The sequence below is a fragment of the Phalaenopsis equestris genome, unplaced genomic scaffold, assembly GCF_001263595.1.
Source record: "Phalaenopsis equestris unplaced genomic scaffold, ASM126359v1 Scaffold000301, whole genome shotgun sequence".
In the NCBI taxonomy this organism is placed as follows: Eukaryota; Viridiplantae; Streptophyta; class Magnoliopsida; order Asparagales; family Orchidaceae; genus Phalaenopsis; species Phalaenopsis equestris.
This window is the reverse complement of record NW_018164743.1, coordinates 2,068,335-2,129,343: the sequence shown is the minus strand read 5'-3', so window position 1 is coordinate 2,129,343 and position 61,009 is coordinate 2,068,335. Positions and strand designations below refer to the sequence as shown.

Genomic DNA, 61,009 nt, shown 5'->3' with positions numbered 1-61,009 from the left:
ACATATATATATATATATATATATATAGTATTTCTAGTCAAAACGAGCCGAACATGAACGAACAAATATTTGTTCGTTTTATTTGTGTAGCTCGTTAACTTAGCGAATGAGCTAAACACGAGCTTCTTAACGAGCCAAACATGAGTTGTTCACGAACAACGAGCCGTTTTGACAGCCCTAGTTGGAACTGATGATCAATGTAAAAAACAATCTCATAAGAGGATTATTGCAGTACATGCACATGCTCACAAGTTTGTGGCCATTTCACAAATGATCTTCATGCACATATTCACAAGTTCTTGATGATATCACAGATAAGAGCGTTGCATCAAGCCTGAATATCATCATTATCAGCATTCCTAAACTTGAAGTAAAAGTAGCCATAATGAAAAATGGTTGGCTCTCCTTGATGAAATATGTACATGCATGTGCTTAAATCAATTGCCACTCTCATAGTTGACACCTCCACCCATGGTTCCACACACATGTTATGCCAATCAAGGCCACAGACATTTCATGCTTGATTGCCTGGTCACTCAAAGGAGAAAGCTTGAAGCTTACAATTATTTGGAAACACTCTCATTCCTTTTTTTTTTTTTTTTTTTTTTTGTTTTAGCCAACCCTTTCATGAAAATTTATCTTTATACTTTAGTTGCGCGCGCACGAGGGCGCAAACACACACACACACACACACAACGTACGAGCGCGCACATACACACATGTATGTATCTATGTATGTATGTATATATATTTAAATGGATGGATAGATGGATTGATGGATGGATGGATGGATGTATATCCCTTTCCTTCACTCAAATCCATTGCTCGATGTAACTATGTTAAATAGAATAAATGAGAGTATTGTTTTTACTTAATTGAAATTTCAATGATAGCTTGGCAGTTCTATATTATAAGCTTTTAGTAAAAATTTTGTTCAGCCCTTGTTTCCGTGTTTTCATTTCGACCATCCTTTCTTGACTCAAACCACTTCTTTCTCTTATTACATCCCTATAAAAATTCCACCCTTTTCCTTCTCTATTATAAAGCTAAAACCCTAAAGATATCTCTTAACTATCACTTAGCCCATACAACAAGCTCTTGACCACCTTCCCCACAAACCTTAACGACCCCATAAAGCATATCCTTCCAATTGTATACATTATCCAAAGCTTCCATAAACCATAAAAATCAACCTATACAACTTCAACTAGTCCTAAAACATTCAAACATAAGCTTCATCCCCTCATAAGCCCATTAAGCCTATAAAAATAAAGGCCTTATTGAGCTACCATCTTCCCCATATCGTCAACATCTATAACTCCAACCACCCTCACCCTCCACCCCCTTCCCCCTTCCCTCTTTCTCTTCTTCAAGAAAAAACAAACACCTCCCTTGTTTTAAAGATCATATCCTCTATGTGCCATTAAAAAGAATGTTAAAACATAAGAGAATATAAAATCTAGTTCCATAATAAATAATTTAAAAAAAAAATAAATTAGTGTAAAAATGCTAATAATCAATCTTTACTATTAGGTTTGTTTTAAAATAAAATTTATTTGACCATTAATTTAATTTTTAACCTTTGTTACCTCTATTTGAGGCTCAAAAAGTAATGGCCTATATATATATTTAAAAACAGAATTTAGAAAAAATAAATTAATTGATTTTATTTAAGAAAAAAGGCAATATATCTACTTCAAAATCTAAGTAAACATGAGCAAAACCACTTGATTAGTAAAATATTCCTGTTATTTTTTTGTAACAATCAAACTGCTTTTAGCAAGAAAAAAAAAAAAAAAAAAGAAAACTTGCAATGCAATTATCTCAATTTCCGTTCATGTAGTATATAAAAATAAAATCAATATGCAAAATTTTAACTTTATATAAATTTCAAACAAATTTCATTTTTTACTTAAATAATGATTTTATCTAAAACTAACAAAAAAATGCACACTTTTACCATATATCAACATTATTTTAAAAACTTAAAGACATATTATAAGGTAAGAGTTAAACATAAAGCAAGCAAAAAAATATATATAAGAGCCTCAAAAGCCATACTTCTTTAAGTTTATTTTCAGTGTCTCCAACAAGGACTTTCTCCCCAAATAGCATGACAGCTTCCTTCACCGATTGGAATGGAGAACTTGTGTCGACCCCTGCTCTCACCATTGGAGCTCTGCCATGGCCACCCTTCACACTTTCCATCTCTGCCGCTTGAAACGTGGATAGAAAAAAAAATCTACGGATTGATTCTAAGGACCAACACTTGTTGTTGAAATTATATTCATTGATCACTTCTCATGAATAGGAAGGATAAGGTAAGGAAGATAAGAGGAGCATGGAGTTGGTTTGAGGCTTGAGATTTGCTAGAGATGATATATATGATGAAAAGAGGGAGTTCCTTTTCTTTGAGTCCACTTCAATGTTATTCCTTTGAGGGATGGAAAGAGGAAAAGGAGAGGGTTCTGATGGGAACATTGCAACTAATTAAAGCAATGTATGAATAATGATAAGAGAGTAAGGAATGAAAAATGATTTTGCTTCATTGAAAGAATTTGTTTGTTCTCTTTCTTACAATCTTTTGTTGCCAATCTGCCTTTTGATTTTTGAAGGAAAAACAAATGGCTTAAATTAGATAGTTCTTTTTGAGGTATTAGGATGAATATTTTAATTTTGTATTAAAGTAATACTTTTTCTTGAAGAAATAATTATAGTTTTTATTTGTGTTTTCTAAAATAAAAATGTCTTATAGTTTGATGGATATGACTTTAAGCCTATAGAAGCCATAAGTTCTAGTTAAAATGAACTTAAGGTGTTCTTGTTCAAATATTTAGTTTCTTATTTTGACTATAGAGGGTGGGAGTATGAGATAATATTTAGGGAATGGGTGGGTCATGTTTATTTCTTTTATTGTTAATCATCTTTGAGTTGGATTGTGGTGTAAAAAACAAGGACTTGTTTGCTTGCATGTAAGTGAGAGAAAATGATATATGTTCATATGTTAGGTATTATATAAGTGAGAAGTGGGAGAAGCGGGTGTTGTAGATTTGGTAGCTGAAAAATGAATGGTAAATTATTCTTGTAGATGATTAATGCCTTGTATTAGTTGTGTGGATAAGTTTTAAGTATTTATGAATGTCTTACTCCCCATAAGATTTAAGTATCAAAATGAGAAATAAGAATTCTAAAAGAGAAGAAAGAAAGAGAGTAGGAAGCAAAATTTATGTGTGAGTTTGTTGCATGAGTTTGTAGTTATATTTAGCAAGTAATCAAAGTTTGACTATGTGATAAATTTTCAACAATGCCATGTAAGTGCGTAGAAAATTTGTCATAAAAACTTAATTATCCTTTTAAGTACTAAACCTTTATTAAGTATCCAACGTAAAAATTATTAGTTCTAGTTTGGGTCAACTCTTCAAAAAAGATTAGGATTAATACGCCATCAAAAAATTTCAAGCCTCCAACATGAATCTCAATGTATGACAAGGCTCTCAAGATAATATTTTAAACAAGAAATGTTCAATCCAAGATAAATAGTCATCTGGAAGTTCGATTTCAGCAAACTTACTGTTAAACTGATCGATTTGACAAGACGAACCAAGTGATATCAAACTTGGTCCAATTTGAGTCAAATCAAGCTCACATCAAGCTATTAAACCACAATAGAAAGCTTTCTGAATATTTAGCAGGTTAAATGGATATCGAATATAGTGAACTCATCGTTGAATCAAAGCGTCTCGACAAGACAATTCCAACAAGCCCAAGATCGCTCAATTTTGACATCGTTAAGGCACTCAAATGCCAATCAAACACCTTCTGATCGTAGAAAGCTCTCCGGATCGCGCAATCAAAGTTATTCATATTTATTCATTAATTGCAACCGGGACTCTATAAATATAGCCTCACCCCTCTCATTAGAGGGAGGAGAGCTTCGAGCCTGATGAAGAGCTTGAAGCTTTGAGGAGTTGAAGTCCAGCATAACTCCGACCACCATCAACCGCCGCTGACTACCGTTGACCACCACTCGCCAACCCTCGCAGATTATCATTGGCCACTGTCTCTTCTTTGCGATGAGATCGTCCGCACATAGACAATGTAATTTGGAAGATTTTGTAAATCTTTATTGTTTGTGGGATAATGGGTCTTTTTGATCATCAATTTATAGTGAATTTTTACAACTGGAATATGCCCTGTGATTTTTTCCCTTTCTGAATTTTCCACAAAAAAAAAAACTTATGGTGTCTCTACTGGTTGTTTTCCTTCATCTGAGTGTATGTTGAATTCTCATGCAATGCTAAGGCAACGTTCTATCACTCCACCGTTGCGAATTTTCTAGCATGTATCTGTTTGGTGTCGTTTGTTGAAAACGAAGCACCATTTGACACTGTCTTCAACTCTGAGATGTCAAGCTACTAATTCCTTTCTCATTGATGTACACCATCCAACTAGCAAAAGAACCTTTTTTGCCCCTTGAAAATCGATCATCTCTGGAGCATTCTTTGATGTGGAGGGCAACCTTCATTGCAATATTGAAAGGTTGTTCACGTCAATGTTACAGGCACAATTGTAGTTGGGTTGTCTTTTTGCATCCTATTTAGACATAAAGTCTTTCACAACTTCTTTCAAATTGTGGGGGGGGGGGGGGGGGGGCAACCTTTACTGCAGTCTCAAAGATCATTAAGATTAACGTTTCAAACATGACTATGGTAAGATTATCATCCCACATTTCGTTTAGACAATAAGTCTTTGAAAACTGTTCCTAGAGTGGAGCAATCTTTATCACAAATAGCGCTTTCTCGGTGTCCCCTAACCGTAATGGTCTTCATCTTTAAAAAAATTAAGAAGTCGATCTCTTCAAGGTTCAATACATGGGTTGATTTACAACTTCATGTAAAAAATGCCACCACTAGGGGGCAAATCCAAAAGCAACAACTAACGGGTTGTTAAATATTATTCTTAAGTATGACTACAACCATGGTTCCAAGAAAACATATGGGACCCCGGGAAGTCGAGCTTAAGAGGTAAGACTCAATGGGAACTAACATGCCCCTTTAAGTCGAGCTCAAGAGGCAAGACTCGATGGGAAGATACGATAACTCTAGAAGTCGAGCTCAAGTGGCAAGACTTGATAGGAAGCTACCATGCCTCTGAAAATTGAGCCCGAGAGGCAATACTCTATGAGAAGATAGGGTATCCTTTGAAGTTGAGCCTAAGAGGTAAGACTCAATGAGAAGATACCATGCCCCTAGAAGTCTAGTCCAAGAGGCAAGACACAATATAAAAATACAATACTCCCCATAGTAGATCCCAGGAGGCAAGCCTCGATGGAAAGATGTAACACTCCTGGAAGTCAAGCCCATGACACAAGACTTGATGGAAAGCTACCATGCCCCTGGAAAACAAACCTAAGAGGTAAGTCTCGATGGAAGCTATTAGTGGACATACTCCTCACTAGATGGACTCCACAAAAGAAAGTGGTTGGCAAGATCTCTACTCAAAAACCTCAGAAAGTTACAATGCTCAGAAGACACAGGTACATCAAAGGTCTCAAAAGGCTACAAGCCTTAGAAGGTAGATGTACATCAAAGACTCCAGAAAGCTACAATTCTTAGAAGGCATAACTACATAAACGATCTCAGAAAGCTACAAACCTTAGAAGATATAGGTGCATTAAATATCTCAGTAGGCTGCAAGTCTCAAAAGGCACGGGTCCTCAAAAGGTTATAAGCCTTAGGAGGAATAAGAATATCAAAGACCTCAGAAGGCTACGAGCCTTGGAAGGCACCGACGTATTTCAAGCTTCTAGAAGACATAAGCCTAAGAGGGAACAAGCCTCAGAAGATACACACTCAAGTGGATACAAATCTCAGAGGGCAAGAGTCTAAAAAGGTATGTGATTATTTTCTATAAATTGCACAAGTAACTTTGATTGTTGACTTCAAAACGTTTGAGAAGCCAATGAACCTCAGAAGGCATAAGCCTCAGAAAAGGTCAACAGCAATATGTAGCCCAGAAAATGGGCAACAATACACCAGAAGTGAGGCAAAAGCATTCTAGAAGGGGCAATTTCGGCTTAAAAGGAAAGACAAAAGCAACCTCAGAAGCAACGTCCAAATTTTTTTTGCATTGATCTGAAGAAAAACTTACAGAAAATATATCATCACCGTGTACAACTGCCACATCAGACAACTAAAAGACTATAATGACTAACATATACTTGTATAATGACTATAATAAATCAGCTCATCTTCGTGCGGAGTCGAAATCACTTCCTTAATATTCCAGTACTTTTGTTGGTGTTCAAGGGATCTTTAGATATTGCAACCACAAAAGCATGAAAATCTTCTTCAAAAAGTGCGGTGAGAAAGCTCTGGTATTTCATTTTTATCAGAATGTGCAGAAGCAACAAGCAAGAAGATCCAGAGTCACCTGCTGGAAAGGAACAAGAAAAACTTTCTTCATCTCAGCAACGCGAAAGAAGATCTCATTTATCGTCTGGTACACAAGATGGGGATGAGTTTCTCCTTCACAGCAATATGAAAGAAGATCTCGTTGATCACCTGCTACTCAAGTTAGAGATGACTTCCATCTGCACATTCTTCAAAAAATAAGATCCTATTGATCCTCTGCTACGTAGGGCGAGGACGACTTTCTTCTGCGTCGCAACATGAAAGAGGATATCGTTGATCGTTTGTCATGATCGAACATGCACGACTTTCTTTTGCGTCACAACACGAAAGAGGATCTTGTTGATCTTGTGCTACGTAGGCTGAAGATAATTTTCTTCTTATGAGAAATCCCGGATCTCCTACTAAGCAGAGTCGGGGACTCCACTTACATGCTCAACTTCTTGTCTATTTATAGGCTAAAAAATTATTCCAGCATTAAATGCCCACAAATTAAAAAATACAATAAAATTTGCTTGAATTTTTTTTTTCATTCAGTCTACGCCTTATTACTTTTCATCTCCCAAATCCATTAACACAAAAAAAAGAAGAGAAATGATTTTAGCTTTATTCAAAAAAAAAAGGTGGATGGATCCATTTTTTTTTCACGCACATTATTATTGTTCAATATATGGGTAATGTTATATCTATATACGATGACTTAATTTTATGATTGTTTAACGGAACTCGTTTAGTCAATCACATGCTGAATATTTAGTGTGTGTGTGTGTGTGTGTGTGTGTAGAATGTGATGAGAAAAATCAAGTTCAAGGAATTTGGATATTTTTCGATGATGAAATTGTTCTTACCTGAAAATAGAAGGGAAACTGATATGTCATCAGCAAATTTCAAATATCCAACACAAATCTCAAGACTTGACAAAGATCTTGAGGTAATTTTTTGGGCAATAAAAGCTAAACCTAGATAGAAAGTCATCTGGAAGCCCAATTTCAGCAAACTTACAGTCAAACTTATTAATTCCACGAGACAGACCTAGTGATACCAAACTTGGTCCAATCCAAGTCAAATCAAGCCATTAAATCACTTTTTAAAGCTTTATGGACATATTTTGCAGGTCAACAAATTTCAAATCTAGTGAGCTCACAGTTGAATTTAGCATCTCGACAAGAAGAATCCAACAAGCCCAATATTGTTTACTTCTGACATCATTAAGGTACTCAAATGTCCATCAAACCCCGTCTAATCAATGGAAGCTCTTCAGATCATCCGATCAAAGTAGTTATTCATTCATTAATTGTAATCGAGACTGTATAAAAATAGCCACCACCCCTCTCATGGGGAGGGGGGAGAGCTTGAAGCCTGAAGAATAGCTTGAAGCATTGAGGAGCTGAAGTCTAGCATCACTCCGCCCACCGTCGGCTGCCGCCGCCCCCGCCCTCGCCGGTTATCATCGGTCGCCGTCTTTTCTTTGCAATGAGATCTTTCGCGCATCGATGTTGTAATTCGAAAGACTTTGTAACACTTTCCACCTTATGGGACAAGAGAAAACCACGTGGTTTTATCATTTTCTAGGTTTTTCATCTAAAAACTTCTTTTGTCAACACTGTTTATTCTTTCATCTAAGTGCGTGTTGAATTCTCGTGTAATGCTAAGACGATAATCTATTACTCTAACACCGCAAATTTTTTAGCACACATCAAGGATATTCACATAAAAGACAATGGTCCTCCAATAAGCGTGACAAAAGTAATTTAATTATTAGGATAAAATTTTAAATTAATAGAGTATTTTGAATATTTAAAACAACTTTGCAATATATCTCGAGACATAATATAAAGATGCATTTTGGCTTTTATCATCTTCATTCCAAGCATATAATTTGAATACCAATACTTAACTTGATAGCGACCAACTCAAACTTAGCCAACAGTTATTTTTAAAGATCATATATTAAACATATCATGAAACTTAGATTAGAAAATTAAATCATTGAATCATGTTGGAACTAAACCTAAGGCCCTTATGCAAATGCATGCCTTGTTATGCACAAAGATAACAACAAAGCATGTATCATTTCATATGTATCATTAGGTATAAAATAAGGCATATCCATCTTAGCCAACACATAACACCTATCTTCCTACTTAAGCTTCAAACCAAATCACATGGTATTCACCAATATCTTCCTTCAGAATCCCCGACGCCTTCCGCACAGCTAGAGAAGCATCGACAATATAATTATGGCATGGCGGCTGATTGTCATGATCATCATCACAATCATTCACGGAATCACACTCATCCACAACTTTAGCCAAAACCGGCATCTCATTAACACTTATCCTTACATTTTTCAAGCATCAGTTGCCATGATCATATCAGCCAGTTGAGATCGCCACCACCTTCTTCTCATCACTATAAAATTTATTACCGCGCTCATTATAACAAAATTATAGAACAAAACCTGGCGTACGTTGGTGCAATTTTGTTCCCTTACCAATTGGTGATTTACATGTTTGATGCTGATTAAGAGTTTTTGTTTCATGCAAATCAGAATTAAAATTAATAATAAGAAATAGGACAATTTCATTCTGATTGAGTGTTTTTGTTCATATAAATCAGATTAAAGCAAAAAAACGAAAAATAAAACATAACTTAAATTCATTTTTTCTGTGTCGACTGTCGGATCCGCCCGACCCGCGTGATCTGTGTGCCTGGATCAGGTTGACCTGAACTTGAACAACTCTGGCCTACCTTCAAGTGCACAATCTTACAACATTGCTCAGCCCGATCGGATCGGGCCTCCGACCTGCGACCCGCTCTAACAAGCAACCCACTCTAAACCACTAATTGCTCTAACCCGTGCTCTGATGAGGATCGACCCACAATCAAGTTTACCCGTGACGACACACACTGCATCGATGACTTAGACCCTGTTCCAACCCATGAGGTTTCTCCTATGCATTTAGTTGTCCGCCACCGCCCACCCGCTATCACCGTCACCCATCGCACTCCACCAGAAGTCACCACCGGTCACCAAATTTTCAACTAAATCCTCGGAAAATAGGGACAAATGATGACATCAACTAACTTTACCATTTGACATGAAACTGGAGGCATTTGACATAGATTTTGATACATTTTTCGAGCAATAAATATTCTAATTCAAATTAAAAAACGTCCGGAGCTTCACTTTCAACAAACTTATGGTTAAATTGACTGCTTGATGAGAAAACCCACAGTTATTACCGTCGAAAATGTTTTCATCCTTAGATTACCAACAACAGAAAAAATATACGCCCTCTTGACGATCACAAAGTCGTATGTTCATAATTAACATAAAGTTTTTTTTATATTTATCAATAGCCTTTGATCATCAGAAATGGCCTGAATTCCTGTAGTGAGGATCACGTGTACCAATCGAAACCCTAGAGGAAAAACGAGTGTGCAGGATTTGAAGGGTCAACAAAAAAGTTTTAGATTTGTTCTCATGAATAACATGGTGACATCCCCATTGGCCATTGTAGCTCTTCATGGTACCATCTCCAATGGCGCCTGCAAGAAGCACTATGCATCAAAAGTTTGTTACAAAATATGAGAGGAAATAAACTTCTTAACATCCACAAAACAGTAGCAATCTTTACATAAAAATTTTAGAAAAAGAATTAAACTTGTGACATTCTTCAAGAAAATCTTCCAGAAAATTTTGACCAACACTAATTTTGTTTTGGTTTTTCTTTCTCACAAGCCTTTGTGGTCAAAATTTGGAGTCTCTTTTATCAGTTCCTCAACTTCCTGCCATCTTCTCAACTTTCCTTTTAGGAACCACAGTTCGTGATCCAACCAATTCTTGAAGGCAATGTTATTTTGAAGGGGTCAATAATGATAGAGTAATTAGAGTATAATATATTTAATATCTTGTATTAATTTATTAAGAGTTGTTGATTAGTTATAGATTATTTAGCATGAAATTAGTAGTTTTGCATTATATAAATTGCTTTATTTTTCGAGAATATAGAGGAATTGAATGAAAATGTGATAAGCTATTCGTCTAATAGGTGTTTTCTTCTTCTGTCTCCTTCTCTATTTTCTAGAGTTATCGAGATCCTCGAACGGCCGTTAACCTTTTTCAGTCTGAGTTTTCCTTCTCTAATTCTCTCCCACCAAACTTTTAAAGTTTTCGACATACTCAAATTATAATTCATATATTCTGGTTATCAATCATAAACCCTAAATATCTTGTATTAACTTATTAAGAGTTATTAATTAGTTAATGGATTAATTATCATGGAATTAGTAGTTTTGTTTCATTAAATAGACTTCATTTGGAGCATATTGAGGAATGGAATGAAAATGTGATAAGTTATTCTTCAATTTTAAAGTTGTCAGCATTCTCAAATTATAATTTACCCTTCTCGATCTAAATTTCCCTTCCCTGGTCCTCTCATATTTAATTTTCTAGTTCTCAGCATCCTCAAATTGTCATTTATCCCAATTATCAAAACCAACATAGTAGCAAAATGGCAAGAAGATAGATGTAAATTTATTATGAAAATAAATAAATAAAGATTTTTAAGACACATGATATAGCAACTAGTGGGTTTGTTTGAAACCCATGAAGGAAAAATGTATAAAAAATAAGTCATAGCTTTCCTTAGTCAACATATAACTCCTCTTCACTTGCTACCTAAGCTTCAGACCAAACTACATGGTATTCACCCACATCCATAGAAATCCCCAACGCCTTCCAAACAGCCGGAGAAGCATCAACAATATTATTACGGCACGGCGGTTGATTCGCATGACCGCTATCACAACCATTTACCGAGTCGCACTCATCCACAACCCTAGCCAAAACAGACTTCCCATTCGCATTTATCTTTATATTTTTTGAGCATCGGCTCCCATGATTATACCATCCCGTCGAGAGAGCCACCACCATCTCATCATCGCCATAATATCTACCTTCGCACTCCGAAGCACCGCCACCATCACCGCCCCTTGCGAAGCTATTGACAGTCATCTTCGCCAGCGTTTTCTCTGTAACAGGCGGCGAGCAATGATACTGAGCATAAGACTCGCTGCCCCGGCAACAACCGGAGCCGTTCTCCCTGTTGCAGCTTCCACTACTTCCATGGAGATAGCTGCTTGGGCTGCACTGTGCCCGAAGAGTGGAATAGCGCATGCAGAAGCAAAGGTTAAGACTTGCTGATAATATGAGTAGCAGAAGCAGGGATGGTGCAGCTGAGGAGTTTTTCATTTTGATTAGATGGCTTCAGTTTTGGTGAGGCCTGAAGATTTTAGTTCTGTGTTTGGGTATTTATAAGATATAGATATTGATTCTTAATTAGTATTTATGTGGGTTTAAGTAAATGTAAACATGATTATTCTGATTATAACCTTTTTAATAAGTCAAAGGAAGTAATTAACTATAACTAAAACCTTGTCATTATAACATATAAAAATTAGAGATGAGAATTTTATATTGTTGTTATTATAATATATATATATATATATATAGTAATTTGATGGTTTACATGTTTGATGCTTCTGAAGAGTTTTTGACTTTCTATTACTGCAGACCAGAATAATGCAAAGAATAAAACACATCTTGCAGTTTCGTTTAATTTGTGGTTTAATAGAATGGTGTTATTGAAATGTTAAACTGTAGAAGATGTTGTTGGATGGTTTCTTGACATCGAATGGATGTTTTCAAAAGGAATAATTGTTCATTTCTTTTAAAATCTAGCAATAAATTAATATATGATGAAACAGAATTTACGTGTTTTCAATAAGTTATATATTTTTTATGTATTTGCAGAGGGGTGTAAACGAATCGAGTCAAGTTCGAGCTACTTTTAGCTAGAAGTTGAGCTTGATTAATTTTATGAGCTTGAGCTTAAGAGTCCGTTTGGAGTGGTAATGTGGTAGTGGTACGACACCCCACCACAGTTTTATCTGTTTGCATTTTGACCGTTTTTTCAAAACGCTGCCTCTGAAGTCTGTATTTTCTCACTGGTCCTAACTAGGTGCGGTGGTAGCTTTTTAGCTGGGGTCTGACTTTTTCAAAACAAAAAAAAAATTATAATAGTCACCGCAACTTTGTAAACATCAGATTATTTTCCAGCAGTTTCACAGCTATTTTTTTAATAAGCCACAACTTCAAATTTAGTATATTTTGAATATATTTTATATTAATATTTTTTTTAAAAAAAGAGTCGGTTCATGAGCTAATGAACTGAGTCCGGGCTAGCTTGAGCTTGGCTTAATAGCTCATCGAGCTCAGTTCATAAGCCACTTATCGAGTCAATCAACAACCAACTCACGAGCGAGCTTTACACTTACACCTCCAATTTGTATATCTAATTCTAAAATTTAATCTTTATATACATCAAACGCTAATTCCTAATTTTATACTAGAAATATCACTATTAATAACTTTTTAAGAGTAAAACACATATTTTCATTTGCTTCATCATATTTATGAAAATAATGTTTAATTTTCTGGTGAAAAATATTTTAAAAAAAAAGGGGGGTATCTTTTAAAAAATAAACATATTCATGCAAAAGTTATAATTGATTATCTTGCTGTGAGCACAAAAATGTTCTCATCAATCCTTGACAAAGCTGTTGATGGTTATACATTGTTAATATTTTCACTTAATAATTTAATCAAAATATGTATGTTAGAATATAAATTAATAAAATATAAATTAATAATAAATGGCTTTTTTTTTTTTTTAATAAATAAGATTTATGATAAAATGAACAATGTTGGTTGTGCCATTTAATTACATTAAATACAGACTGATTTCAAGTAAGATTTGAATGCATATGAAGCTATTGGTCTACTTCACTAAAGTTGGCAGAGTTCAGATGACTAGCTATGTAGAAGTTAAGAGATTTGCCCTAATTTGGTTATTGCCATCAATACTCACTACAGTTAAATAAAATACACAACACACTGTTCAGCTAATCAAGAGTATACTCTATTGCTTTTCTCTTAGAATTCCAAACTTTCATAGATTTATCAACATTAATGTTACACTTTATTCCATTAATAATTTCCTTAAATTATGTAATTTTATTAAGGAATGCATGAAATAAATAAATGGTATATGAAATTTCAATTCCATTGATGATGCTATTAATGGCTTATTGAATGGCTATACATATTATCACTCTTAAACTTGAGATATGCTTTAGATCCCTTCGATCGTTAGGACAGCATCATAATTTGAAGATTAGTACAAACTTCAAAGCAGTAGATGTTAAAAATAAAACCTGGCCGATCATAATTTCTCCTTTCTATATATAAAAAAGTATTTCATCACTGTATGTTATTTATTCAAGTGACATTTATTTAATCATCCAGCATAACCAATTGATGCATATACTAATCACCATATTCCATATCACAGATTTGTATCTTCCGGCTACGCTTGTAAATTCATAAGAATTAAGTACTATGTACCTAACACCAGAAAGTGTGCTTGAATCAATCACTGCTTATGACAAAGAGATGCCTAAATGCATAACTAGAGATTCTCAGAATAAAATTTAGGGGCATTTACATAAATACCACGCAATTCATCTGTATTTACATGCCCAAGATAAATATTCATATTTACACAAATAGCGGCCAAATCTTTAACATCACATCAAAAATACGATCGTCAGCACCATTTTCAAAGTGGAAGTAAATGGTGGTATGCATTTATATTTTCCTAACATTTAATTTCAAATAATCAAAATCAAAATTGCAGTGTGATATGCATTATTTTGCCAGGAAAGATTAAGCATTCAAGATTTGATTGAAAGGTTTACAGCAGTAGTCATGAAGCAGCAGTGCCTTTCTGCTAAAAAAAGAATTAGTGCCTTAAGGTGGAAAGAAAAATGAGCACAAATTAAAATTATTATAAGAAACTATTAGGATTGTTTGTAAGAATCATTGCAATGTGTCTTCAACCTTCAGTGATGACCCTTCTTTTCCTCTGCTTTTCTCTGAGACTTCGCCTTGGCCTGCAAAAAAAAAATGAAAGATCTCAGAAAAGAAAATTTGCAGCCTGCAAAGTAGTACACAAGACCTTTGCTTTTACATGCATACCACCCAATTCCTATGTATTTACATAACTAACATGTAAGCTTTAGCTTTTACATTTATGCCACCCAAATATTTCATTTACTATAAATGAACTTCAAAAAGGTACGTCGTTTGAAAGAGAGTGACGAATTATTTGACCTAAAAAGGTGAAGTTAACAATAAAAAATATGTATAAAGATAAAAAAAATTAGGCTCATACAAGATGGCCAAAAAGATTTGAAAAGCTAAAGATAATATTACAGTAATTTGATTAATAACTCAGTTCAATGGAACTTTAAAGACTATAAATAACATAAATGATAGGAGATAATATTTTAACACAAATAGTTAAGAACAAAAAAGTTATTCAAGATTGTGCTAACTATAGATAAAGAACTCAAACTTAGTCATATAGTGAGCTTAATTGATAGAAATGGAACCAAGACAGAAAATTATGCAAGTATTAGATAATCAATTTGGTTCCAAACCAAGATTCATTCCAAAAATAGTTTATTTTAAGACAACTACTAAAAAATCATAGAGCAGAAAAAAATCTTCATGTATTTTTAATGATTTTGAGAAAGACTAAAAACATATGTTTTGATGACTAACTTGGTGCCTGCCAAGAGAAAAAAAAGCTGTAAAAAATTAATCAGACAAACATTTAACACGCATTCGACATGTGCCAAACATGCCGATCATGCGTACAACTTAAAAAAAAAATTAAGATTTTCAATCATCTACTAACATGAGTCTCCTGAATCATTAAATTTAGAATTCCCAAATAATAACTAAATACTAGATTTTAATGATTCATATCGTACCAAATAGCTTATGTTTTTTACATTTATGTTGACCTCATTTTGAGGTCATTACTCTTTTCCTTAGAATCCTAGGATCTAGCTCTAGGGGTTCCTATTGACTATCTTAGAAAACTAGTGTTGGAATTCATCCCCTTAGAAATTCCAGTCACTTCCTATTTCTCTTGTGATGTCTCGCATTGATGATCTCAAAACCATCGTCGTATGGTCGAGTGGTTTAAGGACTATCATGTGGAGACTCAATGAGAAGTTCCCAATAGGATCTCAAACCCTAGGAAAACTTCACTTTATCATCTTCAGGACTTTATCATCACACACACACAAAATACACAAAATTCACTAAGTTGCACAAGATCGGACTAAAGTTGACTCTAAAGGATGGGTGAAAATGCGAACTTCTCCGAACGACCTCCGACGCCGAAATGGACCACGCTAACGCGTCCGGAAAGTCAGAATTACTTAAAAAGGACATTCATTTTGTTATGTTGTGACGCACGAAAAAAATGTACAAATTAAATTTTTATTTTTGAAATATTAAAAACTTTTATATTTATATTATTACTTATAATATTGAAATTATAATCCTAAAGCCTATTTACCCCCTTACCCACGCATTTATCTCTTCATTCAACCCATCCCGCAGCTCGATCCCGCAGCGCTTGTCTCGCCCCCTCTCGTGCCCTAGTTCCCGTGACTCATCCGCGCGGCGATCTCCCCCTCCTCTCGACTCTTCTCCTTCTTCGCGTGGCCGCTTGACCTTTCGACTCTCCAATCGCAGGGGATGGGCTGGCCGACCCTTCTTCTTCTCGAGGCTTTAATTTCTCCTTCTTTAATGTGACGATTCAATCCCTGTTGTTCTATTCGACCACGAAATCGTGGTAGGTGGTGGTTCCCCCCTTCATCTCTGCCTATAAAAAAGCTTCCTAAAATACTGTTTTGGGTGGTTGAAAATTTTGAGAGGGAAAGGAAGGCTGAGATTGTTTTGCTAGTTGCTATTTAAGGCTCTCAGAGGGAGGCTCTACCGAAATTCCTTCTCGGCTAGGTTCTTGTGTGCTGAAGTGTTTGTTGGTTGTTGTTTCTCAAAGCTTTTAGGAGGAGAGTTTTTGTAGGAGGTGTTTTCTTGAATCTGTCTTACAGTTTTGCTTTGAGTCTGCATTAATAGGTATTTCTTTTCTTTCCTCTAATTCGCACCATTTCGGATAGCATCTAAAAGTATTTCTTTTCTCTTCTAAAGTATGTGAAGATAAGGTTTAGGCCTGCTTCAAGATCTAGTCATGGATACTTGCTAGAATCAATAAAAATGAAGCATAATATGGATATTTTTCTCTCCTTCTGCTAAAAAATGCATGATAGATAGAATTTTGGAACATTACAGTTGTTGCCAAGAGATGATAGTTGTCTATTTGAGATACATGCTAAATGAAATGTTGGTTCAAGACTTGATTCTTAAGCTTTTTATTATTATCACTCATGTTCAAATATATGCTAGAATTCGCTTATGCTTATTAGTTCCCTGTCCCAGTTCAAAGTATATGTTGGATGTAAATTTTGGGTTTTAAAGTTGTGGAATTTGATTCTTGGTGGCTCTGTTTTGGCCCATTTGGTGAGCTCGATTTTTTTTAGCTCTTTTAGGTTGGACTTATAGCTGAAAATGTTTCTCTGATTTCCCCATATGGAAGGGTTCGGTTTTGGCTCTTTTGGGTTGAATTCATGCTGGAAATGCTGATCTGTTTTCCCCATTTGATGGGTGCGGTTTTGGCTTAAATTATATTATTTTCTTTAGCCTTTATGTTGGGTTTAATTTGGTTTGAGAGAAGGAATCATTTTGGCTCAAAAATTTATCTGTTTTTGGCTCTCTTTTGCTGGGTATAGTTGAGCTAAAATTGTATCCTGATTTGCCACTGTGTTTAGCTCGGTTTGCCCCTTTGGTGGGCTCGATTTGGCTCTTTTTGAGATTGTGTTTTGGCTGGAATTTCTTTCTGTTTTAGCCCCTTTGGTGGGCTCGATTTAGCCATTTGCTGGGCTCGGTTTGGTCGGAAGCTTTTCATATAACGTTCCTCCTGAGATTTTTATCGGTAATCAAGTTTGTCATCCCAAAATTCATGATTTCAATATCTACTTATAAATGGGAATGTTTGATATAAATGGATCAATTTACTATCATATCTTACTCAATAAAATAGCTTTAATCTAGATATTTTATGTGAGTTTGGCCATTCACTCTCTTATATAGATCAAAGGAGTACAATGGTAATATTTGTGGTGGCTTTCCCTTTGCTGTGAAGCCGGTTTAGTGGTTTTGGTCTGCTGCCTTTACCCGTGAGCATCCTAGTTGGTTTCCTTTTATCCTGTTTTGATGTTCCCGAGCATCATAGCTGGTTTCTTTTTGTCCTGTTTGGATGTTCTGTGCTGGGTTTGGGGCTTGGTTTTCTCCTCTCTGCCCTTGGCCGTGAGCCTTACTGTTGTGGTTTGTGTCGTGGTTGGTTTGAACTTAGCTTTCTCCTTATTTCCCCTGGCTGTGAACTTTCTCTTGTGGCTCTTTTATGTTGAATATGGTTGGTTCAGGCTTGGCTTTGTCTTTGTTTTCCCTACCCGTGGGCTTTTGTCCTATTTCCTGTCCTAAATTGTGGGCTTATATTGGAGATTGGTTATGCATTTCCTGGTTTCTACCTATGGGCTTGTTGTGAGGTTCGGTTGTCCTTTTTCTTAGCCTTACCCGTGAATTCCTATCTTCTTTCCTGTCTTACTCGTGATCCTGTTGAGGATTATTTAGGTTCATTTTGCCCTGGCCGTGAGCACTTCTATATTTTCTAAATTGGTGTTACATTTATACAATTGTGAAAAGCTTTTAAAGTGGGGTGGAACTTGATATTGGCAGGATTTTTTTTTTGAAGTCAAGAAGGTTGATTTCTATGGATTATTCTCCTTTATTTTGTGAAATATGAAAGACTTTTATAGTTTCATTTCGGGGCATCACAAAGTTGATGTAAATTGGATTCATGGAAGGATTATAAAGCTCATAAAATTGTCATTTGGAAAGGATTTTGGAGGTTTGACATTAAAATTTGGATAACATAAATGCCACATTTTGGTTCAGGCTGGGGTGTGTGAGTAAATATAGGTGGTGGAGTCATGGATACAATTGTCACATTAGTTTTGGACCCGTTTTGACCTGTTTGAAACAAAATTTGGAAAGGATACCTTTCTTGGGTTGATCCAATTATAAAATTTGAGAAAATGATATCCTCCTTAGATTGATTCAAGAATATTGAGCCCTCTTTTTCAGATCTTTTCGGCACAGTTTTTTAGAGTTATTTCACCCTTCATCCTTTCGATCTTTTGGGTGGATCAGTTCCTCATCTCTCTCATCCCCGTTTTTATTCTTTTTTTTATTGCTTCTTGGTTCGGTTTTCAGTGCTTATGTCTAACATATAAGTGCTCATATATAGTCTTTTACTATATATGAAACCATAAGCTCGCAAGTAGATCGGTTTTGTTTTGGGGCTTAGGGCAATGATGATAAAGACATGCTAGAGGTCGGGCATAATGATATTTCATCCTACGACATCAAGACCTAATGCTCGGACCTGATAAACTATAGGATGATAGTATCATTCACCGACACAAGACTAGCGGAGGACCCGTACCTTCTTAGTTTGTTGGCAGATCCTACGCCCGACGACGTGATCGACTCGTGGACAACTATACTTTTTCAAAACTGATAAATATAGAACATGATAAAAACATATACAATATTTATAAAAGTATTTTCTTTTTATTTCAAAATTGATACAACATCCTTTTGTATGCATGAAATTCATGTGCATGCTAAAATATAAATTTTAAATATGTTACAACTTGGTTGTCCACTTGTTGATTACTGATATCGGGCTAAGAAGCACCCTCCTAAGTTAGGTTTAGTAGAACACCCTTCTAGTTGAGTGGTGGGCTCTATACATCCGGGTGACCGATAGTAGTTTTTGACGTTCCTCGAGTACAAATACATTATATTTGAGTCTAGCCCCGACCGGGGTGCTTGCGGTCCCCTCTTTTCGGATTTTTTGTATGTTTTATTGGAGTTTTTGGGCAATACACTCGTGGTCTTTAACAAAGGATTTTCCCGTATTTTTGGTGACTTTCTTTGAGCTATTATTTGTCGTTTTTACTTCGAGATTTCTATCGTGAGTCATCTGTCAATTTTCTCGAATTTTCTTTCGTCGTGGGTCATTTGCCGCTCTTTCTTGAGTTTTCTAAGTGGTATTTCTTTTGTTAATGCAATTCATGCTAGTTCATTTCTTAAATATTTGGTTACTATACTTCTACCTGCTATTGCTACTTTTACACACTATACCTTAGAATAGGAGGTCAATAGTTGGTTTTATAGGAGATATCCGACAGCAGACCGTTAACTAAACAATTACATATACCTTTAAAATTAACATTGAATCTGGATGTGCTACGACGAGGAGCTTGGTGCAAATACCGTGGGCAGCACAATGAGGACATTCAGAAGAGCAACGTCAAAACAAATTCATATCATTAAGCACTTTCCTTAGTTTAAATAACAACCCATAGGACTTCGAGGTAGTTTGCTTAGCGCAACGTGAATCCTCACATATTTTCTTTAGGTTTTTGCACAACCCTGTTGTGCAATTATAAGTCCTAACACTTTTAGAATTCCGAGGTTATTGTACGGTAAGGTGTAAATTCTCCTATCTTTTTAGACTATTTGCATGATCAGATATCGTGCGAATGTAAGTCATAAATTTAAAAAATAAATTGCAGGATTAGACATTGAATAATATTATTTCAAAGACATAAAACCAAACAATAGGATAGTTGATAGGATAGTTGATAGGATAGTTGAGAGGTCACCAGGGTTCTCCCTGGATCTGTGATATCCCCTATTTTTCGCTCCTTTGGATTCCTTAAGATGACTGTTTTGTTTGAGCCACTCTCATTTGATTTTCCCGTGTCTAATCTTGGAAACCTAAATTTTGAAATCTGGAAGGTAAAATCACTGATCTTAATCGAGAGTCTTCTAAAGTGACCCCGATCATTTAAGATATAACTAACTATAGGGGATTGTCTCTATATGAAACTTGGAACTCATGTAAAATAAACCCTATTTAATCTTTATATTAGGTAGGGGAACTTGTTGGTCTCATAAAAAATATTTCGTAGACCAAATGGATCTCACAAATTCTTTAGTTTAGGTGATTGAGTCTACTACAATTGATATGTTTATTCTTCGGGATAAGTCTTCGGGATAAGTGTATTACTTGTAGTATCATGCTTAATCATCAAAACTATCCAAAATATGAGACTCGTTTGATCTCATTTATTTTTAAAATTAAAATGTTACTTTCAAAAATCATATTTACATCAAAACTATTTTTATATTTTACAAAAATCATCCTTTTCATTCTTTCCTTTGCAAAAAAATAACGGCCGACAATTTAATACCCTAAAAAATTATTGATGACTAAATATTTCTTAATTATTTGTTATAATTTGATTATTTATTACTTTTTATTGTATTTAATATTTTTCAAAACTTTTTACCCTTAATTTAACCACCATCATTGCTTATGAATTAAATGATACTCATTTATTTATTTTCTAATCCTTAAATATCACTATTATTTCATTCTTATAATGTTAAAATTTTGTGACTTATTTCAGGTTTGTTTAATTTATATGATTATTATATACTATTTTAAAATTTAATGGTTGTTTTCACAATTAGCACGTGTCATTTAATAAAACACAATGATAAATTATTAACGAACGACAAGGCAATCTAACAATGCACATACAAGGGATGTTAAAGAATAAAATACAATTTTATAGTTTCAACCCAACTCTAAATGAGCGTCAATTAAGTAATGCCAACCACAATGTCAAATATATTAGATTTGTATTCAGAAGGTAATATGGACTGTTGATGAATTTTCCTTTATTTAATAGACTCTGTTACTGGACTAGAAATCACTAAGATCGCTGTTAAAGTCATCAAAACAATGCTTCCCAATTTCTACTAATCATAAATTTGCTATAAATGATTACATCCAAACATCAATCAATCACAACGCAGGAGATCTTTAAAATTGTAAGATATGTATACAATAATTATGACTAATAGTGTCTACGGCTAAGTGATTAAAATAAAGTGTAAGCCATAATAAGATCTACCATGTCATATAGTCCATAGTTGAATAATAAAATATTATGCATGATAAAAATGTGACTCTTTAAGATGGATATGCTGTGACACTCAGAATGATAAATTAATGAGTGAATTTATTAACGAGAAGACAATAATATAATATACTAACAATAATAACGTGGAAATAGACTTATCATGTAAAACAAAGGACATAAAATACATCCATTAGATAGCTAGATAACATTTAGAAATAAACTAGAATAAAAACTAAAACAACTAAACGATAAACCCTCAAAGAGAGAAGACCAAATCCATTATAATGATGATGACTTGCCTCTTCCCCGATGGGAAAAAAATTCTACAAACCAGCACATACAAGCTGAGCAATTACAGAGTTTAAATCTTGTCTATCTACTAATTAAAATCTTGAGATAAAAATATAATAAAGATCAGCTTCATTGAAGTGGGTCAAATTGAGCTATTAAAAAAAAAAGAGTAAACCTAAAAAAATATTGATATAATTTATTAAAAAATTTGTGCAGTATAGATTTCATACCTTCCACAACACTCAAGTAGAAAATCAAATGTAGAAAATAGACTTAGGGTCTGTTTGGCGCAGCTGTTGATTATTTATAATCTGCTGATAAGCAGATTATTCTGATAAGCTGCAGATTATCAGAATAATCTGCCTTGCTGTTTGGGGCAGCTTATTCAAGATAGCTTATTGAATGACATTCATGCCCCTTTGCCCTTTGTGATAAAACTGTTTAGGACAGCTTATTCAGAATAGCTTATTGGTAGTACTAAAGCATATGCAGAAACATGAAATCATCACAGATCATAACTAAAAGATGTCATACATTTCTCACACTCTCATGAATACCAAGAGAACTAAAAAAAGTACAAATACGAGTACAACTACAATCAGAAATATTAAAATGTTTAATTTCAGACTCTGGCTACGTCTGGCCTCATCTGCACTGTCAAACTGAGAAAACACCGGATTTCCATGACTGCTGGTCGTGTCATATGAGGGACTGTCAGCCACCGGAAGAAGCCACAACGAGATGAAACCACCCTTGGCACAACCGTAGAACTGCCTCCCAAAGCTATGAGACTGACGCGATGTGAGCAACGAAGCCGGTAGACCACAATAACACAAAAAACCTCTGTCTGTACCTGATATCCTAGGCATGTAACGAGAATCATTTGCAATTTGTTCATGAATAGTTGCGAACGATGTATCCGCTGGCTTAATGATCTGTGTTGCTAAGCTCGCAAGTACTTGTAAACCTTTGGAAAAGTATCGACTAATGGTTTCTGATGAATGTTGAAATCGCTCCATAGCTCCTCTAACTAATTCATTCTGTGAGAGCATGTATAATGTTATTGTCAACACTTTTCTCGTTGTCGTTCTAGAAGAACCCTGCAGGTCATGGTTCCGACATAACTCGTGTAGCAGATCGATAAAAATGGGCGCAATCATTCTAAAAATATTGCTGAACCTTATCGGATGTCCAACAAGCATCTCACCCACCCGCGTGGTATCCGTCTATAACGGGAGCGGTAGCATTCCAACAATAATATCGCTATAGCTGCAGCCCATGTCATTCTTTTACGGCGGTCTTGCAGTGGGTGCATCCTGAAATGATAAATACATTAGGATGAAAGAAATTATGGAGAGGTGGCAACAGAAAATTGGAATAGTGAAAACATCAAGTATTACTTAGCATCAGAAAATAAGTGACATAACATGTTGTGAAGATAGGAAAAAAAATCAGACAATACATAGCATCATAAAATAGCAGCAGCTGCTGTAATAACAATACATAAGTGACAAGTCTAATGAAAGATTAGTACAAAGCGGAGTCATTCTTCAACTATAACACGTAAATACTCAATGCGCATCTCGGGCCGTAGTGCAATGAACATTTCCCTACGAGTAGGGTCCTCGAGCTTTTGAACACATTTTACCTGAAAGCGCATTTCGGCTGCTACTTCTGGAATAATATCTAAAATGGCCAGACAATCACAAATCGTACTGTCAGGAGGAGTTGGAGCTGTGAAAGCTGCAATTAGTTCAACAAATGAGCATTTCACAAAACTGTCATTTTCTTTCTTCCTCCTCGCAAGTCTGGGCCTTTTGGACATGGAATTAGACTTCTGCATCTCTTTTTGGTTAATATTAGGAATTTTTTCATCAACTATAACTTGTTCAGGTGGCAAGTCATTTGACATTCCTGTAAATCTCATCTCGCTTGTGTTTGTTGCGTGCTTCCCAGTCGCGACAACCCCCTTAAACATGATGTCAGGTTTTGTCTCGAAATCTAGCTCAACTCCGCACTGCCTATATTTTTTCCCTGCTGGTAATGTCTGTAACAAGCTTATTTAGGGGGATCAGTTTCTAAATAATTTGAGAAGTAATATAATTGAGAAAAAAGAATTAGAAAATTATCTCAATTTTCTCAACCCACCATTCAGCTGGAGCATCGATCGTCCTTTTAATTGGATCCCATCCCAACCTGATAGAGGCACGTTTCAACTCTTTCCATATTTTCCATTTTTTCTTCAATTGGTCTCATTTGTTTTTGAATTTAAGCTTGTCGCAATCCCTACCAGTCAATTCTTTGAATCTCTGAGCTATAGTATTCCAACCTTCTTTATTAAAATACGTGGTTGGCCTATTCCCCAGTTTAGTTTCTTTAATGCATAGGTCGCAAAAAATATTTGTAACTTCTTTATCCCACATTGCAGACGGACCCCCTTCAGTTGCCTTAGACATTTTGATACTATTTGGAACAAATTAAAATAAGCACTATCGAAATCAACCAACTTTTAAACAACAAAAAATCCAGAAATAAAAAACCACAACCAACATAATATCCATAACGTTGCAACGTATGAATAAAGAAAAATACAAATACACGAGAGACTTTAATGTGGTTCGGTCAGAGACCTACGCCCACAGAAGGAAACCCACGTAAATTTTATTAACGAAATCGAAAAATTACATATATGTGCTACCAAAAAAAGTACAAATACAAGTAGAACTATAATTCTCACATTGCACCTTAATTATAACATAGAACTATAACCAAATCAGAAGTGAAGTTCCAACTTTCAAGAGATACTCTGGAAGTCATGTTGATATCAATGACTTGTAATAATGATCAAATATCAGATTTGTAAGTACCTAAGCCTTCATTGTTATCTGTATTGTAGAAATATAGGTGATGTTAAAACAGTTTATGCTTAGATGGTGAGAAAAGGGCGTATGTTGTACCAACATGTCCCTAAATTTGATTCGAATAGAGGGGCAGCAAATGTAAGGAGTAAATCATCACTTCATTCAACATTTCTCAAACTAAAAAATTTAGAAAAAATGAGTTTGAAAAGAATATGTTTATTTCTCCAACAGATAAATATACACAGGGCTCCCTATAGAATGAAAACTGCAAAAGCTTAACCAGAAATACTTAAAACTGAAATCAAGTCCTCTAAGGGACCAAAACCGAGCCCACCAAATGGACAAAGAGAGTACATAGCTTTTAGCATTTATTTGGAGAGCAATAAGAATAATAAAGCTCAAGAATGAAGTCTCAAATCATCACTTCATTCAACATTTGATTCGAAAAAAAAAACAGAAACTTAAGTAACAAAGTAATTTTCCATAGCTCCTCTCATGTGTTTCAGCTCCCCAATTCTATAACCATTCTCATTCGTAACATTCAGTTTATGCTTAGATGGTGAGAAAAAGGGATCCAACATAGCCTCAAATCATCACTTATGGTGAAAAAAAAACAGTCAACCATGTATCATATTGATAAAGAGATCCAACAGATCCAACAGAGCCCAAATCATCACTTATGCTTACAGTTTATGCTTAGATGGTGAGAAAAGGGCCCCTGCTGTAATAACATTTCCATAAATTCGATTCGAAAAGAGGGGCAGCAAATGTAAGGAGCAAAACAAGACTCAAAGCAACAACAAAAAGTCATAGAAACCAAACTTGAGTTGTTTATGTACTCCAATCATAGAATGCCTCAAAGAAAGAGCAAAACCATGCCTCAAATATGTAACTAAAAAAAAACAGCCCTCACGACACAAATTCAGGCCCAAAACAAGGGACAAAACTAAACCATTTCGAGGTAAAATTGGGCCACAAATCTCAGACTAAACTGATCCCATGAAAGGAGCAAAAACAATGAAGTTCAAAAACATATGGATTAGATTAATGATGTATACTAAAGAATATGGTTTAACTAATATGTTCTTGCAGCAGTCAACATATTTAAAAGAAAACGTGTTTGTATAGCAAAATCATTCTATAGTTGGTTGTCTTCACAAAAACAGAAAAATTTAGAAAAAATGAGTATGAAAAGAATCTGTTTATTTCTCCAACAGATAAATATACACATAAAGCAGTTTATTTATCCAACAGATAAATCATCACAAAGCTCCCTATAGAATGAAAACTGCAAAAGCTTAATCAGAAATACTTAAAACTGAAATTCAGTCCTCTAGGGGCCAAAACCGAGCCCACCAAATGGACAAAGACAGTACATAACTATCAGCATTTATTTGGAGGGGAATAAGAATAATAAAGCTGAATAATGAACTCCCAAATCAACACTTCATTGAACATGTGACTCGAAAAATAACAGTAAAGTAACAAAGTAATTTTCCAACATTCACTCATATGTTTCAGCTCCCCTATTCTATAACCATTCTCATTCGTAACATTCCAACAGAGCCCAAATCATCACTTCATTCTAAAACCATCTAACAGATCCAACTGAGCCCGCATAAATTTGGATATGCAGGAATGATTGGGCATGTAAATGCCCAATTATAATAAAGAGGAGCATATAAAATGTGTTCTAGGGCCCAAATCATATAATAGAGAATTTTCATGCTCTAGGGGCTAAAATGTGTTCTTCACGTAAATGCACCATCATAAAGAACAAAGCATACAGTGTTAGGTTAATGAAAATTCCATATTTTTCATTTCAACCGATCCAGGGAAATGAAAATCTTCCCAAGCATTCTTGCATTCAATATTTCCCCATCATTCAAAGCATCATTCCCAAAGGAGAAGGATCTTCCCAAGCATTTCAACCGCAATAAAAATGGTAAAAATTCCCAAGCATGAAAATTTGAACAAAGGAGAAGAATCTTAACTATTTCACAGTAAATCAAACATTCCGCAACAAAAAAATTCCAATGTTTCATTTCTAACGACCATATGAACAGAAATTACTGTGAGAGGATCGAATACGACCTCCGGGAAGGAAGGAGACGGATATCGGGTAGGGCGAGTGTGAGATCAAAAAAATAACTCATATCGCGGATCACAACCTTGTAAGCTTCGGGCGAGGTCGAGATAGAAATGGCGAGGCGGGAAGGGCGAGGGCAAGGGGGAGAGACGGGAAGGACAGCACGGGAAAAATAACCTAAACGCGAGAAACATACGCGGAACGGAGCTCCTGGCCAGATTACGCTCCCTTAAGAGAATCGCGATAAGAGAACGGAGCTTTTTCAAAACGTCCCATGCGAACGTGGTTTTCAAACGGAAGGGCGGCGTTTTGAAAACGCCGCCGCTTCCAATAAGCGCTCTCAAACGGACCCTTATAAAGATGACCCATGCAATGCTTAATAGCTACAATAGACAATCTCCATCCACAAGAAAATCCCTAAAGCTCCAATATAAGCAAATGTGTTATTTCCAACCTATGTAGTCCTTTTTTCAACAAGCTCCCACTTTTGCTTTCATTCAGATAACTAATCATATCTATTTTCATAATTAAAAACAAAGTATAGGCTGTAAGTCAGTCAATCTGGATATTAACTTAACATGAGGCAGTTGAATACCACTAATACACCCCTAGTCCCATAACTTAACTTTTTTTTTTAAATATTGAAAAGTATTCTAACCTTACCAAAATCTAAGGGGCACTTGAGTAGACATGATTAATTTTTTTGCAAAAGCAAAACACGTAAACTACATGTTGATGCAAGAAAGTGAGTAAATTTGACCAACACGATTACTCTAGAAGAAAAAATAGTGTTTTAAATGAGCATAGCTTAAGAGAGCATGTGCTAGTTCGCGTTTGGCTCATTTGAGTCTTTTTTAGTTTAAAATAGGCATGTGTTCAAAATAGACCATGAATAGCATGTTTGTGTTCAACTTAATTCAAATTCGTTTGTTCGTTTCAGCTCGTGTTTAGCTTAAATTTAACTTTAATTATTTAAAAATAATATAATTTAGTATTTTTTTAAATAGAGCGTATTTTTCAAGTAGAGCATAAAATTTTAATTTCAAAATATTACAATAAATTTTAATTATTTAAATATTTAATTAATTCGAGCCGAAAATGATGGAACAAAAGTTTATTCATGTTTGGCTAGTTTATAAATTGAGCTAAAAAAATTGTTTGTGTTAAGTTCTCTTGTATAACGAGGGAATTGAACACGAGCTAATTAATGAGTCAAACGCATCCTACTTAGAAAGTCGAACACTAACCGTTCACAAATGATGAACTTTTTTATAGCTTTGGGATAGAGATCTTGGAGAATGAGAAAAACAATCGTAGAGTAAAGAAAACAAAGGATGAATGAAAAAATAAACTCCTAAAGAAAAATATGGATTTATTTGCATTGAACAAATTGGAGTTTACATTTGAAGTTGTATGAGCCCTAGATTTCTCTCCTCACTCTCCATTATGGCAATTGTGGTTTACAAGAGGGAAAAGGATCTATAATTAGGGTTCACACCGATGCAAAGGACTAGAGGCTTCCATGTAATAAAGTTCACCATGTTGGTATTATATTACAACAATCAAGAGAGCAAAAGGATAAAACAGGTACATATTGACTACATGAAAAATAGTAGGTAGACACCAAGTCGCATTCTATAGTTGTTGGAAGTGAATGTGTTAGATTTATTGACAATTTGATAGACAAGCACATCTCAGCTGCTGAAAAGATGGAAATTAAAGGCAAAGTCATTCTCTACAGATGTTGTTAAGAAGCATTAATGTCATTGATCATTAAACAATGCACTATTTGATAACATGGAGAACCAAAGTGGTCAAACGAGTCTAGTCTACACACATAATTGATCAACGACACATCTGCTTAATCTAGTGACATAAACGAGCCCCAAAAAAGTGGTTAGTTCTATGACCGACACTATAAATTATTCAAAGCTATTAGGATTGAGAGAATAGACAAAATATTTTTATCAGCATACATAAATCTTGAAGAATTGCCATCATCGCAATCAACTCATCACAACTATTCCTTTTTATGCAAATATTTCAGTTAAATTTTTAGCTAACAATATTTTATACATCATTTTTTCTACAATCTAATCTTCATTAAGAGCTACTCCAAACCACCCCTTTCTTAAAATTAATTGTTAATGACAATAATATTTAAGAGCAACTAGACAATATAATAGATTAAGGGTGTAATCAAGTTGAGTCGAGCTCAAGTCGCAGCGAACTTGAGCTCTACTTCATTGTCAAAATAGCAACTCAGGCCGACCACATAGAATGAACTCGAGCTCGACTCATCCACTTATTTCCAGGCTCAAGAGCTTGACTCATCCACTTATGACTAGCTCAAGAGCTTGACAATAGACACTGGAGAAATCAATAAAGATGAGAAATAAGAAGTCTCAGCAGCGCTTGCTAAATTGGTATCGAGACTTGTGGACCTATGGTCGTCCATGGGAGGGAAAAAAGAGGATAACTTGTTCTAAGAATCGTGAAAAGTGCATGTTAATTATTGCATTTAATGCAGTTGGCTTTACAACTTTTACATTGCCGCTTTTTTATATCTATAATAGTTTTTTTTTTAATTTTTTAAGAAAGTAAAATGTACTATTATAAATATTTATTTTAATCAGGCCAGCCCGTGAGCTGACGAACCGAATCATAGTAAGCTCAAATTCGAGCTTATTTAATTCACAGGCTCGAGTTTGAGCTCAAGCTTGAACTCATAGCTTGATAAGCTTGACTCACGTGCTCGTTAGTGAGTCAAGTTCAAGCCCAACTCGGCTCATTTACACCCCTAGAATATAGCTACTTAGTGCGCATGCACGCACATGCATACATACACCAACATGCAAGCACGTGCATGTGTGTGCATGCACACACACACCCATAGATCGATATATCCTATTTTTGCATGCACACGCCTATAGATAGATCATATTGTACTTTTTAAACATAACTATTAAAACTAATTATTCTAATAAATACAAACTAAGCATTAATTAGCATCTTAAAAGTAAAATAACCATTTATTAACAAGTTTGATGAATATTTTAGCCATTTTATTTTATTTTTTTAATCAAATTTAATTAACCCTTATAAAAATCTAAGCATTTATTTTCCTGCTTAAGATTTAATGTCTTTAAATCAATCTTTAATTATGCATGCATTTCAATATTTTAAAAATTCTATATTTTATTGTTGCAATTAAATTTTATTATTTTCTTATTAGACATTATACCCTAATCAATTTAAAAGTTAATCTCCGGAACAAAAATTAATTGCAAGCTATTCAAGTTATTTTACATAAGTCATATGCATTAATTATTCTACTCAAAATCTAATGATGCCTACTTAAGCAAATTAAACACTAATCATGAAAAGGACTTCATTATTGTAGGCCGATAAACTTTTTAATTACTTTAGAAAATTAAGTAATTGTTTAGTATAGGTCTAATTACTTGACTAAAAGACCAAAAAGACTTTAATAAATTAATTAAACCATAATTAAAATAATATAAAGCAAAATCTACATAAAAGCTAATGAGCCAAATTATAATCTAATTAATCAATAAGAAACATAAATATTGACTAAATGACTGACCTAAGTGATCAATTTAACTTAAAAACAATATTCAAAACTGTTAAATCCTAGTATAGTACTAATTGTATCCAAAAAATTTTCAAACTTAGCTCAAATCAAAACTTTTAGCATCCAAAAAATTATTACAATTTTTCACTGCAAAGATTTGCTAAAGCTAGGGCAGTAAAATTAACAAAGGAAAAATGTTATGTAAAAACTTTCTAATAAAAAGTTATATCAAGATGGGCTTGAAAATTATTGGGTTTGTTTTACAGTTAACGCTGCACATAAAGAGTTTATATTACACTAATCTCAAGGCAAATTCAAGTCTATCCAGATACAATTTGTATAAGGATAGACCAACACAACTTTTATTCACTAACAATTATGCTTGCATTCAAACAGCCCCTTAAGTTCTAGCTTTCAAGCCCATCCTGATACAATTTGTACAGGAATATGTACAACTTTTATTCATTAACATTTAGGCTTGAATCCAAAAAGCCCTTTTAGTTCTAATTCATACAACAATTACCAAAACTGAATCAGAGAGGCCATGGACACCAAATTAAAACTGCATCCATATCAATTGAGATTCAACTCAGAAAAAAAAAGATACTATTAAAGATTCACAAAATTTACACAAAATATTCACATCACAATCACCACACACGCCGCACATAGCAAAATTCACAAAATAACCTGAGATCAAACATAGATGACATCTATCCACACCCAGAATCACAACATCAACTCCCCGAAGGCCCTAATGTGCCCGTTAAAAACAAAATAGATAAACATATAAAATACCTGGAGAAAGGAGAGCTTCACGCCGCCGTAGAGGAAGCCGATAGTAAGAGCCGACGCGCGTGCAACCTGTTTCGAACGATCCAAGCAAGTTCCATTGAGTTACCCAGCAAGGTACTGCGATCAATAATTTATCGAGTACGAGAAAGAGAGAGACTCACAAATGCAAGGGTGCTGACGCCGGAGTAAGGTCCTGGTATCGCCATCGATAGAATTGTTGATCGATATATCTGTCATCTAGAATTGTTGATTCTATAAACCCTAGAAATCGGCGGGCGGGCGGGCCTGGGAGCAAGCCGACTTATGGGCCCTGACTTGTTGTGCTTTTAAGCTTAGTTAGAAGTTGGCTTTTTGATTTGAAAGGGCTAGAAAATATTAGATACGTACATCGCATATAGTAATTATTGATTGCAAAGATTATTAGAGATGCATGTGATGTTCGATCTTCACCGTGGATCACCATAAACATTTTTTTTTAATTTAAAAGTGGGGATCGGACACCGCATGCTTCTCTGCATGTGGTGTCCGTATGGAATAATTTTTCTTGAAAGGGCTCGCGATATCGGACTAATAAAAAAATAAAGCAAATTTACATAAGTAGCACACAATTCTCATGTCAAATAAAAATTATGATAATTTTAATTTTAAAAAGTGAAATATATTCTTTGCATGCTTGAATAAGTTGCTATTTGTAAACATTAAATTTTTTTGACGTGAGATAATAAATACATAAGAATTAAGTTGTATTTATGTAAATATGACTTTCACTAAAAACCTTCTGTTCTTAGATAATACTCGCAAGCGTATCTCAAATCATATCAAGAATAGAGAAAATATTGTGTCTAGAAATCGCATGTTCAGATGCCAAATACATCCCCTTAATGGTAGAAAAAATTTACATACATAAGATGTACGCAGCGCTGCGTACGTTTTGGAGGTTATACAAGGGGTATAAACGAGTTATATCCATGTTATACCCCTTGTAATCTACATATAACCTTCTGTAACATATCTGTAATTCACGAATAAGTTCCGCACTTCTGTTTACAGGAGATTACATGGAGATTACAATTGGGTATAACATGAATATAATCCCTTTATAACTTTTGTATAACCTCCAAAACGGATACAACGCTGCGTGCGTCTTACGTAAGCAAATTTTTCCCCTCGATGGCAGGTTGGTCATGACCAATATTTTTCATTGTCATGATCCGCAGCTCAGTGGGTTATTGAGATATTATTGTGGTTAATACCCTCAATGACATTACAATAAATTCCCAATAACCCACCTCTTTTATTAACCTCCAATAATCTTTATACACACAATTCTGAGTTAAATATTTTTAGCTTCTTTTCCGCACGTAATTAGAATTTTTAGAAGACTAGTGTGAAAATTCAGGATTTCGTAGTCGGTGGTTCTAGTTCATTTCTCTCAAGGATCAGAGACTCTCTTCCCCGTTCTTTTCGCGCGCGAGTGAGAAGAGACCAAATCGTGCGGATATGGCTTCAGAGGAACGGGTGAAGGCCTCTCACATCCTCATAAAGCACGAAGGCTCGAGGAGGAAGGCGTCGTGGAAGGATCCCGATGGTCGCGTGATCAGTACTACCTCCAGAGATGAAGCCGCCGCTCAACTGACGGATCTTCGGGAGAAGATCGTCTCCGGCCAGGCCCAGTTCGATGAGATCGCTTCACGTTACTCTGATTGCAGCTCAGCTAAGCGCGGCGGTGACCTAGGTCAGTCTGCTCGTTTCGGATCTGATCTGTTTTATAGGGTTATAGATTTTAGTATTATTTGATTGTTTGTTATATTTGCTTGTTTTTTTTTCTGTTTGGGGACATGAAGCTTGTTGACTCCCAAACAGGCCAAGTCAAAGGAGCTAAACTGAATCAATTTTCTGAACTTTTTAGAACCTTATTTCATTCTGGCCAGGTCAAAGGAGCTAAACTGAATCAATTTTTTGAACTTTTTAGAACCTTAATTAATTCTGGCCAAATTTTATCATGTTTTTTGTCTATATTATTTTAATGTGGCTTAGTAATCCTTTTTGGATGGTAGTAGTCTCGAATCCAATTGTCCAGTAGTATTAGATTTGATTTTAATATTTTTGGGTCCTATCTTTGCAAACCGTTATATAGCATATGGATCATGACATGTATTTAAATGATTGAACATTGATGTCCAATAAATGACATTATTTGTGAGGTTAATTGAGCGCTCTACTTCTCCAAATTAGTATGCTTAACACTCTTAGTTATGCCCATGGTGTTTCTCCTTTGTCCTCCATTATTTTATCCTCACACCTCCTTTAACATAGCATTGGAGTGAGATTCAATCAATTTTTTAAAATTTCTTTTTCTATTTTGTAAAAGTTTGATCATTCATGAGTCTTATCTCTAATCCCCATCCCATAACACTACAATACCAAAACTCCTAACTTTTCTCATTTGAAAACTAGATAATGTGTCCTTTGTTATATATTTTTCTCTCACTTCCTACTTGCACCATGCCCTTAAACACGCATGCATTGCCAATACTTGTACAAGATCACAAACTATTACATTGCATCAAGATCACCTCCATCATAATCATTTACAAACTTTAATGCAATAAGCACAATCAATAACGGCTAATCAAAGTGCCATGTGCTGAATATTAAGACCACTCCATATGCCGTAATTTCTATGATCGACCCTCTTGACTCATTAAGCATGCAACATGAAAAAAAATAATTCAAATTTCCTTCCAAAGCTTCAGGGCCAATTACTCTTAAGAAGATTCATGAAAATTGCAATTCATTTGGTGCTACCTTTTTTCCTTATTTGGCTCAGCATCCCCCCACCACGAAAAAAATCCAAATTGCTTCCTGCTTGCAGCTGTTTCCGCGTCAGCAACTCCCGCAATGCTTTCCCATCCGTAGTCTCGTGCTCGACAATGCTGCATTGCTTTCCCTCACCTAGGCTTTCTCTATCGTTACTTTCTCTCACAATTTGAACACAGAGATGAGATGGGGATTAGAGAGGGAGAAGGATGACATGAGGGCCTCTGGCTCTTTAGGGCGGCGGTGATCTTATTTCTCTCACCCTCGTGCTGCATTTATAGTCCTGCCAACCTTCTCCGACTTCCCTCGCCACGATGTCGGGTGTCTCGCGATGCTTCTTAAGCTGTCGCTTTGGCTCATTTGCCAAGAACAGAGAATGGATGGCACCACATTGTGGCTTTGAAGGAGACATCAATCTCTAAATCTCTGCTCAGGCACCCAACCTTTTTTGGTCGGAGGTGACTAAAGCTTGAGGACCATATCTTGAACAAGGAAATCGACTTCCTCAAGATTTTTTTTTCCTTACTCTTCTTATCCTTTTCTTTTCAATTTTTTTTTAATCATCATCCTCTCACTTTCAGAAAAATGCTCAAGCTACCATTTTAGATCAATTTTAATTGGCCATCCGTGTCTTTGTTACTTGATTTTGCAAATTAACTTTGTTTTATAAGTGTTTGATTTTACTTTCAAAATTTTACAAATTTAAAATAGTGTTCTAAATTTGCTTCGAATGCTCCATCTTTTTCGGAGATTGGGAGGGGAATTAGAATTCCTTTATCTAGCATGTCTGCCAAGTTATCTGCAAAATGCTCAGCACTTTTCGAATGCTCCATTTGTTTGTTGATTTTGCTTTTGATGTACCGATTATGGTGTGTTGTAATGAATATTTGAGAGTTGGTTATTGTGTCCTTCCCTTGTGCTGGAAAGCTCGCGACATGTTCCTTTTCTTGTAATTATTACATTTTTGTTGCCAATGTTCTTATTCTCAACGTTTTATTACCTTTGCAATTTAAAAAAATTTCTATGATCCTTGTAGGAATTTGACATTGTTTTGCTTCTAGATATACTAGATCACATCAGCTATGCTCTAAAGAAGTTGAAATTTGCTTCAGTAGCTGCGAAAGCCACGTCTGCTGTGTGATTAAAAAACTATAGTTTGGGACTTTGGTTTGGGGGTATGGGATTTGAAACTAGAGATCAGATTCTCTTTTCATGGGTGTATATCGTCTTCTACAGATTATTCTCTTATCCTTTATGTTCAAGAATTATTTTTATTGTTGTATATTTTATTTTTGATATAAAATTATCTAATAAAAAAGTTATAAAACTGTCAATGTCGGTATGAAGCCTTGATGAAAATGTTTAGAAATTTTTAAAAATATCCCCTATGAAAACTTTTTGGCTCCGCCACTGAATGCCATGTAATCTTTTTGAATAATGGATTGTAACGTATTGAGTTTGCCTTTTTCTTGGTGACAATTAGATGAGGTTTGGTATCTGAACTCTACAAGGAACTTTTGTGAGTTTCCTATTATCTTTACTCAAGTTAACTTCTTCATTCTTGTCCTAACATTGCCAACTCCCAATCTCCCCCTACAATGCTTAAACACCCCCAAAACACTCCCAAAACACTTACCTATTGCTACCCCATTCACCTTCCATCAAACCCTAAAGCAACTTAAACCCTCCACAAGACTCCACTTCTTTCCCATACAATACCTAACCATAAACTCAATCTCTTCCATTTGGACAACTAATGAATCCATTCATACCTGAGCCCTTGTCCTATAATTCCAAAATAATTATTCCATTCCGTAAGAGTTTGACCACCTCTTTATCAACTATAAAACAAACCCTATCTAGTCACCATCCACACTATGGTTTTCACAAATACAATCTACCACGGAAAAGAAAGTGTCTTATTACACAAAGATCCTCCCACCACACCATATCATTTTGGCACTCGATCTAACGCTACAAAGGTGTCGTGTTTAGAAGGGATGACAAAAAGAGCAAGAACTGTAGCAATCAAGACATCTTTAATAGGCATCGACAAGTGGTTATCTCAAGTTCACTTGTGGGTGAACTTTGAATTTCTCTTGGCTTTTAATCTGTTTCCTTTTGTAGCTTTTTATCTAATAAGAATCTGTAGTTTGTGGTTAAAACACCACGTAAAGAGTTCCAGTTTGTGAGGGCGTCTTCTACTTATAAAAATTATCTTTTAAACACTTATGATTGTGATTATATTCATGACATTAATTTCTATTATCTTATTGTTTGATTTACTAGTGAATACATGTTTATCTATGCTTATTGAAAAAAGTTTTTAAATGAGTTCTTGAAGCCAGTTCTTTTTTAATGCTCGCATTTATATTATTGCATAAATCATATTTTAATTGAAAAATACTTTCATTGCATTTTGTGTGTGTTGCGTCATACCTCCAAAATCAGTATCACTTGATAGATTTGAGGACTTATATGAAAGAATTATAAACTAAAAAGTAATCAATTATGGCAAATTTGTAAGTGTAAAAAATGGACTATCTTAGGTGACATACACCACCTCTGGTGATTATAGTGTGTTTTAGCTGCAACTACCAAAACTTGAGTTAGTGCTATCACTTCTAGCTGCAACTACCAAAACTTGAGTTAGTGCTATCACTTCTACCGTTACTTAATCCATTGTTGGTCGAAACTGTGGAGCTTTCATAAATTTTTGAAGTTTGGAGTCACCTAGCAATTAAGCCTCCAAATCTGTGCATATTTTTTTGCTTCCTCCTGTTGCTATTCCCTACAATACATGACTGCTTATTACATCAGATTATATGGCAGTGTCTCTTTATCGATCTTGCAAGCCTCCTGCAAACGTTTTTGAAGAAGAAAGCTTTGATGGCTGGATGAATTAGTGCAGCACAAATCAATTAATTTTGCCTATTAACCCAATTTTTATAAGTCAATCAAAGAAGTTATAACAGACCAATCTCCAAATTTTTTTTAAACCATATTTTCACTAGAATTCACATATTTTTTTGTTCTTTTTACTTCATTAATTTATTTTCTTTGGATAATATATGCTTGAATTTGGATTTTGGAGAGAATTGGAATTGATTTAATTTTATTTTTCATGGCTTTTTATTTAGCTTACCTGGTTTAGTATCAATTTAGATCTTTGTAGTAAAGGGTGTTGCTCAAATAGTAGTCAAAGTTGGACATTTTATATCGCTCTTGCAGCCAGACAGGTATGCTTTGGGGTGGCAAATTCAGCACAAAAGGTGCATGTGCCACAACTGTTATAGTAACAACGATGTATAAACATGGTTTATAAATTGTTTGATTTGCTGAAAACTTAGGTGTCATGGTTGTTTTCAACAATTGTAATTTGTATAGTTTATTGTAATCATAAGTTTTTATTCATTAATAATTGAGGATATCTTTAATTCAACCATCTTGATTGCAAAAATATATTGGTTGGTTTAATATCTTATTGATATGATGGTGGTTATATAACATTTGTTTTGATATTTTTAACTTTGTAGCTTTATTCAGGCATCTGAATTCCATTTAATTTTTTTTTTGTTTGATATCCCAATTGAAGTGTGGAAATATTTAGGAGATTTTAGAGTTTCTTGGCTTACTAATCTCTTTAATATTCTTTAAAAACTAAAAAATATGTCTGAGTGTAGGAAGCGTATTTATGTCCTCATTTTTAAGGATAAGGGAGATGCACAAGAGTGTGTAATTTATAAAAGAATTAAGTTGATGTGTCATACTTTAAAGCAAAAAAATCAATTTGGATTGAATATAAGTTGACGCGATACAAAGATTTCTCATAATCAGTTTGGATTTATGTCAGGCAGGTCTACAATGGAAGCTATATATTTATTGAGAGGTTTGATGGAGAAATACAGTGAGAATAAGGAGGATTTAGATATAATTTTTATTGATTTAGAAAAAAACTTATGATAAGGTTCCAAGAGAAGTCATTTGGAGAGTTCTAGAGAAGAAAAGTATTGATATGACTTACTTTCATTGTCATTAAAAGATATTTATGCTAAAGCAATTACTTGTGTTCGAACAGAAGGAGGAATGACCAGGTATTTTTCTATTTCAGTTGGTTTACATCCGTGATTGGCTTTGAGCCCATATCTTTTTTGCTTTAGTTATGGATGCTCTTACTGGACATTTACAGAAGGATGTACTTTGGTTTATATTTTTTGCTGATGATATCCTTCTTATGGATAAGACTGGAGAAAGAGTTCAAGAAAAACTTAAATTATGGAAGTCTATATTGGAGTCTAAAAGCTTTCATGTAAGTAGATCTAAAACTGAATACATAGGATGTAATTTTAGTAGTAGTAGCTCTAGTGACAAAGTTGCAATTATGGTGATCAAATCATTAAAAGATGTGATCATTTTAGATATTTTGGGTCTGTTGTTTAAAGTGATGGTGATAATGATGAGGATGTTATTAGTAGAATTCAAGTTGGTTGGTCAAGTTGGTTGGTTGTTTGGTTGGTTGTAGTGGAGGAATGCATCAGACCAATTGTGTTATAGAAAAGTATCGCTTAGACTGAAAGGAAAATTTTATGAGATGATGGTGAGACTTGTAATGCTCTATGGCGCAGAATGTTGGCCTTTAAAAGAGAAGCATAAAACAAAATTAAGTGTTGTTGTGATGAGAATGCTTAGGTGGATAAGTGGCTTGACACTTATAGACAAAATGTGAAATGAATATATGCGTGATAGGGTTGGTGTAGCTCCAGTGATGGACAAGATTAGAGAGAATTGTCTTCGATGGTTTGGTCACATTAAACTTCGACCATCTGATGATCTTGTTAGTGGAATAGATATTTTAGATTTCACTTATGTTAAGAAAGGCAGCTGTATACCAAAAAAGGTATAGGCATATTGTATAAAAAATGATATTAATCTATTAGACTTAAATGAAAATCTGAAACTCAATAGGTCGCAATGGAGAAAAGGATTCATGTAACCGACCACACTTAATGTGATAAAAGCTTGTTGTTATTGTTTGGTGAGAACAAGATTCGCATAATGTGGCCTTTCCTTTACAAATATTTGTTACACCATAGATCATTTTCATTATTATTTCCTTATCCCAATTAGCTTACGTCCCAGTGTTCCACTCCTCAAATATATTATTAACGAACATTGGGATATGTTTAAAGATAAATCAAATATGATTACATGTGAGTGTGGCTGCTGGGATGCTTTATAGAATGAGATTATTGTTGCATTTCACAGCAAAATTTTAATTAATTGTAATGAAGTCAACTATTGGATGTATAAATATAATGCTAAGCATCACAAAAATACATGATGAGGTTATGTAGAATGTGAATATTAAGGCTGATGTATATTGAAGGTAGGATGCCTATTTAATAAGGCGTGGAATCATCAAAGTATTAAATATTCGATTTTTATATTGGGTATGTGAGTTTGTGGCAAGAACACTTTTATGGAAGGACTAGAAAGCTTTGAGCATTTGGCAAGTGCTAATTATACGGATATGAGTTGGTCATAATAGTTTGGGTAAACATAAGATTAATATCCAGTGCAGTGTAAGTTAATATGGATATGAGATAATAGTTTGGATAAATATAAGGTTAATGTACTAATGGTTGAGTTTATTTTAATTTTGCCTTATTATGTTTGGATGAATGGTGGTTGTATTTACTTTATTTATTTATTTATTCATTTACATCATTGGTTAATTATCATGAATAAGTTCTATGTCGTTACAATATCTTGTTTGCTTTGGCTCTGCTTTACATTTTTATGAAGTTTACACATATATAGTAATTTTTAGTTATACCCAACCTTAATTAATTTTTATTACCTTATTATTATTATGATAATTCAAAGTAATAGGCTAATTCAAAGTAGTAGCCTAATTTAGTACTATTCTATTATTATTGTATGTAAAAATTTAAAGCTAAAGATTATTTTGTACTCCTTGGAATTCTCTTCTTACCTCTTTGCAATTTGTTTCAAGAATGAGAACTCAAATCCATCTTGTTCAATCAACCAAATGCTTGAACTGCCTTCTAAAAGTGAGATTAGATTACTTTCAGACACTTTTAGTGTAACAAAGCAGCCCTTAATATATACCACCACCATTAAATTGTGATTCAAATTCTGTCCTGTAAGGAAAGCCGAGCTGCTTTAAGTCCTCAACTTCTATCTCCCTTTGATTCAACTTGTTTTCTTATAATCTATTTTTGTAATATAATAATTTATTTTGTATTTATCTTTTTTATTACTGCTTTTTTATGTCTATTTTTTAAAGAAATTGTTTCATAATGTGGTTTATTTTTTGGCTAATAAAGTGGGTATTTTGGCATATGAATTTTAGATATACAAATTTTGTGCGTTTCAATTAAGAAAAGTATCGCTTTGCTCTGCAACACCTATAGTGTAAAAATGGTGCCTTGTTCTTTGCGCTTTGAAATTATTGAAGTGTTGCCGCACTATCCTTGGTTATTTGCCCATCCGACTTGGCGCACTCTCTTTCTTGTTAAAATTTGGGATGTTTGAGAATTTCATAATTGTTTTCTGTTAGATCTACACCAAGATGGTTGAAAAAAATCTATAAGTGTATAGAAAGTGATGACCATTATGAGTTTGATCGTTATATTTTATTTTCTTCTACTTTATTTTATGTAAAGCATACCTATGATGATGGCTTCTATATGAACATAATGTATTTTCAGCATTTTGACTATTTTGTTAGGTTTAGTTCATTATTACAGGGTTTCGAGTCAATCCATTGAATTCCATGTTAGCACATCTAGAGTTCATATTCATTTCAACAATTTTTGTGATGATTGAAAGGATACCTGATGTTGGGCTACTGTACCCTGCCACCCTTTGGATTCCTTGCCTTACTAATTGTTGATTTTTTACTTCCCAATGCCTGCTTCCCGTGTTGCAGCCTTTGCTATCTTCTAAACCTTTATGTTTTCCCCTTTACTACACTTTATTTCTGCTATTGTCACATCTAGCACACCCTGTTCTAGTACACACCTGATTTCGTTATTGCCATCTCTATTTACTGTGATTTTTGGCTCTGCCGAAATTGTTGTCGCTATCACTTTTCTTTGTCTAGGGTCCTTGGATAATCTAATAGGACTTTATGGATTAGGATTTGGACTTTCTATGGATGATTTGATGCTGCTAGTTTTAATGAAGGATGCATTGTAACTTATTATACTTGACTAGATCTTGACATATTGAGAAATTTATTCTTTTGGGTCATTTGGGAACTATAAATTTAAAGCATCTTAAAATCGGATAATAGAGTTTTGCAAGAACAACATTAGATGCGTATTCTCGGAGTGATCAAGCGTGAAAGCCTACCTACGTTAGAGCGCAGGTCTCCTTATACCACTATGATGCTTGGTTTTTGGGATTATTACATACATAGCACTAAAAGCACTGCTAAATACAAAATTAGCACACATGTGATTTTTTTTAGCTACTGAACATATGCATTTATGGGTGCCAATGATCCGATCATTGAGAATTTGGTAAAACTGAAAAATAAGGGTTGGGGTTTATCCTGAATTTTGATATTTGAGTGAGAATTTGAAAAATGAATGAAAGAGGGTACTAGATATGTAAATAATAATATTTTGTTTGTTATGTATGTAATTGCCCCTGCTTCCTTTGGTTGATTATCCGTTTTTATTTTAATTTATTTAATCATCAGTGTGTATGCGTATTTGAAATTTGATGTATTTGATGTATTTTATCAAGCACGACATCAAATTTCATTTTCATAGTATCAACGTAGGTCGTTCGGAAGACTTTTACATTTGTTTTGTAGTTTGTTACGGAATTTTTTATTTTGATGAACTACTAAATTATCATTTAGAATGAAGTGCACATTACAAGCAAGTGAGCAACCAATTTTTGTTAGATTTAGAAGTTGGCAACTGGAGGATTGTGATTTGCATGTGTTTTCATTATACATCTCTTCTTAGATTGCATTAGCAAGCCTCAACCCCTAACCATCCTGCATCAATAATATTTAAGTTCACAGTTATACAAGATGAAATGAAACCCTTAAAACACAAGCATGTTTCCATCATTCAGTTTTGGCATACTTTTCTTTTTATGGTACCTTCGAATAGTTTTATGCAAACAAATTAGGTAACAATTCTTATGGATTTACATATCTATCTAACACCCAACGTTTGATATTTGCATTTATAACACTGTTGAATGATATTTTGGATGTGATGTTGAAAATTTTAGTGTTTGAAATGTAAATATTGAAGTTTAGGTGGTAGATATGCGAACACATAAGAATTATGTGGTATGTAGGTAAATGCCCCAACAAATTAAGGCCACCACTCAGAAGCAGGTTTCAATATGCTGCCAATACTAAACCCTTGCCCTTATGCCCGTGTCAGAAGGTTCTCATTCTGTTTTCCACAGTAAAACTCTTCAGCTTCAGATTTTTTCAAGGAAAATTTACATGCATACCACTTAATTCCTATTAATTTACACATATAACACCCAAATTTCATTTTTTACATATTATACCACATGACCTATTGCCTGAAATGGTGTATTTAACTTTTTAAAAGTATGGGTGGTATAAAAATGAAGTTTAGATGCTAGATATGTAAATACATTGATGCAAACGTTCATGGAACTGGTGCAGGTCGTTTTGGAAGAGGGCAGATGCAGAAGCCTTTCGAGGAAGCGGCTTTTGGTCTGGAAGTCGGAGAGATAAGCGGCATCGTGGATACAGACAGCGGCGTGCATATCATCAAGAGGACTGCCTGACTCTGATGTGATGGCCTAAACTTTGATTCAAAAAACCTCCAGATTGCATTTCTCTCTGCCTATTTTGTGTTTCAAACAATGATAATTTGAAGCAGCTGTGACTTTTATTTAGGCTTTGCTCACTGAAATTTCTTCTTGGTTTGGGTTTTTATTCTTCTGTTAAGGTTTGTGGTGTTCATCGGGAGAAAAATTTGCAAACGTAAGACGTACGCAGCGCTGCGTACGTTAGAGAGGTTATTCAGAGGGTATTGGGGGGTTATATCCACGTTATACCCCCTATAACCTAACTGTAACCTACTTGTACCTTCTAGTAAGTTCTACGCTTCTGTTTTCATATATTTGTAGGTTACAGGTAGATTACAGGGAGGTTATAAGGGGTATAACACAGATATAACCCTCCAATATCCTCTGAATAACCTCTCTGACGTACATAGCGTTGCGTACGTACGCAAATTTTTCTGGTTCATCAGACTGATTTTATGCGCTCAATTTCAGTTTTGTTTGGCTCATATGCTATGCCACCCAATTCTTAGGTATTATGTATATAGATGAAAGTTTACATGTTAGATATGTAAATACCGAAGAATGCTGTAGATCTCACATATTTTAAAATAATTTTATTATAATTTGAAGAGAATCATCATAATCTCTTAAGAAATTATCTCATGTTGATATAGTTGACTTGTAATATCAAAGGTATGACATTCTCCATATTAATATTTCATATAGATTTGTATTTTATATTAAAAAAATTATTATACTATTTCATAATTAAGTAAACGAGAATAGGCAAAGCACGCTCATAGAAACATACTATTGTCATGGTTTATTCAAGTATGAATGTATTACAATGTACATACCAAAATCAATAATAAGTGTGACTCAAATATCCTATTAAATAAACAGTCTACAATACAAGTATAATATAAGAAATTTGCATACATATCACACAATACAATGCTTATGTATTTATATATCTAATACTTAATTTTTAATATTTATACATTGACATGTGCATTTCATTTTCTTAAAAATTTGTAATAATAATATTTTTATGTAAAATTAAAAATCTAGCATATTCTTCTATCTATTTTTCCCAGATTTTATTTTTATTTTTATTAAATACTCAATGGTTTGATGGTGACATTCTTAGATGCATGGATTAGATAGTTCAAAAAAATTATGAGTGTTAATTTTATAAATATCAATATTTATAGTGCTGCATATGTTAATATCCCAAAATTCAATCCATTCATATAAATGTTATAAATGCCCTTTAGTATATCTTATCATATTCATGACAACCTTAGTAAGCTTATTATCAATGCAAGAGGCACCAATGCAGCTCCTCAGCTTCAGCAGTTCTCATCAGAGTTATTGTCAATGCAAGAGTTTTTTTTTTCATATTTACATAACATCGCATAAAAAATATCACAATCGCTATATTTTTAAAAGTGAAATATATCTACTCATGCATAATAAGTTAATTTAATGACACTAAAATGTTAAAAAATGTAAATGTGAAATTTTGGTTGCTAGATACATAATAAATACATATGAATTTGGTGGTATGTATGCAAGTTTCCCCTTTTACAAATTACAAATCATATAAATTGCCTAAATAAATCCATATTTTAAAAGCAAAGTATAGGGCTAAACATATAAGAAAAAACAATTCCCCATAGTTAGAATCAACCAAACAAAAATATTAAGCTTAAAGAATAGTTATTACAATATTAAGTTAAAAAACAAAAGAACAGAAACTGAATTCAGCAATCAAAACTCAACTAGAAAGTCTCTTAGAAGTTGATAAACAAGCTCTCATGAGATGGATTCAGAACTTAGAAACCAAAAATATACCACCCAGATGATGAAGGCAATGTACAGGTAACAATTAATAATCACAAACTCTCACAAGCTCATAACTGCAGCAGAAGCTTGCAAAATCTGATAGAATAACAATAACCAGAGAGAATAACTTGGTATCAGTCACTTTTTCTGTTGAACAGCAGACTTTTCTGAAGGTATTGGTCATCTTAGCCATCTCCTGTCTGATAGAAGGGAAGAGAATAATTCAGAATATGATATTAAGTTGGATCTGAATTAGTTTATTTTGCATTAACAATCCAACAGAATGCAATGAGAGCAAAATATAATATTTCTAATCATGAATATATGCACAGTTACATAACATCCAAATCTTTAATATCAAATTAAAAATACCAAGGTGTAATAAATGTAAATATGAAAGTTTAGGAGTGTTATACGTAGGCGACGGTTCCCCATATCGTATTGTCATCCATAACTATAAACATTAGCATGCACGCTTCCACTTGCATTGTAGCCGACATTTTCGCCATCTTCTAATTTTGTAGAAGGCTTTTATTCACCCTTCCCAAAATCTTACTCCTTCAGATGTGTGTTACGTTACCCAAATTTTAAAAAATTTATTAGCTATCTACTGCTTCACAACCACACAATTAATTTGTAACTTCTTATTCAACTCATTGTATCTTTTGACTATAAGAACTTATCGCATTTCCTTCCTCCAAATATGAATGTCCTAGTCGTGAATTGGGTAAACATCATCATGTGTTGTTCCTATCATCATCAACTAATTTTCATTGTTTTTTTATATATGAGTAAGTTCAATCCTTTATTGGGGCTGAGAATCATGCTTTAATCATGTAGGGTTTCACTACTTTGTTAGCATTATTAATGACCATTTATAAAATACTTGTATATATTTATTAAAATATATGTTAGAAGTCTTTAATGTTAAATGTTATGCTTTCTAAGAATATTCTTACTCCTCATGTTCCAAGTTCAAAATAAGAGACAATTTTCTTCATGGTTAGTGAGTAGTTTTCCTTGCTCTTCCTTGTGATGAGATTTAATCATGTGTGGGATGAGAATGATTTGAATATTTCTTTTTATTTTACAAAATTATGATGGTATTTTCACCGATTCTTCGTTAACTTTGCAAACAAATCACTTCTGAGATTAAAATCTGTTGCAAAACATAATAACCCGGGAGGACTATGATTTTTCCAACTAGTTAATACCGCACTTAACTTTGGATAGAACCATCGCAATCGTCCGAGGGGAAGTGCAAATAGATAGGGAGACAAGTTTTCATGGGTTTAGAATTGCTCTTTCTAGGGTAACAAACTAGATTCTTTTATTAATTTTGTTTGGAGTTTGGATCTAAGGGTCTCTAGTAGGTCCTATACAAATTGATAGCATATTTTATCAATTCATATGTTCCATTTTGGAGGAGTCGTGTATTGGAAAAAAATTTAGAAAATTATTATATGAGGAAAGTATATTTTGGGGTTGAATCTTCTTTAATTACATTTATAATTTTCTTAAACGTTTTTTCTGTTTATTCATTTTGTATGCCTAGACACCATTGCAAAGTGAATAAGACATCAAATTTCTATTCTCTTTCTTCAAAAGGACGACAACAACAACAACAAGCCCTTATTCCACTAAGTGGGGTTAGCTGCATGAATCCTATTCTCCATTGTGTTCTATTGGGAGTCATATTTTCATTTAATTCTAAAAAATTATGATCATTTTTTATATAATATGCCCAAGTCTCATGAGTTCCACCTCTACGTTTCTTAACATAAGTCGAATCTAAATCATGTACTCTCCTAACCGGATCATTAGATAGTTGACGTTCACTACGACCAAACCATCTAAGATGACTCTCTCTAATACTTTCTGCCCCTGGAGTTACACCAACCCTTTAACGAATAGATTAGTTTCACTTTTTATCTCTAAATGTCAAGTCACTCATTCACCCAAGCATTCTCATCTCAGCAACACTTAATTTTATGCTTATCTTTTAAAGGCCAACATTATGCACCATAGAGCATTGCAGGTCACACAACCATCATATAAAATCTTCCTTTAAATCTAAGCAGTACTTTTCTATTACACAATAAGCCCAGTGCATTCCTCCACTTCAACCAACCAACTTGAATTCTACGAATAAGATCCCCATCAGAGTAGGTGGTGCGGCAGTAACAAAAAATGTTGGAGGGCTTGCGGTTGCAACAGAGGTTGCTGGAGGGGGTAGTGGAAGCAACAGGTTTGGATGGAGGGCTGGCGACAATAACAGGAGGTGTTGGAGGAGATGGCGGTGGCAACAGTGGAAAGATAGAGGGACGACGACAGCAACAAGGGTGCTGACGGAATCGGTGGAAATAACATGTGCTGATAATATCCGCGGCAGCAGTAGGAGAGCGGTATAGGGGCTAGCGATCGGGTAGAATAGTGAAAGGGAGGGGCAGGAGGAAGGGCGGCAAGCAGGGAGAGGGGGCAAGCGTGGAATGTAGGGAAGTAGTCACCACCTCAGAGCAGATTACAGCTGGAGCACTAGATACAACCAGGGAGCAACGCTGACGGCAAGAAAACTATAATTAGAAAGAACTGAAACCTTAAACTGAGAACATAAAATTTACATAGTATTAGATAGCTTAAGAGTGAAATCCCCCCTTTGGGTGACAACCCTAGACCCACACTACGGGTCGGCCGACCCAACTCTTGGTTGAACTAGGAGTAGCTGGATACAACTGGTTCAGCCCAGGATCCTTAAGGGACCCCATTGTCATTATCCTTCAATTGAATTCTCACAAGCTTCCACTATTCTGAAGACTAAGCGCCACCAACTTTTGTGAGCCCTCATTTTCTTCCTTGTTTGTGTATTATATGCTTCTTATCCTCCTCTCTCTCCTTTCATTCCTTAAGACTATGTCAATTCATCTTTTTTGCTTGGTTGGGTAAGAAGAATTTGACTTCTTATGAAACTTATTTTTGATTAATTGATTCATTGCTATCTATTGCTTAGGTTTTAATTATGATATCATGGATTTAGAGATGACTATAAATTATTTCAAAACAAAAGATCTAATATACTGTCATATCTCACAATAGTAACAATTAGATTTGGTCAATTTTGGAGTAGCTTATAATGAAAAATTTTGAATAATAACTTTTAATTAGGGGTGTGCACTTAGAAGGTTCAGTTGGACTAATTGACAAATTTGTTAAACCAAAAAACCAAATCAAATAATAGACAAAATCGAACTGACTAAATAATATACTAAACGGAGCCAAACAAGATTGCGATATAATTTCATTAATTCAGTTTGATTTTGGTTTAAAAAATATTTAAAAAGGGTGTGCATTCGATTAGTTCGAATGTCTTGGATAACATATCTTATTTAACCATAATATAATTCAATTTTTTTGATTTAACAAATTTTTGTTAGAACTAAACCAATAATCGTAATCCAATAAACTTCTAAGATGAAACAAAAAATTGAGCTATGATTTCATAAACTGAATCAAATCAACAAAATATACTTGGTTCAATTTGATTTTTTTTTTTAAACAAATTAATATCCACACTTACTTTTAATGTGTTTATTTAATGCTTAATATAATTTAATTTGAGAAGATTAGGTCTTGCATCATCGTGTGTTTGAATATTTATTATAGTTCAAATATTGATTCAGAATTCGTATTATGCAGGACCTTCAAGCTGAAATTCACCAGATGTCGTTGGTTGAATTCAAAAAAAAAATGAATTTTCATACAACTCATACAGAGGAAAGTAATACTTAGTTACTGAGAAAAGTCATCAACCTCGTTAGATAAGTTATACTTTATAGTTGTAATAGATTCCTAAATATTTTATGAGTTGTCAATCTTGCCTTTATTTGTTATGCATATGATGTAAATCTCTTGTTATTTTCATAATAAACTAGTTAGTTGCATAAATAATTTTGTCTTGAATTATTGCACACCTCCTATTTTTTTAATTGATTCATGTAGTAGCATGATCTAGCTTTCTTGCAGATCACCCGTATTGAATGTAATTGAATTTTTTCTTGTAAATCATGACTTCTTAGAAAATTAGCAATTGTCATATTGACTATACAATATATGTTGAACATTTGACACAAATGCTGATGAGTCGTATAAGATAATTTTGAGTGTAACTAATACAATGACACATATAGCATCGAAATAGATTGCTTACAATATATCATATAGATGATCATGAGCATAACTGTACTACATATTACTTCAAAACATTTGACACCCACTTATTAATGAAATAATATTTAAAACCAGCTGAAATTATAAAACTTATTACTTACTATTATACATTAAATCATAGATTTTTATTATTCATACTGAATGCCCCCATTGTCCGCCATTTAAAATTAATAAATAATTGTTATTTACTAGATTTGAATAATCAAACTCACTCGTTGTAAATCCTTTTTATAGTAGAAACTACCAAAACACTTAGTGGACTATCGTCACATAAGGAAACTTTTCAGCAATAGATCTCATTTGGTACTTTTAAGTTTATGGGGTAACTCTATTTATACTTCTATTGAGTCAGGGTAATTTTACTTTGGCAGTTGTTGCTACACTTCTTTGTTGAAATAAAACATGCTACAATAGGAATAGAAATTTAATAATGCCATTAATATTGAGCTACTCCTCAAACTACACTTGCTAATTATGTATGGCACCCACTGATAACTAAGTTGCTATCAGAGCATTAAGACTACTCACGAATTCCTCAACTTAAAAACATGGCTAGAGGACAAAATTCATTCCCTTATGGCCCCACCCACCCAGCCGGTAACTTCTTCCCCTAAACTTATAAGTTAAAACTGCAAAAAGATAAAATTTCAAAACCAATTACCCCCACTACATGATAACATTTGCAAAACAAGATAAGTTATAAACAGTCTAAAGATGACAAAGTTATAAGCGTTAATACCTCACTACATGATAACATTTACAAAACAAGGTAAGTTAGATGAGATTGGCCGAGTTTCGACCAAAAGCAAATCAAAATTATATGACTATTTATGGGCCGTTTGGGATCACTTTTGATTTTCTATTTTTATTTTAATCTGTCTGCATTTTTCCTTGAAATAAAACATGTTTAGTTGTTCAAACACTCAAAACAACTTCTAAATGCATCGAGCATTTTTAAAAAAAGTTAATTTTTTTTAAAGAAAAAAAAAACATGTTTATAAAATAAAAGAAATAAAAAAATAATAAAAAATTAAAAAAACAAAAAACAAAAGTGATTTCAAGCAAGCTCTTGATTTTTTTACCGAAACTTAAAACTTGCCTTAGATAGCCTAACATTTATATATAAGCAGAATTGACTGTATCTATCGTCAAAATTTGACTCAAATATCATTTATGTAATTGTTACTTAAAAATTCACCAAACAAAACAATTGACATCTACTAATAGCACGTCACAACATAGCAGATGTCAAAAAATCACAAAGCCCCCAAAATTTTAAGGCAAAAAAATAAAATAGAAAGCAGTAGTAGCACTAGGCCTCTTTTAAAATTGCTATATTGATTTTCTTCAGCAAAATATGTGAACTAAATATTGATGCCATTTCTAATTTTTCCTCCACGGTTGCAAGGCCAAACCAAATCTTATCACATAACTCACTAACATGAAATTCCACATACTGCATTAAGCAAACAGTAATATTCACAGTTTCATAAATCATAATTATATTAATATGATATTTATTAAGAAATAAAAAAAATCAATAAACTTTTAAAAAAAATTGCCTCAGAGAATACTAATATAAAACGCAAGAATTAAAAAGACAAAGGCGGAAATCTTACCAGTAGAATTATGAGGAGAATGAATCCCATTTCCCTTCAAATTCTGCTGCACCTGTGAAGTTGACCTCTGCATTCGAGGGGACGAGCCCTGGTTTCCGTCCCCATTTGGTAATGATTGTCTCTTCTTTACGTGATTGTCTTTGTCGTGCAGATCTGGACTCAATTTCTGAGACAAACTCATGTTGACCTTAGCCCGCGCTGACTCAGTCGGCTGCATGTAACTAGGAAGCAAATTGCTACCACTACTTGAATTTTCATGATCAACATGATCAGTTTTAACCGTCGAAAATGAGTTCCTTCTTTTCACACTTTTCATCTCCTTCTTCAAATGTTCTCCGCTGGTTTGTGCCCCCGAATCATTCTTCAAATTCGTAGGCGAACTGTTGATAAGTATTTGCAGCCTTTTCTTCCTTAAGGGGACATTATTTTCCGCCTTTGTTGTCTTTTCATGAGCTGATATTTGACTCGGTGGTGTCCACTGTGACTCAGGGACGGTAACATGGCTTCTGGGAGATCCTTCTTGTGATGACCTATCAATCTTTGGACCTTTTGAAGAGTCTGTCATATGCGTATTCGATGTAGTTGATTCAGCAGATTGTTGTTTAACTCGTATGGGTTCGGGAGTATTACTTAATCTGGCTGAATTTTCACTGATCTCAGCCATTATTTGCCGCTGACCTTCATTTGAATCACATAAAAAGTCTTCATTTTCAGCAGCCATATCCCCACTGTTGAGCTCAGTACTGCTTGCAACAATGCAGGATTTTCCTTTTGAGGTTCCAACTTCTGGAACAAGTTCAGAAAGCCCAGCCTCTGATCTGTCAGCTATGGAAGTCGTTGAAATCTCATTGCCAAGTTCAAAGGTAACGTCATTATTTTCTATCGGGCGAAGTTCGTTGAACTGAGAATGAACTGATTTGGAATCACTCTTGGTATCCTTAGAGGCATGACTAAGTGATCTATTTGAGCTAGAAGCAGCACTCAGCTCTTCAAACTTGGCCTGTACAGCAGCAAAGCCTGGGTTTTTAGACTTTTTGGATTCAATCATGACTCGACCTGTTTCCATCTCTGGGGTTTCATGGAGTTCCTTTCTGGCACTATTCTTGTTCATTTCTTCAGAATGATTTGGTTTATTAGAGTCACCATTCAGCTTGAACTCTGAAACTGGATCTGATGAGAGAAAGATTTCACTGTGAAGGGAATTAGAGCATTCATTCTTCGATATTGTCTCCTCAGTATGTGATTCAAGTTGGTCATTCAGAACTTGAGACTTTGAGCAGTGCTTCTGTATAGATATGGGATTATCAAGTTCTATCTTTTCAGAACAGTTGCTTATTGAATCGATCACAATGTCAACTGGAAGAACTGGATCACTACAAGTTAACTTATTGTTGGCTTCACAAGGATTCAGATCAGTGTTAACATCCTCTCCCAAATCATCCTGTTTCAAAATTAGTTTTTTTGGATCTGATGATGTTAAAGACATCCACCTCTCCAACCATATCCATTTTGAATCAGGACTTGAAGGATTGCAGCTGATGTGAATGGGTTTTGTCTTGAGTGTAGACTTTAAAAGCTGGTCATAAACATCAAAAGTCACAAAATAAAAAAATATAGGCAAATTATTGCTCAAAAAATAACTTTGGGAAAGCATAGAAGAGTATTAAAAATCACACCTGGCTAGCAAATGGATTGGATGCTAAGTTTCTGATAACAATTGGAGTTTTCTTCGATTTCCTTTCAATGTTCTTCACCTAGAATGAGGTGAAAAATAGAGAAAAAAATCTCATGTAATGAAAAAATTCTCTATAAAGTTATTCCTATAAGCAAAAATGGATCTTTTATTAAGCACATTATGCTAGCAAAAGCAATATATTTTGTAAAGAAAATTACAAGATATATTTCAGGCCTAAGGACCTACCTTTTGTGCTTTCATTTCCTCATTAAGCTTCTCTTTTGCAGCAAAATCTGTAGATCGGATAGCAAGACGAGCCCGTATAATCTGTTGAATTTTGGCAACAGCCAATATGCAACGCAAAGTTCCAATAGCCTGTGTCCTGACCAAATATCGATGTATAAATATCGACGTATTGCAGCTTGAAGCTTTACAACATTTTTAATTTTTTGAAGTTCTCTTTTAGCCTGAAAATATGTAAAATAATTTCAAGAAAAAAAAAGGACATTTACATACATAGTACACAATTCTTATGTATTTACATATCTCATAACTAAACTTTCATATTTACACACATAACACTCAAATTTTTAATATCAAATTAAAAATAGCACTATGATCACGTTCTAAAAGTGGAATACACCTATTCATGCTTTGCCTTAAAGCACCAAAGTGATATGCATGTGAATATGAATATTTAGATGTGAATTAGGTAATACATAAGAATTGTGTGCCATGTATGCAAATTTCCGAAAAAAACAAAAAACCAAGTAACCTGCAAGCTCCCTAGAGTTTGACAAAGGCTTACCAAGTATCCCCGAATAGAAGCCTGGACGGCCACCACAATGTCTACCTGAACATTGTGATCGACTTTACAGGTAGATTTATCAGTAACTTGCTCAGATTCCCTGGATGGAGCTACAGCTGATGCCAATGTTGAAATTTCATTTGCCTCCTCCACAATGTTGAAAACTACAGTATCGGAAGCCGCATTTTGGTTTTGTTTATTATTCACATCAGGCATAGATTCTGAAACCACATTGTGCGTGGCAGATCTCTTCTGAAAGCTCCATCTATGCTTACCTGGTGATGTTTTACTCTGCAGAAGTTAAACATATTAGAATTTCTTAACAAAGAAGTTATAGTTTACAGCTTGATAACATGATCATGATCGAATGAATCCTTGCACTAAAATATACGAAAAAAACCAATGTAAGGGTCTATAGTTTTCAATGCATATAAGATTTTGAAACTGTCCTAATTAAATATGAAGAATTACTGCTGAAATTAAAATAGACAATTCATTCCAAATAAATTGTCTATTTGGAATGAAGTTTGTCCAAAAAAGGTTTTGCTGATCTTTTGGAATGAAGCACATGGTACACAATTTTGTATTCATGAGCAAATCTGTGCTAAAAATATAATATAATACTAATGGTGTTATGAAATTCCAGAAACTGAAACATTTATATGCATGAAGTTCCAATTATCTCTAATTATGCTCACAAAAATGATAATTTTAGAAGCAAAAGGGGCACCTCTATCCCTAGAATGAAAATAATGTAACATTTGCTGTCTGTTTAACTCCTCAAACAATGGTAATTAGAAGGTTAATTATCTGGTTTATGCTAGGTAACCTAATAATCTGGAAACATGTTAATCAAATCCATCCAAAAGAAGCCCATAAATCCAAAAACATATTAACAGACCAAGGAGAAACTTCAAAGATCCCATAGAACCCTCTATGGCTTCCTATTAAGTATCATTACAAACCAAGTGCATACTGTGAGGAACAATGCTCGTGACTCACTTTCAGAAACCCCAACCTTCTCTAAAAAAACTTGTAAAATGGATAATTGAAAACCAAAGTGAAGATCATTATCCATCCCCACTCTTCACAAATGTTGATCCAATCGCTCAAATTCCCAAACAGGACTTAAACCTACAGCAAACCCAATTCAGCACCGCACCAACCAACCAAGATCAGCTTAACAATACCGAAAAACAAATCAAAAAATCAGATTTTGAAGCAATGCCGCAGAAGCTTCAGATCTTAGACCAGCGCGATGAACGAGTAGAACAGATACCTCCGGCGGCAGAAAGACGTCGTCTTTTCTGGCTGAATCGCCGCCGCAAGCCATGATTTTGAAGCAGGAGTTCAGCGATCTCCCCATCTGATACTTCTTCACCTTCACAGCAGATTATAAAAACCAAAACTTAGAGTAATGTGAGAAGTACAGGCGCAGGCTTCGCTTCTGTAAAAGCTCACAGCTTTGGCCGCGCACCTGATCTCACTCCCAGCTCAGAGGGAGTATATATACTTATTATCTGTAAATTTATTTATTTCCATTTGCGGTCACCTGTTTTCTTTCAAATTGAAGTGACGGACTTGGAGTTCTACTTCAACGCATTTCGTTGATGCGTTTGGCGTCCGCTGATACGTGATTTGGGGAATACTGTGCCGCCCGCATTGAAGTAGAGTGTGATCGAATTTATAGAAAAAATACTGGCACTGAACAGTAGAATCGATCTCGACTGTTTTGGTGCCATTTAGACTGGAGGGATATGTCATTCCGTGATATTGCTTTAGAGCAATAATTGAAGAAATATGACAGGTAGGGCTGTCAAAAAAACTCGTTGTTCGCGAACAGTTCGTGTTCGGTTCGTTAATGAGTTCGTGTTCGATTCGTTCGATAAGTAAACGAGACAAACGCGAATAAATTTTTTTCGTTCGGTTAGTTAAACGAACCAAACACGAACAGTGATGTGTTCGTTCGTGTTCGAATCGTTATTGTTTGAAATATAAAATAATATAAAATAATTATATATAAAAAATTTATTATATTTTAAAACATTAAATTTTATAAATTATAATATATAATAAAATAATAATAATAATATATTAATATACTATAGTAGTAGTAATATACTAATATAGATATTGTGGTTCGTGTTCGGCTCGTTCGTTAAGAAACGAACACGAGCTTATTTCAAACAAACTAAATTTTAAACGAACCGAACACGAACACAAGCTTTGTTCGTTCGTGTTCGGTTCGTTTACACCCCTAATGACAGGTTAGTCTAGGGAGGTGATTAATGAGTATCCGATAAGAAAGGAGTCGTTCAAGTTAGACATTTTTTTCTTCTCAAGAGGCAAAACATATATGGTTAAAGAGATTCACATGGTTATATATGTGTGTGATTGCCTAATTATATGAAAATTTAAGAGAGAGTTTGGTAGCATATTATTTATGGGATATAGTCATGAATTTAATTTAAATCCTGCCAAACATAAAAAAATCTGAACTTAATCCAACAATCCGTTAAAACATAAATTTTTGCGTCGTTGCATATTCCTCGTGTTCTGTTAAATAAACAACGTAAATTTGAATTTATTAAATCCACCTATGAGGCGGATTTACGGGGATGTCGTTCGTCGTTGCCCGCGGAAGTTTGTTAAATCTGGATTTAACAGGATTTGATAAAGCTTGTTTAATGTAAAATCAAATTGCGACCAACACCGCCTAAATGTTATCATGTTGATGACGATGACAATTTTATTTTTAACTTACGTATAAGTCTTCAAGAGGGTTTTGTGACTAGGGTAAAGTTCAATATAGTTTTTCACCAGCAAATAGATGGTTATTCTAAGAGAACTATTCAAGTGCTTGGGGATTTATTGAGGATATGTACCCTTGATTTTAAGGAAACATGGGAAGATCTTGTATCTTCGAATGAATTTACTTGCAATAATAGTTTTCATTATAGTATTAGAATCACACTAAGACTTTATATGGTTGTAAAAAATTGGAGGTTCCTAGCATTGAGATATGAAATTTTAGGTTAGCGACTTTGTGTTTATGAAAGCCAACCCAATCAAAAATGCGTGTATGTTTGGTAGAGGGAAAAAATTGAGTCCATGTTATATAGGTCCATTTAAGGTGATTGATAGGGTTAATAAGTCTACTTATTGATTGTTAATTTTGAATCATGTGTTCGATGTTCATGATTTATTTCGCATTTTTTCATTGATAGAGTGGGTTACAAATGCTATAAAATCTCAGAATATGAAATAGAAGTGCAATCAAATCTAACATAATAGAAGAGATTGATTGCATTTTAGCTTATGGTGTGAAGCAATTGAGAAATAAGCAAATTTATATAGCTAAAGTAAATTGAAAAGACTAATGTGAAAGAGAAGCCACATGCTAACAAGATATATAATGAATTAAAAAAATTAATTAAGAAGAAAAAATAGAATTAGTAACATTTTATTCTTATGTATAAAACACCCATGAGAGAAAAATAAAATATTCTTAAAATAGAGTGTTGGATGCTTTAGAATGTCGTAAAAACAAATTGCTAAGCTCCTCTAAAATGAATTTAGAAAATGTGTTTAAATACAATAGGTCAATTTCATTCAAACACAATCATTATGTATATATAACTATCTTAAGATTAAAATTATTTCAAAAGAGGTAATGAAATTATTAAGAGCACATTTAATATTTTTGTTAAGTAAAACAAGCTTAAATTAATCATAACTTTAAAGGGGGCAAAAATTGGTTAAAAATTAGTTTTTAATCTAAATTTCTATTTATTAAAATACAATTTATATTGCATTTTTAATTATTTACTTTTTTTTTCAAAATTAAACAAATTAAATGTTTAATAATTATATATTTTTTTAAATATAAACATTTTTAAAATTAATAAAGATTTTTTATTTATTGTAGAAATAATTTAGTGTATTTTCCAACAATTAATTAAAAAATATTTTACAAACACATTGGTATAAATTAAAAAAGATTTGTAAGAATTTTTAAATTAATTAGAAACAATATATTAACTAAGTATTAATAATATTAATTGAATAATTATGATTAATTAATGATTAGTTACTATTCTGACTAAGAGAAATGAAATTTTATTACATTTAATAATTCTAAATGTTAAAAGGTTATGGACTATTTTAAAATTTTAATGTTAGTTGAATTAAAACATTACGTTTTTATAAGCAAATTTAAAATATATATTTATAATCTCTTTTTAAAAACAATTTAATGAATTATACATTAAATTAAAATTATTTAATGAATTTTTATATTTTGTGTAAAGGTTGTTTAAGGGATTAAAACAACTAAATAATTAAAATCCTTAATTTAAAAATCATTAATTTTCTAAATCCATATCATAAATTTTTTTAGAATAATTAATGATAAATAATTCTAAAATTTTTTATCAAAATTAGTTGATTTCACTTAACAATCATTAATTAAATATTTGGATTAGTTAGTAATCTTTCTCAACATTTTAAAATTTTAAATATTATAAAGTTTAATTTGTATTGATTTAGTATTAAACTTTAACTAACTACTTATAACTATATATTCAATAATATTATTACTCAGTTAATACATTATTAATAACTAGTTTAAAATATCTAGATATTTTTAAAAATTTTATATAAATATGCCCTTAAAAATTTTATTTTTCAAATAATTATAGATAAAAATATCAAACATATATTATTTTAAATAAAAATATAAAATCATTTTTAATATATTTAATTTTTAAAAATAAATAACTATTTAAAGATTTTTAATTTATTTAAATTAAAAAATAAATCATTGAAAACATAAATTCATCTTACATTTTTATTAAAAATGACAAATGATTGAAAATACAATTCACCTTATCTTTTTTTATTCTTTTAAAATTATGGCTAATTTAAGCTTCATTTGCTTATTAAATGATATTAAGTGCTCCTTGTTAAAATTCTTCCTTTGAAAAACATTTTAAAAGGTATTTTAGTGTACTTTGTTAATTAAATATACATGTGTGAAAGAAATTTCAAAATAAATAAACATTTGTTGGTATTATAACAATTTTTCCTAATAAAGTTATACTTGTGAGTATTACAAGAATTCATTATATTGATTCTCAAAGATAAGAATTTTGAAGATAAGTTTACCACTTTTGCCTTGGTGCAAGGGTTTCTTAGGAGCAATATGTTTGGAATTAGTCATTTAACCTTTAGATTAGTTCATCATACCTATTTCGTTTCCCACATTTGTTATAATAGTTGCATTGATTGAGGTCACCAATATATTAATTAGTTGCTAAACTTGCACCATACATGCCATAAAATAAATTAAAGCTGCCAAAAGAGTGTATGCCCTATAAATATTATTTACCCTTAGTTCAATTATTTATTGGTGAAACATCCAAGTCTAGATGTAAAGTAAGAGGTGGGCCTTAAGCTTTTTATATCTTCAAACATAATCAGAAATGGCCATTGCCAATTAAACCCTCCTGAAATTTAATATAGTATAAAAGTTACACCTCCTTAAATTTGATATAAATGATTTTGTCCTTTTTTCCTTTAATTAGTTTCTCAATACCAAGACTAATGAAGAAAACAAATATATTAAATGAGAAGTAGGCTTGAAGGACTTTTATTTGACTTATACTTGATAATTGCTACTATTATTTAATGAAAAAGTGGCATTATCATGCCAAGTTTGTAAACTTCTCAAGGATTTATATTTATTGCTTTTGAATATAATCTCTTAATTAGGCCATGAGATTGTTCTAAAACATTCATTTTCAAGATTTTTTTGGATAATGACATATTAACTAATTAAGAGCATCTAACTTTCAGCAACATACATTATATATTAACTATTTATAAAAGTTCGGTACCATTTTCTTAAGTTCCTTCACCGTGATCAAATTTGCATCAAAATTTTTTATTATATTTGAATTCATTTTTATTTTCTTATATGTGTTATAAATTATATTTAAATAGAGGGACTTAAGGCTATTTTTGCTATTTTTCACGTTCATATGACAAGTAGCCATAGTTTTTTTTAAAATGTATGATAAGTATGTAATTTGTTTTCCAATTGTTTAATTATGTATGTAGCCAAATATAATACAAAAGACTGAATAAAATAAAAAGAAATCTAAACATGGACAAAGATACAAAACCCTTCCAAATAAATATGTTGTCATATTTAGCAGTGATTCAAGGTACAATACCAATATTACATTTTTTTTTCTATTTCAAGATCCCACACATGTTATGAATTATTTTGAGCTCAGATAATCATAATTAGGTTGATAGGTAATCAATTGGGTAAATTGGAGCTCATCTATGTTTGATTGTGTAGATTGGAGTTAACTAATGTTTGATTAAGTAGGCAAAAGTAGAATGGTGTTTGACGACCATTTAGACTTGGAGTTTGATCAAGTGAATATTTTTATCTCTAATTATGGGGATACAACTCTCTTGAACATCATTTATCTACTAAAAACATTGATGTGAACTCTCATTCGATACAAATGCCCAAATATGTTGCATCATTATTTAACAAGGCCATTTAGATCTTGATGATTTATAAGAAGTTAACAACCACACCAATTTATTTTTAATAACTTTTTAGTTTTATTAACCACATACTCAGGAACACAACTTAAATAATCAGAGAATGAAGAGCAAATCAAAGCTTAATAAAGCGAGTCTACTGCTCACTAACATGAGTCAGATAAAAATGAGAATGCTAAAGAAACATATTATTAGAGTTCATTTTATTAGATAAGTGGGTTATTAGATAAAATGAAAGCTTTATATACATACCACTCAATTTCCATGTATTTACATGTCTAATGCTTAAACTTCAACCTTTAACTACATCTCACTTTACATGTATATTACACTGTTTAACAAAATAGTGATATTTTTGATGTGATATTAAAAATTTTAGTTTGTACAAATCTAAAAAGTATAGTTAAAGGGTTAGATATGTAATTAATTGCATAGTAATTGGGTGACAACCAAGTATAATGAATAGCCAAACACAAAACCGTAAAAAAATGATAATAATTCTTCAGCAAATTGGTCATGTAAAGCAATGTTTGTCGTCACTCTCTCCTCATGTTACCTTCAATATAACCAAAAAGAAACCCATCAATGTGGCTAACTTAAAATCCAATCCATCACCAAAAAGAGAGTGACACTAGACCTTCTCTATGACACAAGTAATACAATCAATCCTCCATTGTCTCCTTTACTTCATTTCATAGCATCCAATATTTTGTTGTAACAAACTGTAGCCTTGGCCAATTGACATCTCCTTTATATTTTCTTCTCATTGCCAACTCACTTTGATGCAAACCCCATATCTTCATATACAGTTCTCACTTATCTTGCACAGAATTTCAATGTATTTACATATCTAACACTTAAATTTTGATATTTACAGTTATACCATTTTATATATGTATAAAATGTAATTAATTTATTTTTGAAATAAATTTACCTTTATTAAAAAAGGAGGTCAGTTCCACCCCTCATAAGAATTATGTGGTATGTATTTACATATCTATTACCTATATATTCTTCAAGGAGAACATGAAATGACATTATAATTAACTTTAGTCAAAGCATCTAATGATGATGATTCTGGCTCCTTTGGCCAAAAGAAAGTAGATCCAGCTTTTCACGTGTTGCATGCTAATGAATGTCATCTGCATATTACTCAATTCTCATGTATTTATATATCTAACACCGAGATTTATATATATATAAAAGAAAATGACTTGTAATATAAAAGATTTGGGTTGTATAAATGTAAAAGTAAAATTTTAGATATTATATGTATGTAAATACATAATAATGGGCAGTATGTATGTAAATGCCCCTTAAATAAATGTGTGGAGAAATATTATTTGTGTTAGGCTGGATTGTTTATAAATAGGGCGGTCAAAATGGCTCGTTGTTCGTGAACAACTCTTGTTCGGCTCGTTCGCTAAGTTAACGAGCCAAACACAAACAAATGACTTCTTTCTCGTT

General features: G+C 33.5%; 4 protein-coding genes across 4 annotated transcripts in view; 1 reads left to right on the top strand and 3 right to left on the bottom strand.

Annotated features, from left to right (window-relative positions):
• LOC110025546 (WEB family protein At2g17940-like) overlaps positions 1-2,329 on the bottom strand; it is a 3,527-nt gene extending 1,198 nt beyond the window's left edge. The window contains exon 1 of the mRNA XM_020726094.1: positions 2,062-2,329. Within this exon, the coding sequence (XP_020581753.1) occupies positions 2,062-2,208 (147 nt within the window). The 5' untranslated portion in view covers positions 2,209-2,329. The remainder of the gene's footprint in view (positions 1-2,061) is intronic.
• Positions 2,330-11,094: 8,765 nt separating this feature from the next.
• Positions 11,095-11,667, bottom strand: LOC110025486 (putative ripening-related protein 1). The gene has a single exon (XM_020725993.1). The coding sequence runs from the start codon at positions 11,665-11,667 to the stop codon at positions 11,095-11,097; it is 573 nt and encodes a 190-aa protein (XP_020581652.1).
• A 20,848-nt stretch (positions 11,668-32,515) lies between these two features.
• LOC110025515 (peptidyl-prolyl cis-trans isomerase Pin1) lies at positions 32,516-42,905 on the top strand. The gene is made up of 2 exons (XM_020726047.1): positions 32,516-32,881; positions 42,659-42,905. Exons 1-2 carry the CDS (start codon positions 32,647-32,649, stop codon positions 42,781-42,783), a joined length of 360 nt encoding a protein of 119 aa, XP_020581706.1. The 5' UTR covers positions 32,516-32,646; the 3' UTR covers positions 42,784-42,905.
• A 1,563-nt stretch (positions 42,906-44,468) lies between these two features.
• LOC110025485 (protein IQ-DOMAIN 32-like) lies at positions 44,469-53,176 on the bottom strand. Its single transcript, XM_020725992.1, has 5 exons — positions 52,920-53,176; positions 52,399-52,573; positions 52,154-52,231; positions 50,478-52,053; positions 44,469-44,834 (listed from the first exon to the last, which is right to left on the bottom strand). Exons 1-5 carry the CDS (start codon positions 53,174-53,176, stop codon positions 44,815-44,817), a joined length of 2,106 nt encoding a protein of 701 aa, XP_020581651.1. The 3' UTR covers positions 44,469-44,814.
• Positions 53,177-61,009: the final 7,833 nt, after the last annotated feature.

What these genes read in the sequence shown, in the direction of transcription:
- LOC110025485 (XM_020725992.1), bottom strand. Translation starts at nt 53,176, where the DNA reads ATGCCTGATGTGAATAATAAACAAAACCAAAATGCGGCTTCCGATACT. An exon ending in GGGAGCTTGCAGGTTACTTG is followed by an intron (nt 52,574 to 52,919) that starts GTTTTTTGTTTT and finishes TAAAGCTTCAAG; the next exon opens with CTGCAATACGTCGATATTTA. An exon ending in AGGAAATGAAAGCACAAAAG is followed by an intron (nt 52,232 to 52,398) that starts GTAGGTCCTTAG and finishes ACCTCATTCTAG; the next exon opens with GTGAAGAACATTGAAAGGAA.
- LOC110025515 (XM_020726047.1), top strand. Translation starts at nt 32,647, where the DNA reads ATGGCTTCAGAGGAACGGGTGAAGGCCTCTCACATCCTCATAAAGCAC. An exon ending in TAAGCGCGGCGGTGACCTAG is followed by an intron (nt 32,882 to 42,658) that starts GTCAGTCTGCTC and finishes GAACTGGTGCAG; the next exon opens with GTCGTTTTGGAAGAGGGCAG.
- LOC110025486 (XM_020725993.1), bottom strand. Translation starts at nt 11,667, where the DNA reads ATGAAAAACTCCTCAGCTGCACCATCCCTGCTTCTGCTACTCATATTA.